Source organism: Adiantum capillus-veneris, chromosome 18 (genome assembly GCF_014529385.1).
Source record: "Adiantum capillus-veneris isolate H3 chromosome 18, ASM1452938v2, whole genome shotgun sequence".
NCBI classification, from domain to species: Eukaryota; Viridiplantae; Streptophyta; class Polypodiopsida; order Polypodiales; family Pteridaceae; genus Adiantum; species Adiantum capillus-veneris.
The window spans coordinates 98896050-98968138 of NC_140948.1; the positions used below are offsets into that span (position 1 = coordinate 98896050).

Genomic DNA, 72089 nt, shown 5'->3' on the forward strand with positions numbered 1-72089 from the left:
CTTATGACCATACGAAGTCCGTTGGACATCTATTCAAAACATAAGCAGCTCAAAGCGATGACTTCCATTGAAAATCCAAAATTGATGTGGAATATGTTTTCCCTTCAGCTTCTATTATCCATTTCCATCAAAGAACGAATCTTCCATACGGTAACACCATTTCGTTGTGGTGTGTATATCAATGTAACTTGATGCTTTATGCTTTTCTTATGACTAATCTTGCGATGCATGAGACATCTTCATCCATTTACTTAGCAAAATTTCAACCTTGCAACCACTTTTCAATTTTACAGGTGCAAACAAAACCTTAAATGTATCCAATGCATTAAACTTTTGCTTTAAGGCATATACCCATGTAAAGTGTGCGAAATCATCAATGAAAGTACAAAAATATTTAAAGTTTCATAACAAACTAGTAAACAACAATCTGCAAACATCATTATGAATCAATTGCAGCTAATGAGAAGTGCCAATGTTAGCATCTTTATGAAAACCAAAACAATGCATTTTTCACAAAACACAAGCTTCACATACACATGGCTTTATAGGAGATACCATAGGTAAAGTCAACATTCTCTTCAACATTATGAGCAACAAATTCAACATCTTGTCATACTTTTGTTAGGTATTGCACACTATGAAAGCCACAATGGCCAAACAACGCATGCCACAATTTTGTTATTGGATCCATACAAAAACCTTCTTTCTCTTCAACATGATGAGTGGTACTGCATATATATCCAAAACATAGAACCCATGGTTCATAGAACTTATCTAAGAGTAGAACCACAAATTTTTACGATGCATAATGTATCTATCATCTTGAAAAGACACATCATGACCATGAAGTACAACATAGAGACCAAGCATAGATTCTTTGTTATGCTTAGTACAGAAAGAACAACACAAGTCAAAACTTGCTAACTATCAACACAAGTAATGCCTTCAGCATTATTGGCGCATGTAACGTGTTCGCCATTCAGAGCATCTCTCAATGAAATATTTATGATATGTAATATGATATGAAGCATTGTTGCTTAATTGATTTGGTATCTTGCACTCCATTGAGAACATTGTATTAGGCTTCAAGGAGCGACATATATTTGTAGGCTTTATTAGCTTTTGTTTTTCCGCGGTGATCTCTTACTATGAAGGATCTCAATTGATTGATTTCAGAGATCTTGGATGGATGAGATTCGTTCACTTGGCTCACTCTAGGGGCGTTATTTGAAGTCAAATAAAGTAAGCATTATCAATAATATGAAATATCTCTCTCTCTCTCTCTCAAGTGTGGTATATTATTTATCCCAGCCCCCTCTTCATTTACATGATTTGAGTTCAAGACTCGTTGAATAGATCTCTAAGGTCTCTTGGGATTGTTCTATGACGTTATCTTCTTTTGGTTTTGTTGAAAAGTGTGTTGTATACGACCTTTAGGGATTTTCCATTACTTGAATATTTTCCATGATGGGAAACAATTGGTAGTACAAAGCTAGCTCGTGGACAAAGAACTACAAAAGTTGGTATAAAGAAGTCACAAGGGCAACTGATACACCAGAAAAATCACCAAGGAAAAGAACCTCTCATTGAGGAAATAAAAAGAGTTGGTGATTACCACACCAATATCTAACACAAAGTCATTGAGGAAATGTGGACGTGGAAGGTATATACTACCCTATTCACCACCTAGTTCATTCCCTTGCACACCCTAATTTACTCATCCATAGATCACGTGGAGATCCAACGGTAGAGATCAAGCCCGCACCGCACCGCCTAATTTGGGCCCTATATCCAAGAGAAAAATCAAGGGTTATTTATAGCCCAATGGCTCTATTTTTTCTGGGTCTTTGCTATCTTTGAGCTATTTTACCAATTTTTTTTGTCAAAAGATTATGCCAAAATTTTCAAAATTTTATGGATCACACTATGAAGTGCCATTTTCAAAAATTTCAAAATCGTTAGAACTACACTATGAAGTGCCATTTTTGGCAAAATTTCAAAATATTTGCCCCAAATCCTATACACATAGATGTATGGATAAGATATATTCGCCAAGCCTTCTACACTTACAAATTCTTGAAGTGCCTATATCCCCTATGTGGGGACTGTGTTGGATTTCAACACTTGCAATGGCGAGTAAGGTCTTATATATAGGCAAAAAAGAGGCACGTAGAACTTATAATGGCGAGTAAGGCCTTATATATATAGGCAAAATTTTGTGGATTTTGGAGATAAATTCGATGAAAATGTACTATAAAGTGTCTTTTTTGACAAAATTCCAAAAGATTCGCCCCAAATCTTTAAAGTTTACACATAGATTTATGGGTAAGATTTATAAATAAGATTTCTGAAGGGGTGTTATTTTTGAACCTACCGTGTTGGATTTCAACGCTTATAATGGAGAGTAAGGTCTGCAAAAAAGAGCCACGTAGACGATGAGAAACAATAGAAAAGGTACTCACCATCCTAGCTTTGGTGAATGACTGAAAGTCTCTCTCTCTCTCTCTCTCTCTCTCTCTCTCTCTCTCTCTCTCTCTCTCTCTTTACATTTGTGCATTTGTGGGTGATGTTGCTGCTAAGGGGAAGGGCAAAGGTGACAGCTTATGGCCAAAAGGGTTTGGGCTGTGTTTGTAATCCTCCAATTCACAATAAGTTTTGAACAAATTCTCACAATAATTCCCACATTCTGACTTACCTCGGACACCGCATACCTAGCTAGGTACGATTGGGGGCAGGGGACCGCTGGCCCGGTGCGGGGGGGGGGGGGGGGTGGTCCCCTGCCCCCAATCGTACCTAGCTATGTATGTAGTGCCTCTCGAGCAAAAGCTCATAATGTTATGCATTGTATGAAAAACACAAAAAAAAGCTCCATTTTCTTACACGAGAAATTTCCAAATCTTCTTGTGCAAAAGGGTGATGGTGAAGCGTTAACAATGCTAGCAAATTAATAAGGGGCTAAATAGCTGGTGGATTTTATTTTGTCATGAGCATTGCTTTCATCATTTTTTGCATTCATTGAAGCACTTTCTCCTTGCCAAGTACAATTTCTTAGCATATCGTATTAAATTGCAATCCACGCGACTACATTATTCAGATACCAGTCGAAAATTGTCTTTCAAATAGGGATAGAATGATGACTGGATATCTTTTGATATGACTTGAATTGTTAGCTTTGCAAAATCATGTGGATACAAGGCAATATATGCATATTATTATACATGTATGTGTGTGTATGCATGTACTTTGATGTTGTTCGTTTGATCAAATAGCTATTCCCTCATGTCCCCTTCCCCATACCCCTAAATGAGAAAATAGAATTTCAACGTCATAGGAAGAATCTCAAGAGACCTCAAAAATCTATCTCCCATGATTCTTGAACTCATTCTCTTACTCTGGAAGAAAATGGGATCTCATAATCGTGATTCATTCAAAATACTTTGAACATCTTATTAAAAAGTTGACATTAAAATAATCAACATCCTTGCAATGCTTTGGTCAATATGTATCTCAAATGTAATATGTCTTGAAAGAACAAAAGTTTTTGATCAACTTCCTATTTTGAACATATGCACAATACTTTGGTCGATATATTTTTCAAAACATGTTTTTTCAATTGCACAAAAAGCTTTTGATGGGCTTCCTTTCTAAAATGTTTTTGGAGCATATTGTTTGTAGAGTGTGACTAAGGGGGGTCAATCTTTCTTATTCTTCAGTCAATGTTTTGGTCAATTTGTAGGTGAAATGTGGCTTATGTTTGAAAGCCCGAATTTTTTTTGATGAGCTTTATGGCATGCGTATGGTTTCTATTAGGAAATAAGACGTAGCTAAATAGATAATTGAGTAGATTACTTAATGGAGAGAGACAGATTTATATACACGAGATTATAGAGTAGAGAGAGAGAGAGAGAGAGAGTACACACGATATACGTGGTTCACCCAATGTGGGCTACGTCCACAGGAAAGCAGCCACTCAATGGCTTTAGTACTTCAAAACAAAAAGTAGTTTACAAAGGGATTATACCCTTAATGGAGCTCCCGCCTTGCTTCACTCTCACCACCTCACACTCACCTTGTTGCATCAACTTCACACTATGAAATGTGTGTGAAATGGCCTCCTTTTATAGGCCAAAAGGGCTGCCCTCTCTTATGAGAGACAGCCATGTGTAGCCGCCCTTGTGCGAATAAGTCCAAATCGGACCCTCCAATCCGCCCATGTGTGGCCGTCCTTGAGAAGACAAGTCCGCTTTTGAATTCGGCCACCGGCCATTGACTTCCGACCACCGGCCACCGGCCATTGACTTCCGACTACCGGCCAACCGACCGGTTGTTTTCCGACCACTTTCCGGCCGCCGTCCGACCATAATATTCCGGCGGAAAAAAAAAAGTCTCGGAGGCCTCCACCCCCAAGGCCTTTAAAGTTGCCCCTGATTCTTGTTCGTGAAAATTTTGGTTTCCGGTGTGTGATTTTCCTTCACGCACGATGACTTCTCCTCATAATGGAGGCCTTACAAATGTACGCTTTTACCACAGAAAATTACAAGGGTAAATCAAGCTCCATACTTAACAATCTCCCACTTGGAGACTGATCTCCAAACCAAACCTGTGATTGCTTTCCATTCTGGCTTCTTATCCTTGAATGCCGAGACAAGATGAGCAAAAGCTCAACTTCTCCTTGTTGACCACCTTTGTAAACATGTCTGCAGGATTTTCACTTGTATGCACCTTTCCTAGCTTTAGTTGTCCCTCTTCCAAAAGAGTGCGTATGAAGTGATATCTCACCTCAATGTGCTTTGTCCTTGAATGAAAGGCTGAGTTCTTCGCAAGATGGATAGCGCTTTGGCTATCACTGTACAAGACACAATTGTCTTGTTTGAATCCAAGCTCTTCTAAGAATCTGTGAAGCCACAGAATTTCTTTGCTTGCCTCCGTCATTGCTACATACTCTGCTTTCGTGGTAGAAAGTGAAACCACTTTCTGCAGCTTTGAAGCACAGCTTACTGCTGTGCCTCCAACCGTAACACATAGCCAGTAGTGCTCCTTCGAGTATCTTTGTCACCTGCCATATCTGCATCAGCATACCCTTCTAGAAAAATATCAGTTTCTCCAAAATACAAAGCATTTGTTGTTGTCCCTTTTAGATACCTAAGTATCCACTTCACAGCTTGCCAAGGCTCTTTACCTTAGTTGTCCATGAACCTATTCACAACTCCCACTGCATGTGCAATGTCTGGCCTTGTCCAGACCATAGCATACATTAGAGAACCTACTGCTGCAGCATATGGAACTTTAGACATATAGGCTATCTCCTCTTGTGTCTTTGGACACATATCCTTCGTTAGTTTAAAATGACGAGCCAAAGGTGTAGAAACTGGTTTTGCATTTTGCATTGCAAACCTTTCTAGTACCTTCTTGATGTAATCTTCTTGAGATAGCTTTATTGTCTTCTTCGTCCTGTCCCTTGATATTTTCATACCAAGTATCCTCTTTGCAGCACCTAAATCTTTCATTGAAAAAGATTTGGACAGCTCCTCTTTTAGGTCTTTGATGTCCTGCATGTTAGCACTTGCATCAACATGTCATCAACATACAACATTAGGATGATGAATTTTCCATCTCCCAAATTCTCCGTGTAGACGCAGTGATTCGAGTTGCATCTTGTGAATCCATGATCCAACATCCATCGATCAAACTTCAAGTACCATTGTTTTGATGCTTGCTTTAAACCATACAAGCTCTTCTTTAATCTGCAAACCATTTTCTCCTTACCTTTTACTTCATACCCCTTTGGTTGAAGCATGTAGATTTCCTCCTCTAAGTCACCGTGAGGGAATGCCGTATTTACATCCATTTGCTCGAGATTTAGATCATGAGCAGCCACAAGGCTTAAGACAAGCCTAATTGAGTTCATTTTTACAACAGGAGAAAATATTTCATTGAAGTCAATACCTTTCTTTTGAGAAAAACCTTTTACCACAAGCTTAGACTTGTACCTTTTCTTCCCACCTTCTTCTTCCTTTAGCTTGTACACCCATTTGTTTTGAAGTGCCCGCTTACCTTTAGGCAACTCAACCAACTCCCATGTTTGGTTGCGATGTAGTGAGTCCATCTCCACTTGCATGCTCTTCATCCATTCTTCTTTGGATTCATGTTGCATAGCTTCTTCATATGATTCCGGCTCTCCAGAATCTGAGATCAAGAGATGGTTGAAGGAAGGAACAAACCTTTTTGGAGGTCTACTTGCTCTTGTAGATCTTCGGGGAATAGGTTGAGGCTCCTCATTTGGTTGACGTTGTTGCACATTGTCACCATTTGCAGTCCTTGAGTCTTCACCGTCCTCAAGCTCCATGTACTCATCACCTGTTTCTTTTGTTTGTTTTCTTTCCAAGTAATCTTTGTACATATTTTTTTCGTTAAAAATTACATCCCTACTCCTTAAGATTTTACCATCTTCAGGATTCCATAGGCGATACCCAAAGTCTCCTTCTCCATAGCCAATGAAGAAACACTTTTTGGACTTTGCATCTAACTTTGATCTTAGGCTTCTATCTATGTGCATGAAAGCCTCACACCCAAACACTTTGAGAAATGCATAATTCACCGGTTTACCTGTCCATGCCTCTTCTGGAACTCCTCCATCCAATGCCGTTGAGGGTGACCGATTGATTAAGTACACAGACGTACTTATAGCTTTCGCCCAAAGCTCAAGCAGTAGGCCTGCATGTAGCCGCATGCTTCGTGCTCGTTCCATGATTGTCCTGTTCATCCTTTCCGAAATCCCATTTTGTTGAGGTGTCCTTGGGGTTGTCCTTTGCCTCCGAATACCATTGCTAGCACAAAAGCTTTCAAAAGCTTGGCTGCAATATTCGCCTCCATTGTCGGATCTGATGCACTTAACCTTGGTATCTGTTTCATTCTCCACAAAGGCTTTCCACCTTTGAAATATGGAAAATACATCGGATTTATTCTTCATGACATAAACCCATGTTTTTCTAGTCGCATCGTCTATGAATGTTACATAGTACAATGAGCCACCAAGTGATGGTGTACTTGCACGACCCCAAACATCAAAATGAACCAACTCAAGTTTTTTATTTTTTCTTTCATTTTCTGATTTTTGAAATTTTATCCTCTTTTGTTTACCATAAACACAATCTTCACAGAACTTTAAGTCCACTTCTTTCAAACCTGGTAGAAGCTTCTTTGTTTGAAGGATTTGCATTCCTTTGGCACTCATATGTCCAAGTCGGTAGTGCCACACCGAACTGTCAACTTCTGTAGTTGCTGCACAAGCTGAAGGTTGCGTGCTAATAGTACACAAGTAAAGTGTATCGACTTTTTCACCCTTGGCAACCACCAAAGATCCCTTTGAGATCTTCCACCGTTTGTTTCCGAATGCAATGTTGTGACCTTCATCGTCCAATTGTCCTGTAGAGATCAAATTTTTGCGAAGAGAAGGAGCATGCCTAACATCTTTAAGCTTCCATTCATTTCCGTTAGCAGTTTTGACAGAAACTGTACCTTTGCCGACAATCTCACAAGCTTCATCATCTCCCAAGTATACATACCCAAAATTACCTTTGGTGTAGTCTTGGAAATGTTGCTTGTGTGGTGTCGCATGGAATGAAGCCCCGGAATCTACTATCCAGGAATTAGACACATTGTCTAATGAGAGAATTAGAGCATCTTGCTCTACTTTACCTGCCACATTGGCCTCCGATGTTGGCTTGTTGTCTTGAGACTCTGTCTCCTTCTTCTTCTTGGACCAGCAATCCTTCTTGACGTGGCCATTCTTGCCGCAGTTCCAACATTCAAGAACTAACTTTGTGCGTGACTTGCTCTGCCTTGAGCGATCACGACCCTTTTGGTTTTTGAACCTCTCCTTAAGCCTTCCTCTTGTTTCCACTGATAGTGCAGCACTTGATGATTCTCCTGTGCTTCTCCTTCGCATTTCCTCGCTTAGGAGAACACCCACAACTTCATCAAACTTAAGAGTATTTGTGCCAGAGATAGAATTACTTATAGCCATCACAAGGCTGTCCCAACTATCCGGTAGAGATGATAGTATAAGGAGAGCTCGCACTTCGTCATCGAAATTGATTTTCACTGATCGAAGTTGACTTATGTTTGTGTTAAAGTCATTTAGGTGTTCTGCAACTGAACCATTCTGTGCCATCTTTAGATTGAACAAGCGCTTCATAAGAAATACCTTATTGGATGCCGATGGTTTCTCGTAGAAGTCGTAAAGTGACTTCATCAAGTCCTCCGTGGTCTTCATCTCCGAAACATTGAAGGCCACCGTTGACGCCAAGCTTAACCGGATTGTTCCCAGTGCCTTTCGATCAAGGACAATCCATGCTTCATCTGCCATTGTTGCGGGCTTCTTCGCAAGACCGCCTAGTGGCAAATAGAGGTCCTTCTGGTAGAGATAGTCTTCAATCTGCATCTTCCAATGTTGGTAGTTTTTGCCGTTGAACTTCTCAATCTTGAGCTTCCCTTCCTCTGCCATAACTCCCACTCAATTCAAGGAATCCTTTCCTGGAGATAATTTAGCTATGAGCAAACCTTGCTCTGATACCAGTTGTTAGGAAATAAGACGTAGCTAAATAGATAATTGAGTAGATTACTTAATGGAGAGAGACAGATTTACATACACGAGATTATAGAGTAGAGAGAGAGAGAGAGAGAGAGAGAGAGTACACACGATATACGTGGTTCACCCAATGTGGGCTACGTCCACGGGAAAGCAACCACTCAATGGCTTTAGTATTTCAAAACAAGAAGTAGTTTACAAAGGGATTATACCCTTAATGGAGCTCCCGCCTTGCTTCACTCTCACCACCTCACACTCACCTTGTTGCATCAACTTCACACTATGAAATGTGTGTAGAAATGGCCTCCTTTTATAGGCCAAAAGGGCTGTCCTCTCTTATGAGAGATAGCCATGTGTAGCTGTCCTTGTGCGAATAAGTCCAAATCGGACCCTCCAATCCGCCCATGTGTGGCCGCCCTTGAGAAGACAAGACCACCGGCCATTGACTACCGGTCACCGGCCAACCGACCGGTTGTTTTCCGACCACTTTCCGGCCGCTGTCCGGCCATAATATTCCGGCGAAAAAAAAAGTTTCGGGGGCCTCCGCCCCCGAGGCCTTTAAAGTTGCCCCTGATTCTTGTTCGTGAAAATTTTGGTTTCCGGTGAGTGATTTTCCTTCACGCACGATGGCTTCTCCTCATAATGGGGGCCTTACAAATGTGCGCTTTTACCACAGAAAATTACAAGGGTAAATCAGGCTCCATACTTAATAGTTTCTAGGGAGAAATTGATCACAAAATCTACAGAACAGGGGACGAGCGAGGAAGCAGTTGGTTGTCTTCAACTAAATATGCACCGTCAATATTTGTAATAGTTTGGTTTGGCATATATGTCAAATGTGGTGTACTTTTGATAGTGTGAAATATTTATCATGAGCTTCCCATCCAAGATGTGGTCTCGCAAGTGCATTAATTTTTGTAGAATATGCCAAAGGCTGGCCAAGAAGCAGTGGGTTGTTTTTAGCATTTTCAAAAGAATGAGGATTCTTCATGTGTTATCGTTGATACTTTTTATCCAGGGTGTGTTCTATTGGGTTGCATCCACTGCAGTGTATGTCCATGAACAAAGCAAGGCCAAGAAGCATTGGGTTGTTTTTTAGCTTCCTATCTAGGAGGTGATCTATTGGAAATCATTGGTTGCAAGATATGCCCACCAAGGGCAAGGCCAAGAAGCAAGGGTTTGTTTTGAGCATTTGCAAAGAGTGGCTATTTTTTTCCATATCTAATAAGATGCTTGCATCTTGATGCATGTGGCATTATATGAGAGGTTAACATAGCCAAATATAAGCATGGTGAGATGATAATTCACCTGCTTTTGGCATATCCATATTAAAAACAATATGAAAATCAAAACTCCCGAACTAGAAGGGGGCGATAATGCCATATCAGGTGATGTTTAATGTTGCCATGTGTCCCAAATGTAATGTGCCTTTGAAATCACAAAATTAAAGGCTTCTTGTCTAGGATATTGTCTATTGGTGTGCATCGATTGTAGTATTCCCACATAGGGTAGGGTTCAATCTCTCCAATGATCTATTTTGTCATGTATCTAAATGTGATTTACATTTGGAAGCACACATCTTATTGATGAATTTCCTATATAAGGTATGGTCCCTTGAGTGCATCAATTACAATTGTTTTCCACGTAGGATAGGGTAGGAAGTACTTTTTCACTAGTGGAGAGTGGGGTTTCTCTCTCTATGTAATCACCTATGCTTCAACCTTGGAGGATTATTTTTATGCAAGAAGTTGACATTGGTGTTGACAAGTTTTTCAACAACTCTTTGAAATAATGTTCATCTTCAAATGATTGGGTTGACATCTCTATCTTTGGGGCAGGGCTAGAAAGTAATGGGGCATTGTAAGGCATTGTGAAATGTCACCTATGCTTTCATTTTGAAAGCATGTAGAACTATACTAGATGTCAAGAAAGGCAACCAAATCCATGGGGAGAATGTTAGTCACGGGCACTTAGAAAAATGCCATGCTTTGCATAGTTTGTTGATGCGTATGCCAAAGGAGGCCCATTGGAAACCACCCCATTAGTTGATGAGTTTTATGTCTAGGATGTCGTCTCTTGATGTGTACATGCATGATATGCCCAATAACAAGCCAAGAACCAATGGGATCTATTCAACCCAAGAAGCAACGAGTTTTATGTCTAGGATGTCGTCTCTTGGTGTGTACGGAATGCATGATATACCCAATAACAAGCAGCCAAATCAATCGATGAGTTTTATGTCTAGGATGTCATCTCTTGGTGTGTACGAAATGCATGATATGCCCAATAACAAGCCAAGAAGCAATGGGCTCTATTCAACCAATGGGATATGAGGGCTTCCATCCATATGAAGTCATCTATGCTTGCACCTTGAAGGCATGTGGCATTATGTCAAAAGCTTTCTTGGGTAGACAAACTCATGATGAACCCGTTAATCATGGAGTCTTTGCAAAAATATTATGGTGGCACTGCATTGGTTGATATTGCAAAGTGAGACTCTCTCCAAATGCAAATCACCTATCCTTGCATCTAGAAGGCCTATAGCATTACATGTGTGCTATTGCAAACGCTGGTGGAGATATTTGTCATACTGTTGATTGTTGCTTCTTTGGGGCAGATACCACCACCTTCACCAACTACTGGCTATGCTCTCTCTCTCTCTCTCTCTCTCTCTCTCTCTCTCAAGAAAAGGAGCCCTTTGCTATACATAATCAAATTATAGGCCCAAAGGCATCACGACAACCCTAGTTCATATCAAAATAAATGGCTCTGCTCTGAAGTGAAAAAACCCAATAACAACAAACCATAGGGGAAAAACTACCATTGATACAAAGATACACAAGCTAAGAGATACTACAAAATCATGAGCAAGGGAGGAATGGAATAAAGTTACAAAAAGCCAAAGAATCTCCAATATCAAACTCTGGATCTCCGAGGCCATAAGAGCTCATTGCTAAGTATTATGTTGGATTTGATAGAGAATACTAGATTTCAATATCACTACAGCTAGATCAAATAAAAAGGCCCCTTTCAAGGTCGAGGCCAATTATGTGAATATAAGACTCTTATACAAAAGTCATAAATCTTCATTACTTTCATTGACCTGGGTGGGGACCACCGGGGGGGGGGGGTGTCTGTTGGGTCTAAAAAAGAAACATGTCACTTAAAGATTGAATAGCTCGCCTTTATAAAAAAATCTCCACAAAAAGAATGAAAAAAAAGACATTTACATAGTCAATGATTAATAGGTTTTGTGTGTAATATCAAAAGAGTACAAAGCTAATTAAAAAGGGAAAATTACCAAAATACCCCTTTATTTCAAAAATCCCCAAAGTACCCCCAAAATTTTGTCATAGATTCCCAAAATTCCCAAACTTGAGATCCAAAAATAAAAAAAGTTCTAGCTTATCATAAGACGACTGATTGTCTATCAATACGAGATACTAAAAGTAGAATTTGAGTTGGTTATATGGGTTTTGAAGATGAATTGCTTCACTAATTTTAGACATATAAAATTAGAAAATCTTGAACAATCTAACAAAAATAGATAAAGGTTATTTTGGGAATTCCCACAATTTAGAGGGGTACTTTGGTAATTTTTCCAAATAAAAATAATAAAAGCTTTCTTTCTTTTAGGGAGCAACACAAAGCAGTTAGCACATCTATAAATAATCGTAAAATCAATTATTATTTTGAGTTGAGAGACAATCATGTCAAAAATCATCATTTTGGTCTCCGCAAAAGAAATTAACCCTACCACATAGTCCTTCCTTCAGCAGGCTAAAAAACCCCAAATGTATCATTGTGCATCAAAAGGTTATATTGCAGGAAGGGCATGAGCATTTCACATAAGACCGACCTTCCTTCAGCAGGCTAAAAAAGTCCACATGTATCATTATGCATCAATAGATTAAATTGTATCACATAAGACCTGACAATATAGCGTCCATGTGAAATGCACCTTAAGATTTGAATGTTCACCAAGAGACCAGAGAGTTCAAGCAAAAATGGCATGTCACTTCTAAGTTGAGCCCATGTCTGCATTTCAAACTCAAATTATTGCACACCTAAAGCCGCAACATAGTCTGCTCAAGATGTATCATTTTGGATACATCAGACTAGACTTATAATCTGTTTAGATCAGGTTAATGGAAAAATCTGGACACCTTCTAGGCTTGTTGTTGGTGGTTGCAGCTGTCAACATAAAAACAAAAATATGTATGTGATTAGTAAACACACAACTTGTACAAACAAAAACATAGTTGAGTAAAAAACATCCTCACAACGTTTAGTGCACTAAACATTTTGTACTAGTACAGACAACTTGTACAAACATTTAAAATAAATCTTCATTTCTTTCACTACTTCAATCACAGCAGATATGATCCAAGATCAACACTCGGCTATGGATAGCGTATTAACTAGTAGTACTACATGAAGTTGAACAAACTTAGACCACCAGGGCACTTTTTTCCCTCTTTAGGAGGTTATTTTCCTCGCCTTAGATATATAAACATTGACTACAACACAGTTTGTTCAAGCTAATTTCAAAGAAGACCCCCTTATGCAGCTCACAGAAAATTGCACCAACTCACCTTTTCAGAGTCTATTGCTGACAAAGTCTTACATTCAGCTTCCTTTTTGAACAAAATTTGCATGATCTGCCCAAATGATCACCCAAAACTCAAGTTGTTGAGCTTACATGTACAATCTGCTCTTACGAACCTGCCAGCAATGCACAACATTCATCAACTGCAGAGACTGCTCTACTTACCAGTGAGGCCACATCTGCTCTTGTTATCAACCCTAATACACTCGAATCTTCTGTCAAGATACCTTTGCCACTTGCAGGCTGCAAGTAGAAAACTCAAATTGTCACAAAAAGAACACGGTCTTCAAGATTGGCTCTGATGGTTGCTTGAAATGCACTAATTAATGCTCCAAAACAGAGATCAAATCAATCAGTGTCATTAAAAGCTCCATACTTGAAAACACATTGGGAAAACATGCTTGCCAATAATCAAGAAACTTGCCAATAAGTTTCTGAAGTTAAAAAAAAATGATATATAAATTTCTTTCAGATGAACTGCATCATCGGAGGGGACTGACTCCCCCCATAGTTACCAGGAAACTCCATTTTGCAGATCGGAAACTCCATTTCCAAAATCCCCCATCTCTCAATTTCGTTTTGCCATTTCTTCAGGGAGTTCCAAATATTTTATACAGAATATACCTATAAAAAGCCGTTTCTATCTTTGATGGCCTTGCCGGTCTTGTTCCCGCTTCCCCCCCCCCCCCCCCCCCCCCACAAAAGCGGATTCTTGTGTCTAAAAACCCGGAGCGGCGAGTGCTTGATGGGGTAGAACGCCTAGGGAGCTAGACCGGCCTGATGGCCTTAGGCAAAGACCCATGAACCTCCTACCAGTCAATGAGGCACTATAAGGAAAACAGCAAAAGTGAAAAAACACAAGGCTTGTGTTGTCAAGAGATTTTTTGAATATGGTCCCTTCTACTTGTGGAGGAATGAACAAACCCTCTTGCCATGCTATCGGTGTTGAATGCTACAAGGGTTGCATCCTACTGTAGCATTGCATAGAGAGATCTTCCTTCATGGATAAACATGTTTGAGTCAGGGTCCCATCGTTTCTAACGTCCCTGGTGTATACAAGGGTTAAGTACACACCAATGCAAACTACTCAACAGAAAATGTTGAAAGTGCAAAACACAAAATGCAAAGACGCTCATAATGATTTGTTTACCCCTGTCAACAATCCACCAGGCCGCAAAATAGTGTATGCAAGACCGCTGGACTTCAACTCTTCCTCGGCAACATATTTAGCTTCAAGGACAAGCTTTAAAACCTGAAGAGTCTACAAAAAGCATCCAGATAATGGTTGATTAGAAAATTGTCCAATGAAGCCTCCATTTCCAACAAATCCATTTAGCAAACAACTTTGCAAAACACTTTTCTATGTCTTTGTGAACAAAATTTGAGCTATCAACCTGCTCATTGATAGCCTTGAGACTATCACCAACACCAATGCTTGATACCTGAGTACAGTAGAAATAAAAAATTTCATCAAACATGTAAACAAGCATAGATTGTCAAAAAAAAAGGAGCACTCCAAACGAACTGTGTAACCAAGGTAGTTTCAAATATTAAAACAAACATAATTTAAAATGTTTGAAAGGAAATTTAGAACGCTGGTTCAGATTTGAAAAGTGTGAAATTTTTTTGTATTAAAAAAGAGGAAATTATAAATTGCGCTGAAGTGCCAAGAAAGTTCATAAAAATAACTATGGAAATATGGGAAAAAAATATCTCCAAAACTATCAAAAAGCCAGAAGTTTTTGTGAAAAAAATGTCTGAAAGTGTTTCTGAAAAAACTTTTTCTTTTCTTTGACCCATAGTCACAAGGGACGCGTTTGGGGACGAGGAACAGGGGACGGGGCTCAAATGGATTTCTAGTGTAAAAAAGAGGGTGGGACGACAAGTGGAGACGGGAAGCCCAAAAATGGGCGCCCCCTATGACTATGCTTTGACCTCCTTGCAAAAGTCAAGATCCCAAATAGCAACTGAATTCTCCGTGAAGACGATCTCCATACCTAGCTTGCACAACTATGGAACATAAAGAACCTTGGAGGAGTGTATGAGATGGAAGCCCAACTATGTAACATAAAGAACCTTGGAGGAATGCATCTCCCCTTTGCCATCTAGGATCAACTCTGTAGTGCCCTCGCTATGAATAGCTTTTACTGATTTGTCGCAATGAACATGGAACCACAGAGTCGTCACACGTTACATTTCAGATCCTTCTAAGGTGTCATGTGCCGTGAAGCACTTGCCACCACTATCAAGGATCCAATCTCAAAACTTTTGGACTGCCAGAGCTGCCTCAATCTCCGATGTTGTAGGAGAAGCCTCAAGTGGTATCATCTCCAAATCGAAAAAGGCTGGTGCCTTTACTTCACCCAAAGAAGAGGAAGACTCACATCCCGCTTTTGGCCACTTCCACCAATAATGGCCTCTCTCTCCACAATTGTTGCCATGCTGCTCAGCTTTCCAAGCTTCCTAATTAGCATCCACCTTTTTGTTTGTCTTGTTGTTGCTTCCATTCTTACCCTTCTGCTTCTTGCTCTTATTGGAAGCACGAATCAAGGCTTCGGAACCTGACCTCCTTCTCGCATTGAATCGCTCCTCCTGAATCCAATACCATTGGGACTATCTCCTCCCAAGTAGTAGTGTTCAAGTGACCAATAATAAGCGAAGAATAGAAGTTGGAGTAACATGGAGGCAATTGAGCTAACAGTTGAATGGCCATGTCATTCAAAGTGATCCTCTTGTCCATATAAAGTATCTCCTATTGGAATTCTTGCATCTTACTGATGTGGTTACTCATGGTTGTCTACTTGGCATTCGAGTTCCGCAAGTGCACTTCCAAAGCAATCCGCTTCATTAAGACACTCGATCATGGTTTGACAATGAGGTGAAGAAAACAAAGTGAGGGTTTCTGAAAGAGAGACAGAGAGAGAGAGAGCGCGCACCCTTGAACTCCTGCTTGTGCCTTGTGGCCTGAGAGCAAGCCCACCATGAGCAGCACGCAGAGGATGATGAAGCTGAGCAGCATGTAAGCTTTCGGCCGACTCTGCATCATGACCACCTCCGCGACCTCGCGCATCATTTGCTGCATCACACCTGGCATATCGGAGACCTGAAATCACGTCTTTGCCCTTGGGTATCTCGCCTGCAGCCAAAGCGCCCACCTCCCTTCAACCTTCTGCAGGCTAGCGTTCGGCTATTCGGCTTCATAATCGTGATTTAACCAAGTTAATAATCGTTTTGTGAATTGCCTTTGAAAATAATCACATGAGTAAATAATCGCCCTGTTTCCTTTCATCTTACCTCCTCCATACCAAAGCCTCAAAGCTTTTCTAAAGGCTCTCAACCTTTTGTCCTCTTGCTACCAAGTTGTCCTTTGCTACTTGGTAATGGAAATCGACACTCTGGTCGTAGATGAGGACATTGTCAAATTCTCACATAGGTTAGCGGCGGGAAAGATACCCGGTAGGGAGTTAGTCGTGCCGATGGAAGTAGGAGATGGCTCGGTCTTGAGACCGCTGTATGATACGGAAATGATGCGCCCCAATTCATCAAGAGCTCCAACCACAGGAAATGACAAAGCTGTTTTGATTGAAAAAGTTCTCTCTGGAGAAACAAGAGAGAAAATGGGATCAGCTCAAGGGTGTAAATTCGAGGTATTAACCCTCAAAGCCGGGGTTCCTCAGGGTCCCATCTGTACGAACGGAAGTAAGGCGACAAGTGTATCAGCAGCTCGCAGGCCTTGCATTTTGTTTGCTAGCATACTCAAGGGGCCCGACTCTAAGGACTATGGAAAAGGTACATCAGAAGGGTTGTCGAGTGAAGCAAATATTGAAAAACTGCAGAATGCAAGAGCTAGACTCGAGCAAGAGCTCAAGGAAGTTAACAAAATGATTGAGTCCGGCCCTAACAACAATAAAAGAACTTGCTCCCAAGCAGATGACAGCGGGCTGGTAGAAGACGGGTTGGCAAATCGGGCCTTTTCTGCTTTAAAAAAGTCTTTGCCACAGCAGGTGGAGGTTGCCGAGGCTATTACTGTGGCGATTCCACCAACACTTATCGAAAAACTGTTAGCTAGGCAAGCTAAGCTAACGCTGATATTTGGGTTTAGTGGAAGAATCCCAAACAGGTTGGAGATGATTCAATGGCTTCAGGGCCCGCAAGTTCTTGGACATGGAGGAGCAATTGAAAGTACTTTCTACCTAGCTAAAAGTTTCTGCTCAGTGAGATTCAAAGAGGCCTCCGATGTGGTAACAATCCTGGACAAAGGGCCCCTTGTATTTAATAGGACTACGGTTTGTGTGGTGCCTTGGGAGCCAGTGTTCGACTCGGCTGAATCTCTTCAAGGGTTTAATCCTGTCTGGGTTGAGTTTGTGGGTATGCATAGCTGGCTATGGGATAATCTCAGGATGCTTGCTAGTCAGCTGGGCACCCCCTTATTTATACCTAGCAAGAGAGGGTTTGGCAGAACCTCAAATAGGGTTTGTATAGGCTGGGATGCTTCTAAAACGCCACCTAAGAGCATGGTAATCAATGTTGGAGCTGGGCTTGTTACTATTCCGCTAAACTTTGGGACATACTTTGGAGCATGTTTTAAATGCAACAACTTTGGACACTTCGCCAAGGATTGCCCCATGAAGGCTAATGGTAATGCAGCTCCGACAACACAGGGGGAAGGGTTGGAGAAGCAAGGAGGCAGTAACGAAGGGGCAAGTGCAGTGAAGGATAAAGAAGATATGGTATGCAACAAAATGGATATAAAGATGCAGGAAAAGATTGTGGAGAATCGATTCCCATGCAACGACTCCCAGAAGGCTCATGCAAGGATAATGTAATCATTACTCCCGTTGCTCCCCTGAAATTTATGACGGTCACAACGGCGACAGCTGTTCAAGTCCCTGGTCTGAAAAGAGCCAAAAGGGTGAAGGCATTGGCAAGAGACTCCAAAGTGCTCGAAGTCGTGAGAACACTCGAGGGGAAAGGATCTGCTCCATCCCCCACCCCATTGCAAGGAGGGGGGTACACTATCCCACTCCACAATCCATTTGCAGCACTGCAAGAAAACAAATCCCCTCACCTGAAACCCCCGGATTCTCCCGAGACCAAGGAGAGGGAGTGTGCACACGATTGGGATGCTGAAGAATTCGTTCCTCTATCCCAATGAGCCCTCAGTAATGATGGAGTCTCTCACTATACAATCTTGGAACGTAAAGGGGTTGAAGACTCGAAAGAAGAGTACCCTTTTTTGGGAGGAGATAAAAAAGGAAAAGGCAGTCAACTGCTAGGCCATCCAAGAACACCACTTGGACGCCCATAGCAAGAGAAAGAAGGCTCTAGGAAAGAAACTTGTTTTCTATGGAGAAGGAAGTAACGGTTTCAGTGGTGTCCTCAGTATTGTGGACAAGGAATTGGAGCCGAAGCTGGTTCTGAACCACCCCTCTGGCAGAATCCGGAAGGGCATCCCTTCACCATAGTGAATGTGTACGGCCCTTGCAATGCAAAAGATAGAGCTAAATGGATGCAGCTCAGAGATACTCCTATGAAGGAGAGTGGTTGTTAGTTGGCGACTTCAACATGGTAGAAAAGAGCAAGGACATAATAGGATCCTCTAGTATGTTGGCTAGCTCGAAAAGGACTAAATGGCAAAGTTTGTGCGAAAAGTGGGCGATGTTCGACTTATGGAAGGTTGGCCCATGGAACAGCACGCCAGGTTTCACCTACACAAGTCTCCAGTATGCCTGCACTACCTCCAGGCTGGATAGATGTTACTGCTCACACCAAGTTGACTGGATACCGTCGATGCTAGAGATGAAGGTAGTCCCAACAAAAAGCCTTTCGGATCACATACCCCTGCACATACATTTTAAGAAGAATAAAGAGGAGGACCAGACCCCAGGAGGTAGGAAAAAACTCCTAGTTACAGGGGCACACCTGTTCAACGATCCTCTTTTCAGAAATCTAACCAAGAAAGCACTGGGTAAGCTCAGAAAAGATGTCGATCTCAACAAACACAATGCGTGGGCCCTATTTTCTCGAAGTATTCAGAAAGCAATCAAAACCTCGGGCCCCCTGTCACGAGGACGTGGCAACTGCTAACCTTAGTTGTTGGTTTCTTTCCAATGATTTTTGTTTAATTTTTGAGACCCTCTTTTTGAAGTTGCAAATGGTCGGACATTGTATGGCCAATGTGAACGGTAGTTTCACCCGCAGATGGGAAGTTGGTCGGCACTGGAATTCGTATAGTAAGAGGATGTCTAGGCTCAGTGCAAGGTCATGTAGGTCCCCCCGTCGCACTTAGCAAGCTGGTGGATACTAGGAAGTGAACTCAATAAAGGCATAAAGTCAAGGTGGGATCACCAACAGAAAGTATCCGATAGTAGGGCCACATTGCACTTTTGGATGCGGTCCCAATGAGGATAGATGGTAAGAAGACCGATGGGAGCCCAACGGAAGCATCTCCTAAAAATTAGGGAATTGCTATTTTGGGCCATGAAATCTATTCGCGTCATTAGCTTCAGAATGACAAGGGGAACATTTTATTACTTTGCTGCAAAGTCAACTGATGCACCAGTTGAGAGATTTTTCAGCAGGAAGCCCAATGCGGGGAATTTGCATGCATGAGTGCCAAGTGGCACTTTTTTGGTCAATTTGCCTCAAGTCTGGGAGAACAAAACTCGTAACTGACTTTTTAGTGCAGTTTTGGAGGCTGATCAATGTGATTTTCAGCCATCTCTCTTCATTTTTGAGCTTCCCATGACTTTACCTAAGACCAAGGAGCTCATTTTCAGCATTGGAAGGCATCAAATGCGTGTTTATAGGGCTGTTTTGCTGAATTTTCAGCGATACGCAGGTTTTGGTAGCCATGGAAATCTTCCCCTTTTTGCATCTATTTGTTCCCACATGCATTACAGGTCAAGCGCAGAAGAGGGGACGCTCGATTTATGCTGGGGGGATGCTTCATTGAGAACCTATCACAGGTTAAGAGCTATGGAGTGCTTTCTTTCCCTCTCATGTACAGTGTGGTGCTAGGAGTGATGCCCTGCACACTACACACTGCTCTCTCTCCCCTACGTGCAGTTATGTGATGCCCCACAAGAGGGCTCTTCATTTGACTGATGTACAGATGTGTGGGTTCATGCTTTTGTGCTGAGGCAAGAGCCTCTTGAGTAGGAACAGGGGTAGCTAACTACTACTCCAAAGCAGGTACCGGTGAGGGTCATAACCTCACCGTACAGGTGCGTTTTTAGCGCTGTGTATGCGCTGTAAATTGACTGTTTTTCATCCATACAGACACCAGAACCATTGGGAATAGTGCCCCACTGGCAGCGGACAATTAGGGGACATACGGACACCAGAACCATTGGGAATAGTCCCCTAACTGTCCTCTGCCCCATTGATAGAGGACAATTAGGGGACTATTTGGGGCTGAAAACAGGGCAAAAACCAATAAATACAACGTGCTGAATTTACTGTTTTTGGGCAGGAATCAGGGGCTTTATGCCAGTGGAAGAGAGTTCCAGCAATGGAATTGGTTTCGTGCAAGTTTTGGGGCTGTTATGCTACCGAAATTTGGCCAAAACAGGTGGTATCTAGCTCGATATAGATAAAATTTCCCAGGGCTCTTCTTTGTAATTTACCCTCCTAAAGAATAAAGAAATACCGAAAGGAGCGCCAATTTTGGGGCCTACAGGTTGTCGGCGTCTGCTCGAAGCATTCTAGCTTTCGAGCCGTGTGTGTGCTCAAGTGTTAATTCCCGTCGCAGGTTTCCTTTGCACGTTCTCTCTGTGTGTGTCTAAAGTAAAGAATTTCGGGTGAAAGCCAACGCCTACAGCCCCACAGGACGGTTTCACCCCCGGTTTAAAAAATCTAGGGAGGCGCACCTTCTTCATCTTACAGGTGAGGTACAATGGCTTACCTCCACAAAATCCAATGGGCTTGCTACTGAGGATGAGCACAAGCAATGGCTTGAAGCCAAATCTTGCATGGCTAACGAGCAACTGGAAGATATCAGAAAGGTAAGGATTCTCTCCAGGGAGAGTTTCCTACAACCAAAAGCCTCTAATCAAGCTCAGTTTTTTAGGGCTTTAAAAATCAAGAAGAGTCGGGACCACGTCCACTCGCTCTATGATAAGAAAGGGATAGCAGTTCATAACCAAGATGAGATGGGCGGGAACTATCTTAGCCAAATCATTGGACGACCAGAAATTTAGTCCCGGGAAGTAGATGAAGCCAGAAGGACCTTACTTCAGAGTGTCAAGAAGAAGATTCCCCAGTCAGAAGCTAATATCTTGGAAGGGGCATTTTCCGAAGACGAATGTTCACTAGCATTGCAAGCCCTTTGCAAGGAGAAGTCCCCTGGTTGGGATGACGACAGAATTCTTTAGAGAATTTTGGGATGATCTGAAGGCCCCAATCACAAGTTTGGCCAACAAAGCCATTGTCGAAGGGTCGCTGGAGATAAGTGTAAAGAGAGGTCTTATCAAACCCATCCCCAAACAGTTTTGTTGTTCTCAACTGAAACATTGGCGCCCTATAACGATGATGACGGTGGCCTACAAAATTGTTGCCAAGAAAGTAGCCCTCAGACTAGCCCCCTTACTTAACAAGATCATATCTCCCTCAACATGGGTTCATCAAAGGAAGGTCCATCTACGATAACATCTTGGCAGCAATGGTAGGTATTGAATACGCAACTTTCACAAAGCAAGAGTGCATTTTGTTGCAGCTAGACCTGGATAAGGCTTATGACAGAATAACATGGACATATATAGAAGCAGTCATGGAAGCTCTGGGCTTTGGGCCTTGCCTATGTTGTCTTATTCATGCACTAAGGGCTGGTAGCTAGTCAAAGCTCCTATTTAACGATAGAATAGTGGGCTCTTTTGAGGTCAAAAGGTCTATTAAGCAGGGATGCCCTCTAGCCCCCCTGCTCTTCGCCATAGGTTCACATCCTTTAATCACGACGCTCGAAGCTTGTGCTGAGCATGGGGAGTTGCAAGGCCTGGCTCTACTAGGAAACAACCAACTACTTGCAAAAATGTTTGCAGACGATTCTCTCATCTTCATGAAGGCGCGTTCCCAGGTTGTTAGGAAAGCTTTGGAGATTGTACAAATGTTCTCGCTAGCTTCGGAGTCCCAATGCAATATAGAGAAGTCAAGGCTGATATCCCTGTCGGAAAATGACTCATTTGACCCTTTCGACTGGTCGGGGGAAATTGTTACAAAAGGGAATATTTTCAGACATCTGGGGGCCCCCTTGGGGGTGGACATAACTCACAAACAAAGATGTCAGTGGGTCCTGGAAAAAATTAGAACAAAAATGAGTAGGTGGGAGTGTGTTCTTCTACCATTCCCAAGCCGGCTAAAAGTGATTAATGCCTTTATGCTCCCGTATATTGCCTTCACTAGCCCACTTCTCAAGATGGCCAAGTGTCACTGGAAAGAATTCTTAAAACCGGTAAAAAGGTTTTTATGGAAAAATAACACAAAGTCCTCCAAGCCATGGCAATGGGCCTGTTGGAGTCAGTCGCTTGGCCAGTAAATCAAGGAGGCCTCGGAATTCTCAACCCTGTCGCCCATGCAGAAGCTTGGTGTGCCAAATTTGTAGTCTCCTTGGCTAAACAGGATCAAGCTTGGGCTATCATGACCAGAGATATGCTAGAAGCAGCTAAACTTGGTTCGAAAGGAGGAAAGTGGAGAGGGGTAGAGATTCATGACAAACTATTAGCCTTGACGTGGGCTACCCTACATCAGGGGGGCGGCTCAGGGGAATTGGTAAGGAAATGCAACAGAGCAGCGGGAGTCCTAAAGTGGGGGGAAGAAATTAGATGCTTCAAGAACTCCATTCGGCATTGGTCCCCTTGGCTTTCCAAAGTTGTAGATCTGCCGCAAAATCCCTATGGGATAGAAACAGCCAGGAAACTAAATAATAAGGGTCTGAACCGACCAGGGCACTTCGGGGACACTGACAGCAAGAGCTGGAAAACCACTGAACTTCTGGTAACCCAATTTAAACTTAATAGTTTGGAGGTTTTGCTAGTCAACAAAGTGATGAAAGAGCTTGACAGTGGAGTGATGCCAATCTGTGTCTCAGAGTTTGACTGGAATGCCTGGAAATGGCCCGGAAGCAACCTCTTATGGAAACCCTATGCTAAAGGCATTTACCATACAATGATGCTAAAGAAGAATTGGTCTAGCCCCCTTAACAAGATATGGAAGAAACAATGGTCAGAGGAAAGGGGGGCAAATAATGGAGAACATCTGGGCGCCAAAGGTTCCGCATTACATGACGGGGGTGAAAATTCAGGAGAGAGGAATAGGAACAAATCGATGCCTGGGGTGCAGGTTGGCTAGTGAAGATCTGGCCCACCTATTTACGAAATGTCCGGCTATCAGAGGCCTTACAGGTAAAATATGCAAGTGGGTCCAAAGAACATGGAAAATTGGTTTTTTCAAGACTGATTTACTCCTTGGAGGTAAGAACTTGGGTAGTCCTGCCCTCCTCATCTGCACTCAAGTTATCAGATACTTCTTTGTACATAATGTATGGCAAACAAGGAACCGCCGTGTGTTTGAAGGAGTTCCTGAGGTGGCAAGCTTCGCAGAAATTATACAAGAAAGCAGAGTGCTAATATGGACGCTTGGACGCAAGCAAAACTCTGATAATTGGTCTAGGGTTACATGTGCCTTGTTGTCAGCGGAATGCTTAGGAAAGGGGAAAATCATGAAAACAGAAGATTTGTGAAGAACATGATAATTAACCTTGTGTATCAAGGGCAAGGGGGCTGGTCGTTAGGGGTGGCTCCCCAGAAAGCCGATATAAGTATGGTCTCTGGATGATGTCATGGCTCGACAGAGCATGGCAAGTCCTTGTAATTTTTTTCAGATGATCAATATAATTCACTCACAATTGTGAGTTTTGCTATAAAAAAAAAGACACTCGATCATATAAAGAGGAAAGTCAATCCCAAATCATCTTTGCGTCCTTCACCAATTATATGTGATTGATAACTGATGGTGTACTCTTGAGGATAATGAATGGCTGAATCCGAGCATTGACACCCCCATAGCTTCGCCCGGGCTATGGATCGTTTAGCTTCTTTAAGTCACAACTGACAAAGCCTCCAAGCTGGTATGAGTCAAATCCATTGTCATTGTTGCATAGTTCTCCCCATTTGATTGACGATCCACAAGAAATATGGGAAGAGTAGGTGTAACGGCAGGGGCGCCACGTGCCAACGGAAAAGAATAGACGGAATGGAACGTGAAAAGAATAGACGGAACAAACTTTAAGCACTTCAATAACAACTGAACTGAAAGAGATGCACGACACACGAGACACGGAGTGGCGGAGTTCCACCCCAAGAGAGCACCAGCCCCAAACCTGGCGCCCCTTTCCGTATTTCTTTATACTACTTCAACTCAGTACAACTTGAGCAACACCTCTCTGCTCCCATGCGGTAGAATGCCAGAGAGTGAGCCCTATGGTCATATTCAAAGGCCTTCTGGCCCGAAAAGTAGTTTACAGTGAAAAGCACCAAGTCAAAAGCAGTTAACCTTCAAAAGCCAGCTCTCAAAAGCAACCAGCGCACTTTGCCGAAATCTGTACTGCCACGTCAGCACCCTGTCAACATAAAACGTGGAACCATCATCCAGTCTGCCATGTCTACATGTCAGCGGAATTTGCGGGTAATCCATACAACAATGCCTTGTCATCAGCCTGTCAGCATGGTTTGTGGAATATCTGTACAGCGGCCACGTCATCTTATTTTACTCAAGGGAACTTCTCTGTGTGTGTGGGTCTTGCTTTATTTTATTATAGGCCGCATCGGATGGGGTCCCATAAGTTGGTTCAACTTTAAATACTTTGGCCCACTTGGCGAGGTTCTGTGAGTTGATGAGAACTTTGCCTTCTTCTGCTGGTTCTAGGGTTAAGCTGTCTATGCTCTCAAAAAATTGGGTCCATCGTCTTGTTGAACATTGCAAGAGCATTGGCAAGCCCAGACGGTATCACCAAAAACGCATACAATCCGAAGGACATTGTGATTGTAGTCTTGTATACATCTCCAAGAGCGATCCTGATCTGATGGTATCCACCCTTCAAATCGATCCTACTAAAACAAGTAGAACCCTCTAGCCTCAAGTATATCGGCGATCCTAGGCAATAGAAACCTATTCTCGATGGTGATTTTTTTAAGCCAATCACTATCTTTGTTATCGGTCATTGGGCATTGTCACTTACGAGAACACTAATGTTTCATTCTCTATGCATTGAGTGCTAGCTCATGTTCACCACATCACTTTGTCGCCATGTTGCGGTACTTAAACGTGAACACACTAAGATCAATGAGGCACTAGGAGATTTTTCCCCTATACACTATAAACATGTCCATCCCCCTAAGGAAACTTATTTTTGTACCTTAAACACAAACCAATCATAGCCACATGGACCGGGGAACATGAGTAAAAAAATAGGGGGAAAATATAAATGCCAGTCACATGGCTAGGGGTTGTTATCTCTATAGAGAATGGTATGCCCTGGTAGTTACTAAGAATGTTTAAAGATATTCATGTTCACTCCATCGTATTGCAAGTAAGATGATCCATACACCAGCACCAACACGGTGACCCGATGCACATTTCTCAATACCAACACAATGGTCTGACACAAGTAGTAATGCTTTGCCAGTCGCAGAACATAACACTCGAAAAAATCTCCAGAAGAAAGAAACAGGTTCCTTGTCTGTGTTCCTGTTCTGAAACCTATTCCCCTCTGGGAATGCAAGGCAGGGAACGTTCCCAAAAGAGGGAACGGGTTCCCAATCTGGGAACAGGCGTTCCCTCGTTCCGGGCTACTTCCCTGTGACTATGCATCTTGTTACCACAAACTGTGTGTGCACTCTCCAATAGCCCTGATTGCAACCCATCAAGATGCATAAAGCTCCACCAACTACACTAAAATTACCCCACACAAAAAAAAAAACCAATGTAGAAGGGCAACAGCCTATAGTCTTGTGACTAATCTCCTTCCAAAATTCACTCACAGTATGTAGCTCACTTATAACTGTTATTCTTTAATCAGAAAAGATGAGAAAGCTTCATCACTTGCTGTGCAGATAAAACCAGAAAAAAGGAAAATTTTGATTTTTCAGCAAAAGGTTTTCACTTTTCGTACTGTACAAATTGCTTGAATGCAAAGTTCGGACTTAGAATCCAGATACCAAGATAAACCTTTTCACCCCAGCATTTTTAGCTGCCCTCATAACATTGATACACCCATCCTGCAAAAGGACAAATATGCAAATTTAGCAAACTTTGTTAGACAAGTCAACAATGTCAATAGACCATGGGGCTGAATTCAAAAATATAATTCATTTCTTATGCAAATCCATCACTATAAACTGAACAGCCAAGAGCATTGAATTAGCAACTTCATTGTTATGACAGCAACTCAACAATTGGAACTTAGAACATAATATACATTCAGCACATTGAACCACCTTATCGACTTCAGTATTCTTGATTCCGCCCCCTGCATACAATCCAAGCCATACACTTAAACTTAAGCACAATACTATCAGCTTTATAATAACTCTAGCTTCAAAAATGTACAGCAAAACAGCAATACTCACCCACAGTGCAAACGACAGCATCAAATGTATTGGATCCTAAGGCCTTCTCAATTGTTGAAGGGTTCATTACATCTCCAATAGCCAACATGGCCCCTAAACCTTCCACTTCTTTCCGAAACTTATCACCTCGTTGAAAGGCTGTCACCCATGAACCAGCTTTTGCCAAAGCTCTCACAACTTCCATGCCCGTGCCTCCTCCACCAACAACAAGAACTGCAATAAAGGCACAAAATTTAAGTTAACAATCAGCGTCACGTGATATTTCTTCATTATTGGATGCCATTTAATGCAAAAAAGCAAGGGAACAAAATAAAGCAACCAAGAGATCCAATCATGCTGAGCATTTATTTATTTGCCACATGCACCACCTGTTGAGTTGTCGATAGTTACATCTTCTTCCAATTGGCTTTTCACTTTCAGCATAAATGGGCGACTATTTATTCGAGGGTATACTGTGTTTCGTCTGACCTGATATGCTCTGAACCGGTGTCCTGATTGAAAGCCTTCTGAAAATTTGATATCTGTGTAAGCATATGACAGTACAATGTAAAGCAATGCCGCTTTGAAAGACTGATCCCAAGCCACCATACAAAGATCTTATATTATTTTAAACATAGCTAACTGAAAAACCTTCGATTCTAATGGCAAATTGCTATACCAATATGACATTAGTAAAAATCTGTCCAATCTGTCCAGGACTCACCACTTTTGCAGGCTTTTGAAACACACCTCCTATTTTGAGCTTGGATCGTGCTTTCATTTCCTGCAGACATATGCATGCCGTTGGAACATAAGCATACAATACCAAAGCCTTTGAAACCACACACAACGGAATATACTAAGGTAGCCTCACAGCTAACACTACCAAAGCTTTTCAAATTGGAAAATAATGCCTCTAAGAAGGAAGTTTGTTACATGCCCTTAATGCCCCCATAGTCTTTACCATGGCCAAGGAGAGAAAGTAGTAGCAGCCTCCATGTCCACACTGCCTGGTCACCCATGGTGCAACACTTAGGCACCCTCACCCTTGAACCCCAGACATGCTCTGCTACCTAGTCAAATTCAACCACCACGTCGAGTGGCCCACATAGGCTTAGGCCCGTCCACAATGCAACACTTACGCACCCTCACCCTCGAACCCCAGACATGCTCTGATACCTAGTCAAATTTGACCAACTGATCTGATATGAAGCGAAGTCACATCAGGCTTAACAGGGTCTTATGCTACTATTTATTTTCTTCTCCCCCGCACCTAGCTCTGCTTTCGCAAAAATACATGACAAAGGGGGTAATAAGAGTTCCCCATATTGCAGAAAAAAATGCATAAATGATTCCCATTTTAAGCTAAGCATACTCTCCCAAGTTAAAATAGAGAAGGTATTTTGAGGATTACAATGGTAGCTATTGGACTTGTCGACACCTTCCAAGTACATACACACGCATAATCCAGAATGACTTGGAGACCAAAAGGGCACCAAACTTGGGACATACTCTAGCTTCTACATGCTGGAGCCCACTAAAGTTTGGTACCAAAGCAATTGGAGGGTACGCAAGTGAATAAGACTAGTTCAGTTTCACAAGATTTTAGTGAGTTCCCTCCATGAGGACTCACTGCAAACATCAAAGAGGAGAGTCTGCAGGTCAATAGGACTACTTCAGTCTCAAATGCCCCTGCTAAGTTCCCTCCATGAAAATTCAACTGAATAGCTCAGCTCTAGGCTACTGCTATATCAATTTCAGAGAAGCTATGTCCTTCGCCCCATAACATGCTCCTTTGAGAACTTAATTTCAGAGGATGCTATGTCCTTTGCCTCATAACGTGTGTCCTTTGGAACTTCAAAATCATCTACACATGGATAGCGATAGTAAATGTATGATTCCTTCTCGCAAAGATGAGTATCGAAGTAAAGGTCCATGCTAAGGCCTGCTGCATGCAGCAGAAACAACATATTGAAGCAACTATCGAACCTATGAGCAGAGATTACAAGGAGAGACTCCAGCTTCACGTTTTCCCTTCTTCTCTACAGGGTTAACTGGTAAGCAGATGACTGGCTCATGTACAGATTTTCAGCGCCCCTAACAAGTTGAAGCAGACAAGGTCTGGAAGAGCAATGGGCAAGCAAAACATAAGCATCATTTCCACGCCGCGAAACCAATTTGAATGCTCCCTGTTCGTGCAGTTTTCAGCAATGCACAAATGACTTCCCTTGCATTAAGCCACAAGGCTCTCATAATCACAAAGGCAGAGCAATGGGAGGTCTTACCTGCTGCTGCTGCAGTAGTTGAGATGGAGAATTTGCACGCAGCAATAGCAGCCATCTTCAACGTCCTTCCACGACAAAAGGATAAGAATTATAATAGCACTCAGTTGGCTTTTACTGGTTTATACTCACACAGCATTACAAAACTGTCGCAACTAATCTTGCTTGGTGGGCATTGCTATAGCACATCCGCAGAACATAAGAGGATTGACATCGAGCATCTAGCACTGAAATAAACAAGTACAATGCACATTGGTGAATTTTGAAGAAACAATTGCATATATGATGATTGATTACCTCTACAGTTGTCTGTAAAATGGCTCAATTTTACGGCACTAGTGAACTTTCAAAAGACCTGCATGCCTATTTGATATATAGAAACAATGATCGAAATTGAGCATGTACTAGTAGAAAAACATGTGGCTAAACTAAACTTAAGGAAGCATTGTCAAACTCAAAAGATACACAAAGCATCAATAGTCAAAAAATTTAAATGCACTACCCGACCTGGTAATCATATACAAGTGTCGTCCAATTGTGAAAGCCGAAGGACAATGTTTGAATCAAGCTACATAAAAGCAATGTGAATAGTTAAACATTTTGTTTTGCAGTTAGGCACAAAGTGAAAATACTAAATATACAGTGCACGTCATGCAGAAGTGCCATACAAAAGTATGGTGGAGAGTTGGCACTGTGGTCTCTTCAAAAATTATAAGGAAGGAAGTCGTGCCCTGCCCCGTAGCATTTGTGTGTTGCACCAAGCAAACATATAGGCATAGAAAATTGGATACAGTTAACGGACCTTGCAATGTTGTCAAGCTGGAGTTGTGCTTGTGCGGTCGAAACGTCCATTGTTGTGAATGTATGTTGTCTCTATCAGACATAAAACAGGAGTCAAGACAAATACAAAAGATACAAGATATTGATTAAGCTTAAAGAGAATCAGAGTTAACTTTATATTGTACGTCATAGATGGTGTAGGGTTTATTATAGCAATGAGTTCTCACTTCATAAGCTCGGGTGCAATCACTACAGTAGAATCGCAATCAGTAGGTAGAAGATAGATTTAAAGAGAGATTTAAGTTAAAGAAAAGCAGAGGTAACTTTATGTTCTACATCATAGACAGTTTAGGGTTTATTATAGTGATGAGTTAAGAGTAGATTCATCCTCGATACTATCATAGCTCTTTGGGAAGGAATACAATATGCTAAGGAAACTAGGTAGGATCTAATATTCATCAAGATACATTTTGATGAAGGTGATGATAGGATCGAATGGGACTTCATTCCATAATTTCTTAAAGATCTAGGCTCAGTTCCCAAACTAATATTGGGAATTCAAACTCTTCTGAATAATGCTAAATTGAGAGTGACTAATCAATGGCACCTTGATTGACCACATAGATCTTACAAGATCTATTTGACACGATTATCCCTTAGCTCCACTATTGTTTGCCATTGTCATATATGGTGTCAACTATATGTAGATGATATCACGCCTATTCTATATTATGATGACCAATATATCAAATCTTTTTGGGAATGTCTAGATTTTCTATCTAGCTTCTAGATCAAAGATCGAACTAGCTGAAGGAACTCCCTTCCATCTTCTTGGTATCCATGTGGAATGTGATAGTTTCAAATAGAGGTGGAAGTGGGTCATGGATTAACTTGAAGCCAATCTAAAGAGATGGGAGAGATTTATCTCTTCCCTACCTAGCAGAGTCTTGGTCATCAACAATTCCTTGACATGCTCTCTATTTTTTTATGTTTTCTCTTGGAACTCTCCAAAAAACAACACCACAACAAGTCCATAGATCTGCAAGAACTTCCTATGTAGGGCAAATTCTCACAAAAAAGGAATAGCTAAAGACAACTTGGAGCTCTACATTCTTCCCAAAGGTAAAGGAAATGCAAAGTATCATCGACAATCAACAGCAACAAACAAGCACATTTACATATCATTGTTCCTCTGCAACCCATTTGTTGTTATTCTTGGTGTAGCAAATCTATGCAAATTTTAAAATTTTGATATCACCAATTTATCTACATCATGCTAGAACCCTTGATTAGAGATATGCAAAAACTTGTGTTTTGGCACTCAAAAAATATAAAAATTAGTTGCACTGCCTATTTCTACTCGCTTTTTCTTTGCTCAAATAATCCACCAAAAGCTCAATCCTCAAGCACTACACAAGATCAACTTCTGGCTTCAAGCCACCCAACTTCAAGCACTTGTAGTGCTTTCAAAAGCACATTACACTCACAATGCAAGAAACAAAAAAATTGAAGGTTTTTGTATATATTTAGTTTGCCTAGAATATTTGCAAAACAATGTGGAACCTGAAGAAACTTCCTTTTGCAAAGTTGGTAGATCTCATCAAAATGGAGGGGCTTGTGTGGCAAAATTCTCATATATGCATTCTATAAAGAGATATTTGACTTGCAAAATAGTGAAGCTGCATGCTCACATGTTTTAGCTCGCATACACTTGCACACTATCTATAGAGCTTCCACAAGAGCATATATCTCTCTAAATTGATCTCTCAAGCTCCCATTTCATTTTGACAAAACTCCAAGATTTTTTAATCTATTTTTGTGCCCAAGCCGACAACCACGGTTCTGATACCACTTGATGCACTTGTGATGCATGAAGGGGGAGGGGGGGGGGGGGGGGGGGGGGGGACACTTATGTAGTTGGAGCTCCAATGGTGATCTCCCCAAGTCTTATACTCTAGACTACTCAAGTATGAATACACTATGTGTTTATGTGATGGGGGGGGGGGGGGGGACACTTATGTAGTTGGAGCTCCAATGGTGATCTCCCCAAGTCTTATACTCTAGACTACTCAAGTATGAATACACTATGTGTTTATGTGATGGGGGGGGGGGGGGGGGGACACTTATGTAGTTGGAGCTCCAATGGTGATCTCCCCAAGTCTTATACTCTAGACTACTCAAGTATGAATACACTATGTGTTTATGTGATGTGTGTGCGTCCGCATTGGGAAACTGGCCACTTGACCTTTAACCCCAAGAGATTTGGGATGTTATCAACTTTGATTCAATTTGGTGGTCAACATTAATCTCTAACCACTCTCCAACAAGATACTAAAAAAGCTCACAAATTGCGCAAAAAAGGTTTTTATGTGTGGAATCACAATGTAATGAGAAGATTCAAAAATAAAATATGTAATAATTTTGGAATGTCAATCAATGATGTAAAGAATGAATAGAAGCATTTCCAGCCGATCACAACTATAAAAGTAGTTGCTCGTGCACTCTATCTCTACACCAAGTTCAGTAGACAGAAGGTCTTCCCTTAGTAATGATTCCTCATCTACAAGCACAAACCATGGAGTCGCTGCATAGCAAGTTGAACAAGTGGTGGGGAATAAAAAAGGACAGGTTGCAATGGTACTAAGAATTCACAAAGTTGTGGGCCACCCAATGCATCCAAAAAAATAATTCTTACTTGGGTGTAGCCTTCATAAAGGCAATTGGAATGGGGGTTGGCAACGGCCTCTATCAATGATATAGGCTACGTGTGCAGGCATCTTTCAATTATTCATCTTTTCTAACAATATGAAATAGAAATTAGAAAATCTAAGGAAATCGATGGCCATTAAAAGCTTAAAATTAAAGTGCCAACACATTTTACTTGGTAATTTTATTAGGTTTCCCACTACTATGTGCAACAATATTAGAGCCATATATTCGTGGCATGTCTAGCTGAAAAAAATAACTTTTTCTAATTAACAGCCAACCAACAATAAGTAGCTCTACTTTTTGTACTTGCAAGAAACACATATAAAACACAAGTTGAGGAAACAAACCCTCATCTGTTGACTGAGGCATTTGGAACTTTAGATATGTAAAGATTGAAGAGAAAAGATGTAGTGATGACTTGGCTAGCCATGTGGAAGCATTTCTTAAAGCCGGTGTATGACCTGGAGAATGAGCTATTAGATTTGGCGGACTTTGCTTGAGGAGTTGGACATCTATCCTCATCATATTTAGAAAGTCTGAAACATGTATGTCAAGATGTTTGCAAATGTGTGGAAAGACAAAAAAAAAGTGAATTTAAGCTTGTTTTTGTAATATTTTTTGTAGTGGACTTTATGCACGAGTTGGTCAACCTCAATCACACCGTGTATGGAAAAACGTTCCTTGATTAGGATGATTTCTTAGTTGTGATGATGTGAAAATATTCTTTCTAGTCTATCTCACATGTTTTGCAACAAAAAAAGAAGAACTAGTGTCCAAGGTAAAGCATAAATAACTTTTACGAGTGCCCATGCAGGGTCCGTGGAGGGATAGATAACACATGTTTGTGAAGCCGTCCTTAGACGAGCTTAATACTCCACCTTATGTCACCTCTAACCATGGACTCACCAATTATCTTTGCCAAAACTGATAAAGCTAGTGTTATTATCCTTGATTTCCAAAGGTCATAGTGCATGCAAGAACAACTTTTCAATGACAAATAACAGAGTGTCACACTATTCTTCAACATATGAAAACTATTTAGCATTGATCTTTTCAAGAAAATACTTGTGTTTTGTTTCATGTCTAATTTGGTTCTTAAATGTTTGAAGTTTGGAGGCACTTATCATCAAATTTTGGGGTTTGAGCCTTATCAATCAAGTTCTAGCCAAAAGCTTTGATTGAAACCCATTTCTTGTTTATTATGTGTGCTTATTTGGGTTACTTCCTAACCATATGGAAACCTTTGCAACCAAAGACAATTGCTAGTAGCTAGCTATATTTTACGATCTAGAAGGAAATCTGTAAATCTTGTCTCGTAGTACTCAGAGCAAGGAATTATTATAAGTAATAAAGTGCATTTAAAGGAAGGTCCCATTAGTGAGATGTATGTTTCCATATTCAATGATTAGCTGGAGGGGTATATAGGAAGGGTATAGAGAAAAATTAAAGGTCTGTAATCTAAAGATCTCAACAAAGTATTTAATAGTAATGATTTTTTTTTAACCAAGAGATGTCATCATTGTAAGACTGCCAAGAAATTTGCATGCTCATCTTCACTCAACCTTATTTCTATATAGGCCACTTGGCCCCTTTTTAGGATACCCCTTGACAATGCATGCATAGCTGGTACTTTGCCAGGGTCGTGCCCTCCTAGTACTACCCTTGGCTTGACAGTAACCCCCCCCCCCCTCCCCCGGAGAAGCAGTTTCATCCTCAAAAAGAAAAGTGGGCTATTTCTTCTTAAGAATACCAATGTCTAGCTTGACCTTTACCCGGGTAGGCAAGAATACATGCAGGTTCATGCAGTTGAGTCAGAAGTTCAATGAATCGCAAGAAATTCTTGATGGATTACATTGTTGTCCCTTTGTAAATGTTTATTTAAATGGTTTACATGACAAAATGGATGACTACGAGTGTGCAATCCATATCACAAACTCGCTTGATTGTTTTGATGATGACCCAATATTGTAGAGGAAACAAGATTGATGACCAAATTTTAGACTTTGTGAAGGTTTTGGAACATGTAAGAGTACCTCTTCTAGATTGCCCTAAAAATGACTTGCTGGCATTCCCCATCAGCATACTTCTTATATATGGTATGTGCATGTCGAACATTTTGATGAGAAATTTCTAGCATATCAATATGGTCCTGGATAAAGTCCCTGACTTGCTGAATATTCTCTGTAGCCAACCCCACTGAACATTTTGGTATACATACTTCTTATATATGATATGTTCTTGTCAACCATTTTGACAAGCAATTTGTAGCATATCCATATGGTCTTGGATAAAGTCCCTGATTTGTTGAATCTTCTCCATAGCCAACCCCATCGAAAGTGGTGATCTAGGCTGAAAATCATATGAATTCCAAAATAAGGAGATACTCTTCCAATTGGATTGATTTGTGCTAATAAACGCTCTTAACATATCCTCTAGCACATAATTAACATGTTCACTCTGCCCATCCATCTCGAGAGGACTCACATTACTGAACACAATTGTTAAAATACAACCCTCCAAAAATGACTATTAAACTTGGGATTGGGTTCACTCACAAGTTATTCTAGGCAATGCACATAACATATAGAGATTGTCTACAAAAAACTTGGGCTAAGTTTGGAGTATTCACGATGGACCTGGTTGGAATAAACTTTTAAAGTTTATTCAACCTATCTACAATCACCCATATCGGGCTATGATCGCGTATGGTGATGGTTGGTAGACCCACAATAAGGTCCATAGAGAGACTACACTTGTTGTGACCAAAAAGCTTCATAAGCTATTAAATGTATGTTGCTACAAACATGCCTTTGCTAAATACTAGGGCCCATAACACATAGTGTGTGCATTTAGCAAAAACTTATCCAAGCTTGCATTTCTATGACAAGAATGGTTTGTACTTGTCAATGCTCATGGCATATTTTATGCTCAAAGCAGACATAAAAGACGAGGGAATATGTGTGTAAATAATGCTTCAAAAAGAACTAAACACGTCCCACTGCAATCACTAGGTAGCGCTGCTAAACCATTTGGACCACAATAGAGTGTGATCGTAAACCACATCTAGGTACAAATAATGAAACATTTTCATTGGCATGACCATAGCCTTGCTATAAACAAAATAACGATGCAAAATTGCAGCTTAAAAAGTCAAAACAACCATCTTTTAATGTTCTTTAACAATACTTGTTATAATAACAAGTCTTACTTAGTATCCGACAATTTTTGGCCACTAAAATTGTTCGCGATAAGGTATGCTTGAAGCAATCTATTATATAGACTCGACCAACATATATGGACTCTGTTGTGACACATAATTAAGAAGAAGGGGTCGGTGTCAATCCGGAGACTCATATTCTCCACATATAGAATATGTCTCATATAGTGATGTCAGAAAATATATCTGTCAAGTACGAGAAGCCTTGCTCTTTGCCTACCATAGCTAAAATGCCCAACTAGAGCCCTTCTGACTCGTGTTTTTAATGGGTTGTATTAATTCCACTTGTCGACTATCGAGATTCGGTATGTCAAGCTTTAAGTTCACTTTAATGGCTAAATCTCGTGGATTGTGAAGGCGGGAGGGCGAGAATCAAAAAAGCAATGACTAAGAATCGGCGATCAAAGCACTCAAAAGGAGATTTTGAAAATGCAAATCGGGCATAGAGATACGAAGAAGGGATAACTTAAGGGACAGCTTGCAAGAGCTTTCAAAGTTATACTAAGAGAGAGATGGAAGTTTGTAAACTCAAGAGCGGAGCCGACAGACAATTGAACATCTTGGAAGAGTTTAGGCTACATCATGAATTCCCAATTTGAAGATCGCACCCAAAGCACAAAAGAAAATATCATTGGGAGCAAATTGGGGGAGCCGAACAACCACTACATGGGAATCATCCCTTGATTGCAGAGAAGCCTCACTATTGACCACTGCCAAAATCTGCAAGGCCAAATTGGTCGCCCTAGCGATTGGAGTACCTTTTGCTTCATGCTCGCAAGCCAAGGATGTGCAGGTCGTCCTCAGATTCGGCTCACTCTAGACCATTCATTTCACACACTTTTGATTAAAAGTGTGGCTTTATTGGCTGGTCGTCCATTACATGCTAAACCTCCTTGGCCGCCCATTTATTATCAAGGACTCTTAGTCCTTAAGGGTGCATACACCCCCGATTTACCTCAAACTCTTGGTCGGACAACCTTGGTTGCACTTGTCCAAACTCTAAGACCGTCCACTTTAATTTCTTTAGACCACCCAAGTTATGCCTTATTTCGGCCGCCTAACCTTGGTTATTTCTGTCCGCCCTTACTACTATTGGCCACTCAATCTCCACAAACCTTGGCCTCTCAACCATAAACTTATTGACCACCCTCAATTCTAAATGCCTTGGCTGCCCAACCTCAAAGATGATTGGTTGATCGCCCATGGTGCCTAGGCCATGCTCGCAATGGCTGCCTGACTACTAGTCAAAGAGGACTATCGATAGAGCTTTTAGGTTCCTTTGAGCATAGGTCTTCCAAAACCTCGCAAGAAATCCCTACAACTTCAAAAAAAGTTCACCGAAAGACGACCTCATTCACGAACAACTCTCACAAGGAGTCAAATTCAAAATTTATTATTTCTTGTGAACAAAAGCGGACAACAATCAACTAATATGAACTTTCAACCCGCTAAAGGTTAAGTAGACCAAAAACTTCCTTGAACACTGTTGAGGGTTCCATCGTTGCATAGCTCCAATGACCAACAAAATTATCAATCCAGAGGGATGCGCTACCCGACTAGGGCATGGAAACACTCACACAATTAGTGAGCTAATCATGGCAACACGAATGGTTGATTCTACGAGGTGAGCTTCTCGGCCTATGGAGGGGCTAAGCCACAATGAAGGTCAATTTCCACATCCACTTCTCTTCACCTCCAATCAACCCAATCACACACACTAACGATTGCAAGACACACACAACACTAATCCTATCATGCAACACACTAATCACAAGCACACACACATAGATCTATCGAGCACCACACTCCAATCAAACCTACATACACACATAAGCAAAAGAGGGTAATCACACAATATTAGAGATGGATTAACCACTAATTAGTTATGATCTAGCTAATCAAAGTATCATAGGCAATCATAAGAAGCATGAGAGAAGCATAGTGAAAGAGAATTAAGCATTGATTAGTGTTAACCAAGTCACATGAGCAAAGAGAAGCTCAAGGACTCCACAGCCACACACCTCAAGAGCTCTCACCAAAGAGTGCTCTCAACAAATGAGCTTGAGAACCCTAATATTTTTTACAAATTGCCTTATATACCTAGGGTAAAAATATGCAATGCCCGGGTGCCAAGGCCTTTACGGCTCCACCAGGCACACTACTAACCTGTTCTTTACAGCTTGGAACTACCAGTGAGCCCATAATACATTAAAACATTACAATGGCTTGAAATAAATCGGGAATTTACAATACATGACCATTTTGGGAAAATGTGAAAAATGTGTAACTTCAATCTTCACTGCTTCCTTGTACTCATCCTCGATGTGCATCCGTACGTCTTCAATCTTTAGCAGCTCCCGCTAACTGACGTTGACTCAGTGAACATTCCACCCTTTCGATTTTAGTACTGCCCGTCCTCGAGCACTGTTGAAAAGTGTCCATGGAGGCTGTGGAAGGTTTTTGATTTGTTGTTGATGGCCTGATCATCTTCGTTTGTCGTCGTTGGATTTGTTGATGAGGTTCAATTTGCTGCAGCATCTTGATTGGTCTGAATATGTTTGATGTGAGAGATGATGTTGCATTTGTCCGTTGTAATAGCATAATGATGAGGCTGGTGTTTATTTATGAGAAGTATGTACAAGGGAAGTAGAATGATGAGGTTCTAAATTAGGGTCTAATACCTAGATAACCAAAAGGAAAAAAACCCAGTGGGAAAAAAGTACCTTTGGGATACGTACATTATTGTAGTATTTATTAGCATGGAAAATATTAATAAAGTACTCAAGGGATTATTTGCTGATAGATATGGAATTAAGAAGGCAGCAAATATAAAAGGGTAGCATGATGGAACATTGGTTTGCATGTTGTAGTCCACTCAAGGTGCATAGGTGGAAGAAAAAAAATGTCTAATGCATATGTCCAGTAATGGGACATCCTATTTATGCATACACAGAAATGCATGGGAAACAATATGCTGTGCAAGAAAGATTTTGAGGGGTTCTTCAGAAAGATGGTGTAGCTATAAAAGCATATGACATGGCTTTGCAAGCTGCACCCCTTTAAGAATGGTTTTCGTTGACGAGGATATGTGCTCTCATTTTACTATGCACTGTGCATGAGTGTTGGACTCTATGACACTCCACCATTTGTAAGTTAATAAACCTCGACTCTTATGCTCATCTCATCCAGCATGAGCGACATGACTTAGATATGCTCAACTCTTCCAACTTGAGGGTAAGCCTAATAACTACGACTCTTAGCACATAGTTTAATATGACTTGAAGCTTTTTCACTAATGCTTTGCTCATTTTATGCTTAGCAGCCCGACTCTGACTATGCCAAAGAGTGTTTTTTGTGTCCTAGCGACTTGAATTTTTACATTCTGGTGCTTACTACAAACATTCTTCAGGTAAAAGTAAGCTTGAATCCTCAAAAAGAGGATTAGTGAAGGGCCAAGCTGGCATTGAAGGTTTCTTTTGCCATACTGTTTTATCTTTTTTGAATCTGCATTCACGTTGGTTGGTGGTCCTTCTTTGACTGTGAAGACTCCATTATCTGTTTGATTCTCCATTTGGGCCTGTATAGGAGTCTTTGATGTCGTTGTAGGCCTCTGTTGGATGTCGGCATTTGGCTTTTGACTATTGGAAGACTTAGGAATCCAAATCCCTTGATGACCTTTGTATCTCCATTGTTGACTTTGCCTTGCTCTAGGTCTTGTTGAGTTCTTGAGATCTTCATGCAAGTCTAGTGTAGTTGCAGTTGGCTTGTGGTTGACTGGTAGCCAAATCTTTGTATAACCTGTGTAGAATCCGTGTCCGAGAGGACCATTCTTTGAGATCAGTCTTTGTTATGTATCCTCTTGAGAGTTGTGGTAAACTTTAGCATCTTTTGATGTTGTTCTGAAGTATACCTGCTTCTTAGGTATCCTAGAATATTGTCGAGGTTGATACCTAGTGGGCCTTCTTTCTTGGGATGGACTTGACGTTACTTCATATGCTCTAACCTGGGGTTTTGGTACCCATATCTGTCTGTTACCTCTATAGTCCTCCTGTTCTTTTAAGCTCCATTGTGATGCTATCCATCCCATGTGTTTGTCTTTTTGTGTTGATTTCGTGTCCTTAATCCAAATCGGATCATTGATTCTGACTAAACTGCTCAAAACAAACACTTGCTTGACTTTCCTTTGTTTTTTTGAGCATTTTGCCTGAAATATCTTTGCTTTTCTGGTTTCAGTTGGGTCAACAATTGACTTGAAGTTTTGAAAGCCTAACTTTTTTGAAAAAGCTGATCCATGAGGATTCTTTGATGTAGAGGCATATGCTATGACACCTTTCGTGCTAATTGGTGGAAGTTCCACTTTAGCTTTACCTATGTTTGCAAGATTTGTCTTTGATTCTTGTGACTTTGGCAACTTTGAATCTAGCATTAATGGTACCTATAACTGTTGTTGGCTATCTCTTGGAGAAAGAGAGCATTGTGTAGGCCTTGTGTTGATCTAACCACTGATGTCCAAGGATTACATATGCAAGCATTTCCTTTGAAGGCTTCACCTGAAACTTTACTTGGTCTTCATGATTTTGGATGCTAAGGATAGCAACCATTTCTTTTTGACTTGTATGCAAACCTCACATTGTTTTGCTATCATGTTTGCATGGAGTAATCTCTAGAATGCTATGAATGTTGCATGCAGCCATATTGCAATTTGCTTCTTTATCTAGTAGAGAACTGCATCTGACACTTGCTCCTTGTGTGCTGCTGAGAACTACAACTATTCTCATTGTTGGTTCTATTGAAGATCTCTATCCTGCTTTTGCCATGGGCTCATCTTGATCTAACTGTGTCTCTATGGAGGGTGACTTGAGACTCTGTCTTCCAATCTGATTTGCATCTGCTGATTCGATTGGCACTGTCTAATTGATCTTTGGACTTCCTATTTCTTACTGGTTGTCTGAAACCCTGTTCTTCTTAACTTCTCGTTTTGGTGGCAATCTCTTGCTCAATAGCTTTCGTGGTTGCTCTTTGCTTTGTTTGATCTGCATTTGCTATTGCCTGATTTACTTTAAGCTCTTCTGAAGTTCTGACTGATGGAGATGAATCATCTTCAATAAGATATGCTTTGATATAAGTCTCCATTTTAACTATGCTTGAGGACCTTGTGCTACCGTCCGCGAGTGACCAATCTTGGTCTTCATTCTTTGTTGTCTCTGAAGACTGCATCTTCATTGAATTCTATATCTCTAACATCTTCTAGGCCATTAGAATTCCCCTTATGATGTTGTCTGGCATATCCTTTGCTGTGATCACATGGAATTGAGCTATGATGATCTGTGAATTTACTTCAATGGTGGTGGAGATGATTCCCCAACATTCTGCCTGTTTGTTTCCTGATATGCTCACACATTTAGGAGCATCTTCCAACTGTGGTTGTCCACATCTTTTCCAAGTGCGAAAAGACATGAGCCCTGTTCTGGCAGCTTGAGGCTTTGCATCATCTTCAGATAGTCTTTGACTTCAATCGGGCCATCCGTAGGGGTTTGTACAAGGTCATGAACCTGTCGGTATTCATTGTCATCTGCATCTTGACATGCATATGTGAGCTTGGTCACATGTACCTGTTTGAACACTATTGAACTTGTCGGCTTTTGACTCTGACTTGTGGAGATCAGTTGAAACTTCTGTCCTTGATGATCTTCATAGAGGCATTTGTCTGTTGATTCTTATGGAATTAGGGTCAATTGGAAACTTCCAACAACCATGTGATCTTTCAATGGTTTCTGCTTTGAAGGAGTTTGTTGGCTAGAAGCCCTAGGGCTTCTAACTAGTGTAGCATTTCCTAGTACATAAGATGAGCTTGATGGATTTGCAGCTCCCCCCTTCCTAGGGTGATTACTATAGCCTGCTTTATTGTAAAAGTTCAAAATTATTTCGCTCTGGTTTAGTCTCACCTTTTGGGACTGTGAAGGCACACTTGGGTAGCACTGTTGATGTTTGGCATTTGTGAACTTTCTGCATAGTTTTCTATATATCTCCGTGAAACAAGACAAATTATTCCCCAACTCAAGCTATAGATAGCATTATCTTTGCCCTGATATTGTCTATCCCATAGGTCTCCTATGATATGAGCTTCTCTGGTTTCAGGACCCAAGGCATCATAGATGCTAGACTCTCCTCTATATCTACGACTGTTTTGGTCAAAGTATATGCTTGTTGGGTTACAACATCGAAGCTTGATTTTCGATGGAGGAGAGTTTGGCTTTGAAAATTTTTTTGGGTTCACTCGAGTTCTATCCTTCAACTCTAAAGAGGAATGACTATAATAGATTCTTTCTTTTGAAACGAACCATCCTTTCTGATCTATCACTGGACGTACTTCTATGAGCTAGTGTGTGGGCCGTTCAAACACTGATTGATCCTTTTTGTACAGTTGCCCTTTTGGTCTACATAGTGTGCATATGAATTATGTGTATCATGCAATGCTAACATCATTCTGTTTGATGTGTCCCTTAGACTTGTGAATGATTGCACACTTGTGGTAGTGGATGCAGAATCATTTGCAAACCTAACAATCTTTTTCACATTCGATGATATCTGGACGTCTTGACAATTTTCATGCAAAAAATTGTTGTTCAAAGAATCAATTTTGAGCTTTTCAGGTGTCTGTGCATCTCTATGCTCATTTTGAACTTGCAGTGCTTTTACTGGTGCTTCTAATGGTAATGCAGAATCATTTGATTGCATTAAAAGTGACGAGTTAAATGTACTTACATCGAAATTTGCATTTCCAATTTGCTCCATGCCTTGCTTGGGAATTGATGTGTCCTTGTTGTTTGGATTTTTTGGACAATCTTTAGAAAAATTTCCACCTTTTCATCTACAATTTGAGCAATACGCCATGACTGGTGGTATTTCAATTGGCTTTGTCATGTCAAGCTCTAGCTGAGAAGTTTCAGCTTCTATTCTGGCCAAGTTCTCGGCATCTTCTTTTAAAACACTAAGCTGTAGATTGCTCCATCTTGACCTTTGTATCGTCTTTGGCTTGGTTCTCCAATTAGAGTGGCTCCTATTGGTTGATCTGTTGGATCTTGCAATTCTGGTTCTCGATTATCGATTTGACCACTGTAATCTATATACAATGACCCTGATTGCATATGCACCAACTGTATGTTTTGCTCGCTTGTGCAGATTTCTAGATAAACACTTGGGTTGATTTTTTGCACTTCTATCTGCACTTCATCTTTGAGCTTGTAATACCTTACTTCACTGAAGTCTGTGAACATTTGGGAATTATCTGAATCTGGCTTTACTCTGATCAATAGGATCTTGGCTCCTGTGCTGCTTTTACTGCTCATAAGATACCTATGACCGTCTGTATATGTGTACAAAAATTTATCTCCATTGTAGCCATATAGCTGTAAAATCTGCTCTATTGCATTTGTGCATGTGTTGCCACTGCTATTGGTTAGCTTTGCTGTACTTAAATCCTCGGCTCGATTTGAGTCTATGTTGACTTGTTCTATAAAAATTCTCTATTAGCAGATCCTTGTGCTGATTAGCAGAATTTCTCCTGCTCGGTTATGATTAAACTGTTTTAGCCAAAGCACTTTTGCAGTTGACCGCTCTTCAGACTCACAAGAGTTGATTAACTCTAGCTTGAAAGTGTCAGAATTGATCTGGGCCTTTGAAATGATGAAAATATGGGCTCTGAATAGCTTAATCTGCAATCCACCGTGATTGTTGCCTCTGTTCGTCCGATTAGAAGCTTAATTTCCAATGCAATTGCTTGCACCTGCCCGTTTCTAGCATGCAAAATTTTGAAATTTGTCTGCCCCTCAAAACACTTTGAGTTGACTGTTTTCAGATGTTCTTCGGCTGATTTGGTTCGCTTTGCGGTGTGTAACTTTCCTAGCTTTGCTTTTTTTGACTTGCTCGCTTTTGCGCGGTTTACAATGTGTGATTCTGCTTTTCTGCCTCTTTCGACGACTTTTTTTAAAAAAATTAATTTTTAATGAAATTTTAAATGTTATAATTTTATAATTTTTAAAATATTTTTTGGAAAATTTTTGAATTTTAAGAATTTTTTCTAGTAACTTTCTAATTTTTATTTGAATTTTGTAATTTTTATGATATTTTTAAAGGTTTTTTGAATTTTTTATGATTTACTGTGATTTTTTTGATCAATTTTTTAAAATTTTTAATGATTTTTTTATAATTTTTAGGGGTTTATCTGTGTAGTTTTTGGTTTTTTGTAAGGTTTTTGATTTTTTAATAAAATTTTGATGAGGTTTTTGATTTTTTGTAAATTTTAAAATCTTTTTTTGGAATTTTTAATTGTTTTTGTGATATTTAAAGGTTTTTTGTGATTTTTTTGTATTTTCTTTTTGTTTTTATTTTGATTAATATACAAATAAATAAAATGAAACTGAGAGAAAAAAGAATGAAATTAAATTGAAATGAAATGAAATTTAAAGGGAATGAAAACAAGATGAAATGAAAGTAAAATGAAATTGAAAAGAAACAAAATGAGATGAATAAAAAAGTCAATGACAAAAAAAAAGGAAAAAGGCAAGGCTTCAACAAGAAAGAGAGGTCCCCCCTCTTTTTTTTTTGTCTTTTTGTAGCTTAATGAATTGTGTGTGTAGAAGTGCGTTCACGCGGAGTCAGACAAGGAGAAAGAATTTGTGGGCCAGTGGGAGAGAGAAGAAGAAGAAGAGTATTTTAATGTCGAAGGAAATCATCCCAAAAAATCATAAAGATCTATCCAACGGGAAGAGTTCATGCGCCGAAAGGCACGCTCGGGAATTGAAAGAAGCTAAATTTAGTTCGAAAATTAACCGAAACGCTAAAAATCACCCGAAAATCCAAAAAAATCTCTAGAAAAAAAAAAAAAAAATCAAAAATCTTAGAAAATCATTGACAATCACAATCAAATACTTTTGACACGCATAAGCACACCAAAAATAGCAGTTTTTATTGAAAATGTGATTTACGACAAAATCAACAATTCGACCTCCGGAAATAGCAAAACGTGCAAAATTTGGCGAACGAAAGCCCAAATGCGCTCAAAATGATACCATAAATACACACACAAAACAATTCATAAAGATCACATGATATCAAATTTTTGCGGAAACAAGCAAAAAATAACAAAAAATTACCAAGAATTTGCAACAATTATCCGAAAAATATCCTTTTTTTTGTTGAAAATTCTCCACACATAGAAGATTAGTGCATCCAAATAAAATCACAAAAAGCACATCAACTCAATTGCCAAATAATTTGATCAATAAATCCAAACTACGCAATTAAACCAGCAAAATTAGCTCAAAATTTGATGCATTTGGAGTGTGTAAATCCCTGTTTTGAGCTCAAAAACGTAGCAATTAACCATTACACACATCAAATATGCAATCAAAAATTGAATTAATCATGCACATTAAGCACTTTTTAGGCACACACATTAATAATTGGCAGTTTTTACCAATCTTCAAGTGCGCACACAAAAGGGTAAATATTGTCGAAATTGCAATGTGATTTCACAAATCTCTAGTTTGGCATGACCACAACACAAATCAATCATCACAATTGAAAAATCATTAAGCACACATTGATTTTTAGGTGCTCAAACAAGGGCAAAATAGTGCACATACACCTAAAATTAAGCATATACACACACACACACTCAATTAGAATGCACACACACTTGATTTTAGTGCACACACTTTTGCAATTGACCATTTAAGCAAGCAATTAGATCAATTAGGCACACAATTAGCAATGCACATTCACCAATTAGCAATTGAACTTATCAATTTCATATGCCACCAAATCTGAAAAATTTCAGCATTACAACGGCATGAAAACGAACAATCCAAAATTTTTCAAAGCAACACATCATCAACATTGCATTGCAATAACATAGCATCAACATTACATTGCATCATGGTGGAGTTTCTACACAATTCTACACATCTTTAGATTCTAAGGAGGTTGAGAATACCACCTTGATTACCTTTGCAATGAAGATCGATTGACGGTTGAAAGCTCCAATCCTTCGTAGCAAATTAGTGTGTAAGTTAGCAAAATTAGTCAAATTAGCAAGGGGTTAGTGTGAAATTAGAGTATGTAAACACACATTTGGCAAGATACGATGACAAATTAGGGAATAATGAATACATTGCTTCATGCACACTCATCCAAAATCCACAAAAACATAAACATACAAGTGAAATTAGTAGTGAAATTAGTGAGAAAACACATCCGATTATGCCACAATTACACTAGCATAGGCCATCGTCCCCAGTAATGTCGCCAAATGTTGGGGGTTCCATCGTTGCAAAGCTTCAATGACCAACAAAATTATCAATCCGAAGGAATGAGCTACTCAGCTAGGGCATGGAAACATTCGCACGATTAGTAAGCTAATCATGGCAACACGAATGGTTGACTCTACGAGGTGAGCTTCTCGGCCTATGGAGGAGCTAAGCCACAATGAAGGACAATCTCCACATCCACTTCTCTTCACCTCCAATCAACCCAATCACACACACTAACGATTGCAAAACGCACACAACACTAATTCTATCATGCAACACGCTAATCGCAAGCACACACACATAGATGTATCGAGCACCACACTCCAATCAAACCTATATGCACACACAAACAAAAGAGGGCAATCACACAAGATTAGAGAGGGATTAACCACTAATTAGTTACAATCTAGCTAATCAAAGCATCATAGGCAATCATAAGAAGCATGAGAGAGGCATAGTGAAAGAGAATTAAGCATTGATTAGTGTTAACCAAGTCACATGAGCAAGGAGAAGCTCAAGGACTCCATAGCCGCATACCTCAAGAGCTCTCACTAAAGAGTGCTCTCAAGAAATGAGCTTGAGAACCCTAATTTCTTTTACACACTGCCTTATATACCTAGGGTAAAATATGCAATGCTCGGGCGCCCAAGGCCTTTACGGCTCCACCACTTACTGAATCTGCAACCTAGGCACACAAATGACCTGTTCTTTACAGCTTGGAACTCTCATTGAGCTTGTAACACATTAAAATATTACAATGGCTTGAAATAAATCGGGAATTTACAATACATAACCATTTTGGGAAAATGTGAAAAATGTGTAACTCCAATCTTCAATGCTTCTTTATATTCATCATCGATGTGCATCCGTACGTCTCCGGTCTTTAGCAGCTCCTGTTAACTGACGTCGACTCAGTTAACAAACACTACGGATAAGTATCATCAACCTCAAATGTTCCATAGACTGTAATTTTATGTTTATGCATGTCATAATATATGGATTACATTGAAGATTTACATATTTACTAATATAGTAAAGATTCATTTTCATTCTTTTATATTACACATGAAGTATTTTTAGGTCACTTATTCAGTTATAGGCATGATCAATCAAATTTGATCAAGAGCCACATCAGAAAAAGATTACTTGAGCCTACACTTTGGAGTTCATGCTACTCTTCTCTCTTCACCTTCAGAGGCTATCCCAAAAAATGGGAAAGATATTTACATGGTATACTGTATGTTTGTCTTTTACATATGATTGTTTAATTGGGTACGTCTCTCACTCTCTTTCTAACACTTTAGAACAAGATTATTTCATATTTTATGCTGTTATATTATTTTTTCATGTGTTTCCTTCCAGTAGTCTTCTAAAAAATAATATCCATTATTGTATTATACTATAGTGACTCTATTCCTAGTAGCTATGGTCATTTATAGACACTTGGAATTCACTTTGGCATGGACTAATCCTAAAATTTCACGATAGGGAAATAAAGGTTCATGGAGATGGAGCACTCATCCATCATAACTAAGTTACTATTTAAAATTTTCCCTTTATTGGTTATGGTTCAATATTGAGAATTTGTATAGCTGCTAATTAAGACCAAGCAAACTTGTTCTGAGGTATTTTTGACAAGTACTATATATTCCACTTTGACAATTGAAGCTAATGAATAACTCTATCGATCTCTTTGAACTTGGTCAACAAGTTGACAAACCATCAAAAAATTGGAACTTAAAGTCAAACGATGATGTCATAATCATGCCAGGCCAAGGATCATCATAGCACGACTCTACATATGAAATACATTGATAATTATTTATTTTAACTTTGCAATTTATCAAAAGCTCTCCTAATAAGTATTCTTGGAAATTTACAAGGATTTTCCATTTATAGTTTTTATCTCAAAAATCTAAGCCTCTTCTTACCATTATTCATGATTCCATAAAATTCTACACCCATAAATTTGCCCATTTACTCGCTTCATGACACTATATTTATAATCTTTAGTCCAACTTTTTTAGTCCCTTGGCATAATCAACATACCACAACACACACTTTGCCGTACCATTTCCTTCTCAATATCTTTGGAAGTTTTCCAATAGATAAGCTACCAGATTATCGTTGTTTTGGTCACATGGCATGTCAAGTGTGTGTATGTGAATATGATTATCCAAATTTGTGAAAGTCTCTCCCTTATATCTCTTTAGAACAAAATGTTGACATATTGTGAAGCCAATCTCTCTCACATATTTGAAGATTCAAATCAATAGACTTAAGAAAGGTATCCAGTTTGCGATGGTTTGCACTCTTTATGGAAAAGCCAAATGCCAAGCTATTGAGTTGTTGGTAAACTTGTATCATTGACTATTTATGTGCTAGCTTACTTCAAGAATCAAAACATACCTTTATAGTGAAATAGATCAATTGTTCCATAATAGCATTTAATTATTTGATTGAAAAGTGTTGGAATTAGGGTTGCAGAGAAACACACACAACTTGGAGAAGATGAAGGAAGCTCAAGACACACAATAGAGAGTGTATTACTTAGTGTGCAATGGAACGATAGAGCCCTAGAGTGATGGGCGTATATACAATGCACGGGGGGTAAAACCTCCTAAAGAGGGAAAAAATGCCCCGGCGGTCCTAGTGTGTTCACACACATCACTACCACATGTATATGGTAACAAATCCCCCTTGGAGTGATGAGGTGAACGACAGTTGGCACATGAGTAAAGGGAAGTGCCATGCATGATCAGTCCACAAAGGGAGCAAGCCCAAAGATTTGCGGAAAGCTTCGAGCTTCTCACGAGACAATGCCTTTGTGAAAAGCTCTGCAAGGTTGTCCTATGTTGGCACATAAGCCAAGCTGATCTCTCCTGCTGAGAGCCTCTCCCTGACATAGTGGTAATGCACCTCAATGTGCTTTGTGTGAGCATTCAAAATTGGGTTCCTCGCAACTGCCAATGCGCTCTGACTGTCAGTGTAGATAGTGCTGGCAGTGTCCTGTCCAACACCCAAATCCGCCATAAGGCGTCTGAGCCATACACACTCAACCGTAGCTATGAAGACTGCCCTATACTCAGCCTCACAACTGGAAGTGGCCACAATAGGTTGCTTCTTGCTCAACCATGATATACATGAACTGCCAAGCATGAAACAAAAACCACTTGTGGACACTTGTGTGTCAAAACAACTAGCCCAATCTGAGTCCGAAAAAGCATGCAAGTCTGGCGGCAATGATCCCTTCTTGGGATAAAACAAGCCAAGATGTAAAGTGCCACTAAGTAGCGGAAAATTCTCTTGACAGCCTGCCAATGCTTAGACCCTGGACTATGCATAAATTTGATGACTTGTGAGACTGCAAACTGAATATCCGGCCTCGTGTTGCATACATAAATGCAGCAGCCAATAGCAGTTTGGTAAAGAGTGACATCAGCAGGATCGCCAACATCATGTAGACTTAACTTCAAACCTGTTTCCATGGGAGTGGCAATAGGTTTGCAATCCTCAAGTCCAAACTTACATAACAATGTCTCTATGTAACTTTTCTGACACAAGGCAATACCACCATCACACTGCTTAAACTGTATATCCAAGTAATGATGCAACAGCCCCAAATCTTTCATCTTGAAAGTAGCATTCAAATCAGACTTAAATTCAGCAATATGTGCCTCATTGGGACCAGTGATCAGCAAATCATCTAGATAGAGAACAACAAATGAGAAGTACATCACCCTCACGCTTTACATACAATGTGCTTTCTGTTGGACTATTACGAAAGCCTTGTTTGACCAAATGAGTATCAGCTTTCTCATACCAAGCACAAGGTGATTGCTTCAACCCATACAAGGCCTTCTTACATTTGCACACTTTGTCCTCTTGTCCTTTCATGACTGCGTTACATAAACTTCCTCAAATATGTCGCCATTCAAGAAAGTAGTAACAATGTCTGATTGATGTACATCCCCACCAAAATGAGCTGCCGATGCACATAGAAAATGCACAGTAGTCATACGACAAGTGGGAGCAAAAGTCTCTTCATAATCTATGCCTTTTTGCTGTGCATAACCCTTTGCAACAAGTCGAGCCTTATGGCGATCGATCTCACCATCTGGCTTGCGTTTCAACTTGTAAACCCACTTCATACTAATGGCCTTTTTGCCAGGAGGCAAATCACATAAAGTCCATGTGTCATTTTCTATAAGTGCATCATATTCTAATTGCATGGCAGCCATCCAATTTTTTGAATTCTGTGCTTCATCAAAAGACAGAGGTTCCTCAACATCATGTAAGCTAGACGCAGCCAAAGCATAACAATCTGATGCATAAGATGCATGGCGAGAGCCTGAACGAGTATGACTAGACAAAGGTGCATTAAATTTACTATCACGCAATGTATGCACCATCCATTTTGACATACTTCTAGGGTGCTCATTTTCAGCCCTTTCCTCATGAAGTACATCATGTACATCTGCATCAGTAATAGGCTGATCTCTGTAACACTTTCAGAAACCCCCATAGGTTGTACATTTGCCTCATTGGAATTTATATTTGTATTTCCACCACTGAAAAGAGGCAACAAAGTGTCATAAATGTCTTGTGAGCTTACATTACTGTCTCTAGTACATGACAGCAAGGGCTGAATAGAATCTTCCACAAACACTACATCTCATGAAACCAGAATACGCTTTGTTTGCGGATGATACAACCTGTAACCTTTGCTTTCAGCACTATAACCAACAAAAATACATTTGACAGCCTTATCATCCAATTTTATGTGATGTGTTTGTGGAACCAAAGCATATGCCAAACAACCAAAAACACGCATGTGCTCAATAGAAGGCTTTCTATCATGCCATGATTCATATGGAGTAATAGATTGCAAGCTTTCGTAGGACACCTGTTTAGTACATAAGTGGCACACATGATGGACTCAAGCCAAAAAGAATGCGGCAAAGCTTAACTTTTGACCATACATTGTGCCATTTTTGTGACATGTTTTTCCTCTCAGCAACACCATTTTGCTGAGGTGTATAAGGCACTGTACATTGGTGCTTTATCCCACGACTAGCCAGAAATGCATTATGTTGATGAGACATATACTCCCCCCCTCGATCGAAACGGAGGGTGCCCATAGTACATTTCAATACATTTTCAGCCATAGCCAGAAATTGTTTGAAGCACATAAAAACTTCCTACTTTGCTTTAAGCGGAAATACCCATGCATGCCTGGAGTAATCATCAATGAAAGTCACGAAGTACAAGTAATTGCCTAAGGACGGAGTTTGCATGGGCCCACAAACATCACGATGCACAAGTTACAACCTGCATGTGGCCCTAACTGAACCATCCTTTGGAAACTTAGAACGCTGCATTTTACCCAAAATACAGCCTTCACAAACATGTTTGACAGGTGCTTCAAGAGACGGCAAAGAAGCAACCATATCAGATTTCTGCAAACGTAGCAAACTAGAAAAATTCAGATGCCCAAAATGTGCATGCCACAGTTGCATCTGAAATAGCCCTTGAATCTGCAACTACATTTGAAAAATTTTATCCACACTTGTCATACAAAGTGAGCTTATACAGCCCACAGCACAAAAGGCCAGATGCAACAATTTCATCAATTTCATCATCAAAACTGAGATCATGAAGTGTACATCTATCATCCACAAATTTGACTACAAGTCCAAGTCTAGTGCATAATGCATCAACTTGACAACTTCAGGATTTCCTTGGGTCATAAGTCTCCAAGTACTAGCAAAAGTTTGGTAAGAATTTGGTAAGGCATCAAGACTAGTCTGCACAAGGGCACTGTCTGAAATGACTTCACCTGCAGAAATAAGTTGCTCATTGATATCCTTGACACTAGTAAGAAAGTGTCCATATCATCTTCCTCATGCATAATCTTTGATCTAGCTCTTTACTTAACAAAGCAATTTTAGCCTCATTGTAGCTTGCATAAAGACCTGCTAGAATATCCCAAGCCTGTTTTATAGATTTTGCTAAATGAATGTGAGGAACAATGGTGTGCTTCACAGACAACGCAATCAATGCATGAGCATGTGCATCCTTTACATCCCAACGAGATTGTCATGCTGTAGGCAAAACAACTCTAATAACAACAATCCTTGCAGCAAGACCTACCACATCCTCAACATCACCTGCATCCTTAGAACCAGGACGTACATCAACGCCCTGCACAATATTCTAGACGCCCTTTGACACAAGAACATGTTGCATCATGTAAGCCCAGATAGGGTAATTTTCCCCATCCAATCTATCCTTAACAGCAAACATCTTGAACACATCTATGTTGTTGTCAGCCATGGTAAATGCTGCACCTGATGTGAAAACTGCCTGAAAAGAGGAGAAACGAAGGGGGAACAACAGGTGCTATATAGCACAAACCATAGAAGACTGTAAGGCACCTGTTATGCAGAAAGCAGCACTGACAAAAATTTTGCACAAAATGACAAAATAGCCTGTCTAGTAAGTAGCATGTAGTGGAAACGGAGGCCGAAATGAGTCCGAATCAAAAATCTGAGCAAATCAAGCTCTACGAGCTTGCTCAAAATATTTGTCAACCTGCGAACGCTCGCCAAGGCTCACTGAAATCGAAGAAAATGAGTAGGTGTGTGCTGGAGTAGTTGGCGACTAAGCCCGGGAGGACCGCAACCTACTCTGATACCAATTTTTGAAATTAGGGTTGCAGAGAAACACACAGCTTGGAGAAGACGAAGGAAGCTCAAGGCACACAATAGAGAGTGTATGACTTAGTGTGCAATGGAAAGATAGATAGCCCTAGAGTGATGGGCGTATATACAATGCACGGGGGAAAAAACCTCTTAAGGAGGGAAAAAATGCCTCGGCGGTCCTAGTGTGTTCACACACATCACTACCACATGTATATGGTAACAAAAAGTGTATTTAATACCACATTCTTGAATTTGTTTACATCCAACCATTCAGCTTCCTAGCCCTATGAGGTACTAAATTTCTAGTGAAGTTTTTTTTCCAGATATTCACTCTTGTGGCCACTCTATGTACCACTTTTTATGGATTTTAATACAAGATTTGCTGGGTAGAAGGATTGTTGATATTTTCTCCATTCTTCGTGATCTTAGCTCATGCTTGAAAGTCATTATCTTCCTAGTCATGGTCTAATGACCAAACAAGATACCTAACCTTGTATTTTGATAGTTAGCTACCTTCACACTGGCATATTCACAATGCATTTCACATTACTTTATTGCAACCCTATCAAGGACACCTATCTACACATCATATATATGTGACGTGTGTTTGGGTGTGAGGCATTCTCACATGTGCCAAAAGTGCTTAAACAAAAGCTGGACCTCAAATCACACAAGTGCATCTTCATTGGATATGGTGAGACAAAGAGATGGGATATCGTCTCTGGCACGCAGATTCTAAGAAGGTTATATGCAGCTTACATGTGATATTCAACGAGTCTAAGATGCATAGAAAGCCAGTGAAAGACATTGAGTATCACAGAGTATGGTTTGAGGATGTTTCCTCACCACAAGTTACACAGAATGTTGGACGTGCTAGTGATGCACCTTCCACTAGTACACACACACATGTTGCTCCAGAGAGAGAAGAATTCAGTAGTCAAACACTTTGGAGATCTACTCATATATCTTGTGCACGTGAGCCAGGATTAATCTACTTGCTAGTTATTGATTGCGGTGAACTCACTTGCTACAAAGAGGCCATTCAAATGGACGATAGCGTGAAGTGGAAAGGGGCTATGCAATCTGAGTATAACTCAATCTTAGCAAATGAAACTTGGGAATTGACAAAGCTACCTGTGGTTAAACATGCATTTCCATGCAAATGGATGTACAAAAAGAAGTATATCACCGATGATCCCGAACCTAAGTATAAGGCTAGATTGGTTGCAAAAGGGTTCAAGCAAACGAAAGGCATGGACTTCAATGAAATCTTTTCTCTAGTGGTCAAGATGACTACATTGCATCTTGTGCTTGGTCTAGTAGCCATCGAGGACATGGAATTGGTCCAAATGGATGTGAAGACAACTTTTCTTCATGGGGATCTTGAAGAGGATGTCTACATGAAATAGCCAGAAGGTTTTGCGATAAAGCCTGAGAAGCTAACACGCACAGAATTGGTGTGTAGACTCAAGAATTCTTTGTATGGATTAAAGCAAGTCTCAAGGCAATGATGCACCAAGTTCGATAAGTACATTCACTCCCGGGGTTATATACAAAGTCAAGAGGATCACTGCTTGTACACAAAGAGGTTGAACGATGGTTCCCTCATCATTCTGGTTTTGTACGTGGATGATATGCTCATAGCCGGGAAGTCAAAAGATGAGATTGCACTTCTTAAGGATGCTTTAAGCAAGCAGTTTGCTAGGAAAGATTTGGGCGATGCACATCATTTTCTTGGTATGTGTATCAAGAGAGATCACAAACGTGGTATGTGTATCAAGAGAGATCACAAACATGGTATGTGTATCAAGAGAGATCACAAACGTGGTATACTTGAAATTTCACAGGAAGAGTATATTCACAAGGTCTTGCAACGTTTTTATATGCAAGGGGGGAAAGCATTCAGTACCCCAATGACAGCATACAGAAAACTTAGCAAGCATGATTGTCCCAAATCGGATGCTGAAAAGGAAGAGATGGAAAAGGTGCCATATTCTTTGGCAGTTGGTAGTCTCATGTTCGCCATGGTTAGCACATGGCCAGACATTGCATATGCAGTGGGAATGGTCAGCAGGTTTATGGAAAATCCAGGCAGAAAGCACTAGGAAGCAGTGAAGCACATCTTGAGATACATCAAGGGCTCAACTAGCAAGTGATTATGCTTTGGGAATATTGATGCATCCATAGTTGGATACACTGATTCAGATTATGCAGTTGTGTGGACACTACGCGATCCACATCTGGCTACATTTTCTTGTTTGCTGGAGTGGTAGTTTCTTGGAGATCATGTATCCAGAATTGCACTTTGTCTTCCACCACTAAGGCAGAGAATATTGTAGTTCCCAGTTCCAGTAAGGAAGCTATGTGGTTATCTCTTCTAGTGGGAGACCTTGGTATACACCAGACTCTAGTGCTACATTGCGACAATCAGAGTGCGTTTGTGATAACAAAGAACCCTGTGTTTCACTCCAAGTCAAAACACATAGAGGTCAAGTATCATGTGGTACGAGATATTTTGGCTAACAAACGCATTGAGTTAGTCAAAGTTCAGAGGATGAAAATCTAGGTGGCCAGGCAATGGCCGACCGCCCATCTTTACTTGTATTCTCTGGTTATAATGAAGAATAAGGAGAAGAGAGAACACTCTATAATGCTTCACTACACAACATGTCTTTTCCATCCCCTTCCCCTTCTCTCCATCCCTCTCTTGCACTCGCCAGATTGGATCCATCACAAAGACGTGCGAACCCTAGTGGAGGAGTTCGATTTGGCTACAACATCAGGATTGGAACTTCCAACTTGGTTAGGCAAGCCCAAAGAGCTATGGATGTGCGGTGCGTCACATTGTGGGAGTTTGAAATGAGAAGAGTGTATTCTGGAAAGGGCGAGATCTCTTGCATATGTGTTCTTTTATGCCCAACATCATCTAACCCTGCACAATAGTCTACTAAAGCTTGTTTATTGCATGTTATTCCTATAAATCAACTTTCAGAGATAACAAATGCAAACAAGCAAATAACTCGATGATGGATAGCTCTAGATCACAATCATATGTTCTGTCTACTACTACTCCTACTCATCATGTGGGATTTTTGCAATTGTGGGTAGAAAAACACTTTACTACCATGCACAAACTAGTAAACACTTTTGCACCACCACAAGCACTCAACACCACAATCACAACTACACCAAACTAACTAAAATTGTCTACCGCAAAAGACTCAGGCAAGACACACTCTCCCTAGAACCTCTTGGATCCTACCTAAAGTTAAATAACAAGACTCCGACGAACTAGAGGAGCTTCTACCTTGTAGGACTAGTCTAAGGTCACCTACCTAGGGATCTCGTCCTCGGCAGTAGCACCAATGTTGTCGGGCAGATACATTGCCCGCAATTGCTAGCAAAGTGAGAACTAGGCCAACAAACAAGATGTCAACCAAGGACGGAGCTTGACCCGTAGGCGCATGGAAACAAAAAGATGGGTATCAACCACCTACTTGACCTTCTAGAGACAATCACTACCAAGGGAAATCAACTCAAAGCACACTATGTATGCACAACCGCTACCTTACCTACGATGTCTACGCTATCCGAAACATGACCTAACGTTGTTGAATCATCACAAACTCAAGGAGTAACCTCTACACACCTAGAGAACGCTATCCTAAAGTCTCTAGCTCAACTTACTACGTGTAAACATTTGGTGCAAAAAACGCGTACGAAGATAGATCAAAAAATACAGGTAACTGATTCTCAACATGTTTAGGCCCAAAGTGTAGTTCAACTTGCCATGAACGCAATGACATATAGCAATCACAAAACGGATACACGGTGAGAGAGAAAACTCACTTTGAAGCTCGTGGGAGAGCTCTTCGCGAAGAGACCGGAATCGTGCAACCTTGGAGTTGAAGTGTAGCTCTTGCTGTTGCTAACATGATGGTGTAGTTGCCTTCACAATGTAGCTTCCGCAGTGCACGTAGAGAGTAGAGGAAGACCTCACTCACTCTCTCACACAAAGCACACAGTCACGACACGCTTAGTTGAGCTCAAAAGATGATTAATTCAAAAGTTTTCCGTAGGGTTACAAAAATTGGCTTTTATACCTCAGCCTTGGAGGTTCTAACTTATCAAAATTACCTCCTACCTTCTACCATGAGTTCAACTAATTCGCATATTTAATATATTACAATCTAGAAACTCGAGTGAGTCCCGAAAAATAATTACAATGGAGTGAGTCCGTCAAATTAATTAATACGAACATGGTGTAGCTTTCCTGTGTTCAGCTGTCAACATTTACTGATCACTAGTCCAAATGAGGCACATATTGTTGAATTTAAGGCTGATTTGAATGCTCCTTTCAAGATTAAAGATTTAGGGATGTTGCATCATTACTTGGGCATACTACTAAAGCAGTGTGATGGTGGTATTGCCTTGTGTCAAACAAGTTACATAGAGGCAGTGCTATGTAAGTTTGGACTTGAGGACTACAAAACTATTGTCACTCCCATGGAAACATGTTTGAAGTTGAGTCTTCATGATGCCGGTGATCCTGTCTATGTCACTCTTTACCAAACTGCTGTTGGATGCCTTATTTATGTATGCAACACATGGCCAAATATTCACTTTGTAGTTTCACGTCAGCAGATTTATGCATAGCCCAGGGTCTAAGCATTGACAGACTGCCAAGTGGATCTTTCGCTATTTGAGTGGCACTTTACATCTTGGGTTGTTTTATCCCAAGGGGGATCATTGCCGCCAGATTTATATGCTTTTTCATATTCAAATTGGGCTGGTTGTTTTGACATGTGAGTGCCCACAAGTGGTTTTTGTTTCAAGCTTGATAGTTCATGCATATCATGGTTGAGCAAGAAGCAACCTAGTGTGGCCAATCCCAATTGTGAGACTGAGTACATGGCAGTCTTCATAGCTACAACTGAGTGTGTATGGCTCAGATGCCTTATGGTGGTTGATTTGGGTGTTGGATAGGACACTACCAACATCATCTACATTGACAGTCACAATGCATAGGTAGTTGTGAGGAACCCAATTTTTTATACTTGCACACAGCACATTGAGGTGCATTACCACTATGTTAGGAAGAGACTCTTAGCAGGAGAGATCAACTTGGTTTATGTGCCAACACAGGTCAACCTCGTAGATCTTTTCACAAAGGCATTGTCTTGTGAGAAGTTTGAAGCTTTCCGCAAATCTTTGGTCTTACTCCCCTTTGTGGACTAACCATGTCCTCAGGGCATGGCACTTCCCTATACTTTATGTGCCAACTCTTGTTCATTGCATCACTCCCAGGGGGGATTTGTTACCATATACATGTGGTAGTGATGTGTGTGAACACACTTAGGACCGTCGGGGCATTTTTTCCCTCTCAAGGAGTCCCCCCCCCCCCCCCCCCCCCCCCCGTGCATTGTATATATGCCCATCACTCTAGGGCTATTTTATCTTTCCATTGCACACTAAGTAATATAACTCTTTGTTGTGTGCCTTGAGCTTCCTTCGTCTTCTCCAAGCTGTGTGTGTTTCCCTGCAACCCCATTTCCAACAAGGGGTTTCGTGGAGTTTGGGGTTACAATATTTAGGCCATTCATGTGCAAGATTCCTCTCTCTCCACTCTTATGCTCTGTTTTGTATCCTCAAATCATGTCTACATCTCCTTCTCTTCCAATCTTTCAAGTATATTTTATGTGTATGGTGTCCTAGTCTAGTACAATACCCTAATGTAAATCACTCGTGACTGAGACAAATGAATAAGTGTGTCATCACTTTGGTAGGTAGACCAACTCGGTGTAGCACAACTATAGTATCACTGGCGAAGATATGCATATCCACCAAGGCATGCCAGTGATGATGACTGTCAATGTTGAGCTCGACATCTCAACACTCCCCCTCAAGCTCAATGCCATCTCTTGTACATCACTCAAAATATCCACATCTTCTCCACTCCAAGGGGGCTCCTGTTATCATATACACGTGGTATTGATGTGTGTGAACACACTTAGGACAGTCGAGGCATTTTTTCCCTCACTAGGAGGTTTTTCCCCCCGTGCGTCGTATATACATCCATCATTCTAGGGCTAACTTATATTTCCATTGCACACTAAGTAATACTCTCTGATGTGTGCCTTGAGCTTCCTTCGTCTTCTCCAAGCTGTGTGTATTTTCTTGTAACCCTAATTCCAACAATCAGAGCAGGTTGCATGCTCTCAAGCTTAGTTGCCAGCAACTCCAACACACGCCTACTTACTTTCTTTGATTTTCTTATGATCTTTGGCGAGCGTCAGCAGGTCAACAAATATTTTGGGTAAGCTCAAATAGCTGGGTCTGCTCAGATTTTTGATTCGGGCTCATTTCGGCCTTCGTTTCTACTACAAGCAGTATTGTGCAAGCTATTTTGTCATTTTGTGCATAATGTTTTTCAATGCCATTTTTTGCATAACAAGTCCCTTTCAATCTTCTACGGTTTGTGCTATATAGCACGTGTTGTTTGTGCTTCGTTCTCCTCTTTTCGGACAGTTTTCACATCAAGTGCAGGGTTTACCATGGCTCACAACAACACATATGTGCTCAAGATGTTTGCTACCGAGGATAGATTGGATGGGGACAACTACCCTGTCATGACTTATATGATGCAACATGTTATAGTGTCAAAGGGCGTTTGGAACATTGTGCAGGGCATTGATGTACGTCCACGTTCTGAGGATGTTGCAGGATTTGGTGGCAGGGTTGCTGCTGCCAGAGCTGTTTTGCCTACAACTGAGCAAGCTCATTGGGATGTAAAAGGTGTCCAGGCTCATGCATTGATTGCGTTCTCTATGAAGTGCGCTTTTACTCCTCACATTCGTTCAGTAAAATCTGCAAAACAGGCTTGGGATATTTTGGCTGGTCTTTATGCAAGTCGCAATGAGGCAAAATTTGCATGGCTGCGTAAAGAGCTAGAGTCGAAGATTATGCATGAGGAAGATGATGTGGTCACTTTACTTTTTGGTGTCAAGGATATCAATGAGAAACTTATCTTTGCAGGCGAAGTCATTTCTGGTAGTTCTCTTGTGCAGACTGTTCTTGACGTTTGCCAAATTCTTACCGTAATTTTGCTAGTACTTGGAGACTTATGACCCAAGCAAATCTAGAAGTTGTCAAGTTTGATGCATTATGCACATTGTCGTTGTTGCAAGAGTCAATTCTAAGGAAAAATAGGACTATACAACGTGCAATTGAAGAGGCCTTTAATGATGCTCAAAGAAAAGGTGGTAATAGCAATGTAGCCACTTCTCATGGTTCTTCTACGAGTGGTAAAGCACCTGTTCCTAATTCTTTTGCTGGTAGCAATTCATATGAGAATTCTAGTGAAAAGGAATATAGAAGATGCGTTTCCATTATTGTAAAGCTAATGATCACTTGATCAATCAGTGTCATAAGTTGAAGGCCAAAGAGGCTGGTTCCACTACTAATGCTGGTTTCACTACAAATGTAGCTATTGTTGAGTCTTCTGTGAAGGAGACTGTGGTGCTTTTGATGCAAAATGGGCTTTTATCGTAGAGTGCACTTATGATCCTTGTGTCCATGATGCATGTTTGTCAGTTGCTGCAGATACTCAAGTGTGGTACTTTGACAGTGGTGCTACAAAGCACATTACCTCTCATCGTGACTTGTTTACCTCTCTTGAGGATGTCCCTCATGGGAATTCAGTCATTTGTGCCAGCAGTGCCTCTTATCCGGTCAAGGGAGTTGAAAAGATTGTGCATACTGCTGCAAATGGCAGTTCTTTCACACTTGTTGATGCATTGTATGAACCTGGGATCAAGAAGAATATTTTGTTTGTATTTGCACTTGCTAGACTTGGTCTTGTATTCAAATTTGTGGATGACAAATATACAGTCCATGATCTCAGTTTTCCTGTTGAAATTGTTGCATCGGGAATTTTATGTCGTGGGTCGTATGCTCACTTTGTATGACAAGTGTGGGCAGAATTTTGCAAATGTTGTTGTGCATCTTAAATCTATTTCAGATGCAAAACTTTGGCATGCACGTTTTGGGCATCTGAATTTTCCTAGTTTACTACAATTTAAAAAATCTGATATGGTTGCTTCTTTGCCGCCTCTTGAAGCACCTGTCAAACATGTTTATGAAGGTTGTATTTTGGGTAAGATGTAGCATTCAAAGTTTCCAAAGCATGGTTCAGTTAGGGCCACATGTAGGTTGCAACTTGTGCATAGTGATATTTGTCGGCCCATGCAAACTCCATCCTTAGGAAATTACCTTTACTTCATGACTTCTATTGATGATTACTCCATGCATGCATAGGTGTATCCGCTTAAAGCAAAGTCCGTGGTGTTTATATGCTTCAAACAATTTTTGGCTATGGCTGAAAGTGTCTCAAAATGTATTATGGGCACCCTCTGTTCAGATCGAGGGGGGGAATATATGTCTCGTGAATTTGTCCACATATTTGTGAATGGACTCATGGGAGAGAAGCTTCAAACTGCACCATTCAGTAGTAACTTCGTCCTTTGCATTGCTTGCAAGTAATTGCTTCATGATGGAAACTCGTAGAGTTTTCCATGTCTTTGGGGCTTTGTCGTTGCCACAAAGGCTAGCGCAACATTGACAAGTTGATTTTTGAAAGTGCATAGCTACATGGTGTAGCTTCGAGGACTCTGTGAAGCCCTTGTCTCCAAAGGCCGCATCAAATGTAATAAAATCTAATATCTAACCAACCCAAATGATTTTCTCATATTAAATTGATCATTTAATGTGGGAGAATACACAAGAACAAGGGTTAGAATATAAACATGTGCTTATGGATCTATCTCAACACGGGGCCAAGGTTAAAGGGGTCCAAATGAGAGATGGTCTGTTAAAGAGCAATGCTACCTAATGGAGATTAAAGACCTTAGGGTTAGATTCATTAAAGACCTCCAAAAGTTAGTGTTAAAAAGTCCTTTGACCTTAGGCAAGCTAGGGCTGACCTTGAGGTGGGAATCCTACCCAAGCATGACACGTGCTTGTCGTGCTTGCTACCTAAGATTCTTAAAGTGTTTGTGGGAACCTTGCCTAATCTTGAGGTGCTTCTCATGCTTAAATGACTAAGGTTCTTAAAGTGTTCATTCAAACATGATCTTTCAAGAGGCATAAACAATTTTCATGCTTAAATGACTAAGGTGCTTGAAGTGTTGAATTCAAACATGATATCTTAAGAAGCATAAAAGATACATGTCAAGATCTTCCCCATGTGGCCCTCATGATGTGCTTGAATCCTATTTGATAGGCTTTAAGCGGGTCCAATGAGAATTTAGATGCATAAAAATAAATAATTAAGTTCTTTCTCTCAAAGAGGAAAAAGAGGGCACATGTCCAAATGATATAGTTAAATAATACGAGAGAGAGAGAGAGAGAGAGAGAGAGAGAGAGAGAGAGAGAGGTGGACCAAGAATGAGAGGGGGTATACTCTCCCCCACACACACACACACACTCACTCATTGTGTGAAGTGCAAAGTGCAAGAGCTCCATCTCCTTCTCCAAGCTTGTTGAGAAGTGGAGAGCCTACACCAACACTCTTGGCTATGGATTGCAAATCCAACCAAGAGCCATGCTTCAATGCTTAAGCTTGCCATCTTCTTCATCTTCATTACTATTCTATTATGCTATGCTAAGCAAGAAGAGTGATGATAAGTGAGGAACTATTTCTTTCTCCTATGAATGATTCTTCTTCCTTCCCTACCCTCATTCCCCGCTAGCTCTCTCCACCTTTAAAGGTATTTGAGGCCTTGGGAACCGAGGCTTGGGATAGTTAATGCTTCTTGCAAAGTTTATGTTATGCTTGTGATGCATGAAGCTTTCCATCTTCATTGCATCACCTAGGTCACAAGGAACACAAAGATTATATTGTACCAAGTCTCTCTTGATGGGAAAATCTATAATACAAAAGCCTTTTGGAAAGGGGACCGGCTCCAAGTAAATCCGGTCCTCAACTATTGTCATGTTCTCTAATACTCTCTCTTGCAAAAGTATTGTTCATGCCAAGTTAATTAAGTACTATGTTTATGTTGCTACCATCAATTAAGTTAACCCTCTATGTTCTCAAAGTAATATCACAAAAATGCTCACTCTAATTCTCTTAATTCCACTATTGTCAAAGTTCATAGGCGATTTCCATTACATTGGTTATGAGAGCATTTGGTTTCTCTTTTCTTGCTTAAGAAGAGAGGTCCTTAAGTAGCCTATTAATGCTTGATTTTGTTAATTATATTAGGGTAATTGGGAATGGGATCCGGCGGTCTAGAAGATCGTCAACTCCTCCCAAGAGGAAACAATCAACACACAGTCCTTCTCCTCGTCACTCCGAAAGGGAAGAGAGGAAACAAAGGAAGAAAAGGTCAAGAAAGAAGTCCCCCTCTTCTCCTTCTTCTTCACCTTCCTCCTCTTCCGACAAAAGCTATGGCTATTCTCCTAGAGAATACAAGAGGGGAGGACATCACAAATCATACCCTGCATGACGAAGGTCACAAAAGCTCTAGAAGTTCAAAGAGGAAGGAAAGAGTATCTCTTTTCTCACTCGTCAAGTATGTCAACTCCCAATGGCATGGTTCTATCACCAAAGTAATCCACCACACCATGGTTGCTTCTCGTATCAATTTTCAACAAGGGGCTAGATGAAATGTCAAGCCCATAGAAAACAAAGACAAAAGTGATGCAAAGGGGAAAACCAATGCCCAAAGTTCATCCCAAGGCAATTCCAATAACAACAACAATCGGTTCAAGGAGAAGGGAGTTTACAAAGGCAAAAACAAACTCTCTCCTAAAGAGCTTGAAGCTTTTTGCAAGGACCATGAGTGTTTTAAGTGTGGGGAGCAAGGACATGGCTATCGTTCTTGCATCCTCATGTTGGAGAGGAGAGATGAAAAAATCTTTTTTGTCGACATAGCTTTGGGCATGAAGTCTCAACTTCCTAATCAAGGGAGTAACGGAGGCTTGTTGTCCCTTGAAAGCTGTGTCAGTAGTTACAATATCTCCCATCTCAAAAGCTTGAATGCCCAACTTGGTGGCCAACTCCGTTGATATGAAGTTGCGAGTAGAGCCAAGGTCAAACAAGATGATCATGTTCTCGTACATTTCCCCAAGCATAGAAGAGAGGTGATCCTTTACAATGAGAATTCTCTTTTGGAGCTTCAATGGTGGAAGCTCTAGGAGTCTCACTGCGGACATTTCTCTTGGGGCAAGAACGATAGCCATGTCCTTTCTCCCCACACTTAAAACACTTATGGTCCTTGTGAAAAGCTTCAAGCTCTTTAGGAGTGTTTGTTTTTGCCTTTGTAAACTCCCTTCTCCTTGAACCGATTGTGTTGTTGTTATTGGAATTGCCTTGGGGATGAATTTTGGGCATTGGTTTTCCCCTTTGCATCACATTTTGTCTTTATTTTCTATGGGCTTGACATTTCTTGACACAATTTTCAAGGGGCAGCAAGCCTCCGTTACTCCCTTGATTGGGAAGTGGAGACTTCATGCCCAAAGCTATGTCAACAAAGAAGACTTTTTCATCTCTCCTCTCCAACATGACGATGTATCCTAGGGGCACCATGGTCCAACCGCATGGCTGCCAACATGAAGTTCCCTGAAAAGAGAATCTACTTCACCTACAGGGGCAAGAGCATGTATATAGATGCTTATGAGTTTGGTCGTACTATACCACTTATAAATTCACCGGCTTTTGATAAGTCAATGAAAAGCTGGGTTTCTGTGGACATGATTTTTGTCAAAGAATCCACTAATGATGCTAATGATTTATCAAATGAAAATGGTATGAATCAAGAAGAGTTAGACTTGTCCGCTTTTCTAAATGGATTCCAAGATGTTTTTATTGATGATATCCCTACGGACTTACCTCCAAAACGAGGGAATGATGACCATCGAATTGAGCTCCTACCAGAAAGCTCACCGCCTAACAAGCCTCCTTATCGAGTTTCCCAAGCTCAACAAGAGGAGATAATGAGGCAAGTACAAGAATTGGTAGACAAAGAGATGGTGAGGCCTAGCTCCACTGCCTTTTTTTCTCCAGTCCTTTTAGTGCAAAAGAAAGATGGTACATACCGTATGTGTGTGGACTATCGAGCACTAAACCATATCACTATCAAAAACAGATTTCCCGTGCCTCGGGTAGAAGATCTGTTTGATGAGCTCATGGGAGAGAAGCTTCAAATTGTGCCATTTGGTAAGCACTTTGTCCTTTGCATCGCTTGCAAGGAATTGATTCATCATGGAAATTTGTAGAGTTTTCCATGTCTTTGGGGCTTTGCCATTGCCACGAAGGCTAGCCCACCATTGACGAGTCGATTTTTGGAAGTGCATAGCTACATTGCATAGCTTGGGGGACTCTGTGAAGCCCTTGTCTCCAAAGGCCGCATCAAATGTCATAAAATCAATATCTAACCAACCCAAATGATTTTCTCATATTAAACTGATCATTTAATGTGGGAGAATAAATGAGAACAAGGGTTAGAATATAAACATGTGCTTATGGATCTGTTTCAACACGAGGCCAAGGTTAAAGGGGTCCAAATGAGAGATGGTCTGTTAAAGAGCAATGCTACCTAATGGAGATTAAAGACCTTACGGTTAGCTTTATTAAAGACCTCCAAAAGTTAGTGTTAAAAAGTCCTTTGACCTTAGGAAAGCTAGGGCTGACCTTGAGGTGGGAATCCTACCTAAGCATGACACGTGCTTGTCGTGCTTACTACCTAAGATTCTTAAAGTGTTTGTGGGAACCTTGCCTAATCTTGAGGTGCTTCTCATGCTTAAATGACTAAGGTTCTTAAAGTGTTCATTCAAACATGATCTTTCAAGAGGCATAAACAATTTTCATGCTTAAATGACTAAGGTGCTTGAAGTGTTCAATTCAAACATGATATCTTAAGAAGCATAAAAGATACATGTCAAGATCTTCCCCATGTGGCCCTCATGATGTGCTTGAATCCTATTTGATAGGCTTTAAGCGGGTCCAATGAGAATTTAGATGCATAAAAATAAATAATTAAGTTCTTTCTCTCAAAGAGGAAAAAGAGGACACATGTACAAACGATATAGTTAAATAATACGAGAGAACGAGAGAGAGAGAGAGAGAGAGAGAGAGAGAGAGAGAGAGAGAGAGAGAGCGTGTATATCCCCTCTCATGCTTGGTCCACCTCTCTCTTTTTCTCTCTCTCTCTCTCACACACTCATTGTGTGAAGTGAAAAGTTCAAGAGCTTCATCTCCTTCTCCAAGCTTGTTGAGAAGTGGAGAGCCTACACCAACACTTTTGGCTATGGAATGCAAATCCAACCAAGAGCCATGCTTCAATGCTTAAGCTTGTCATCTTCTTCATCTTCATTACTATGCTATTATGCTATGATAAGCAAAAAGAGTGATGATAAGTAAGGAGCTACTTCTTTCTCCTATGAATGATTCTTCTTCCTCTTCCCTACCCTCATTCCCCGCTAGCTCTCTCCACCTTCGAAGGTGTTTGAGGCCTTGGGACTAAGGCTTGGGATAGTTGATGCTTTTTGCAAAGTTTATGTTATGCTCGTGATGCATGAAGCTTTCCATCTTCATTGCATCACCTAGGTCACAAGGAACACAAGGATTATATTGTACCAAGTCTCTCTTCATGGGAGAATCTATAATACAAAAACCTTTTGGAGGTGGGACTGGCTCCAAGTAAATCCCGTCCTCAAATATTGGCATGTTCTCTGATACTCTCTCTTGCAAAAGTATTGTTCATGCCAAGTTAATTAAGTACTATGTTTATGTTGCTACCATCAATTGAGTTCACCCTTTACGTTCTCAAAGTAATCTCACAAAAATGTTCACTCTAATTCTCTTAATTCCGCTATGACATACTCTTTCCTCCCTCTTTGAACTTCTTGAGCTTTTGTGACCTTCGCCATGCAGGGTATGATTTGCGATGTCCTCCCCTCTTGTATTCTCTAGGAGAATAGCCATAGCTTTCGTCGAAAGAGGAGGAAGGTGAAGAATAAGGAGAAGACAGTGACCTATTTCTTGCCCTTTTCTTTGTTCTTTTCCTTTCTTCCCTTTCGGAGTGACGAGGAGAAGGACTGTGGGTTGAACGTTTCCTCTTGAGAGGAGTTGCTCCATGAAGACTGCCGTCTTCATGGAGCCACTTCTTCAGAGGAACTTAAAGATTCATTACTTTCTTGCTCTTTGGATTCCTCCTCTCGTAGCTAAGCTCTCTCTCCTCTTGGAGAGAAATGAAAATCCCATAAGCTCAAAGTTGTTGAGTAACTTTGGCTTGCAAAGCAGGGTTTCCCATAGCGTGCTGCAACCTAGTAACAAGATCATTGACAAACATGGGGGCATCATCATTAGCACCTTCATGTGAAAAATCAAAGTTATCAATGTTCATTCTACTCTCTTGGTTATTGTCAGCCATGTTAACAAAATTTGAGTACTTACTTAGTGTATGCTTTGGCAATTCAAAACCTTAGTTGCTACTCCTCTTAGCCTTTGAAAATCGGCACTTAAGTATCTACACCCACGGCTCGAATTGGTTAATTATAGAGAGTAGTGGAATGGGTCTAATATTGCAGAGTTGTCAAGGGCTAGCTCCTTTTGGAATTCTTATGGCTCAATAATGGTAAAGTCATAGGCAAGTCTAAAAAGACCCCATTATTAAGACCAAAGCTCCTGAGGTGTGCACCATATCCCACATAGTGGGCTCAACAAAATCGATAATAGATCCCAATCCCACTTACCCTAATATAATTAACAAATCAACCATTAATAGGCTACTTAAGGACATCTCTTCTTAAGCAAGAAAAGAAAAACCAAATGCTCTGATACCAATGTAATGGAATTGGCCTATGAACTTTGAGAGTAACGAAATTAAGAAATTAGATAAAGTCTGTGAGATTACTTTGTGAGCATAGAGGGTGAACTTAATTGATGGTAGCAACATAAACATGGTACATAGTTAACTTGGCATGAACAATACTTTTGCAAGAGAGAGAATTTAGAGAACATGACAACAATTGAGGACCGGATTTATGTGGAGCCGGTCCCCCCTCCAATAGGCATTTGTATTATAGTTTCTCCCATCAAGAGAGACTTGGTACAATACAATCTTTGTGTTCCTTGTGACATAGGTTATGCAATGAAGATGGAAAGCTTCATGCATCATGAGCATAACATAAACTTTGCAAAAAGCATTAACTATCCCAAGCTTCAGTCCCAAAGCCTCAAGCACCTTTGAAGGTGGAGAGAGCTAGTGGGGAATGAGGGTAGGGAAGAGGAAGAAGAAACATTTCATAGAAGAAAGAAGTAGTTCCTCACTTATCATCACACTTCTTGCTAGCATACATAATAGCATAGTAATGAAGATGGAAAGCTTAAGCATCGAAGCATGGATCTTGGATGGATTTTCATTCCATAGCCAAGAGTGATGGTGTAAGCTCTTAACTTCTCTACTAGCTTGGAGAAGGAGATTGAGCTCTTTCACTTTGCACTTCACACAATGAGAGTGTGTGTGTGGCCCCTCAAGCAACCCCCTAGCTTGCTTTGGTTGACCCCCTCCTTGTAGCTCATGTTTGAAGGTCATCAGATCTCTCCAGGCCCTAGCCAATCACATGCAAGGGGTATATCAAGCAACAAGGGTAGCCTTGGGACAAGTATCCCCCTTTTTCCCTTTGAGAGAGAGAACTTGATAAATTCAAAAACAATTAATTAAATTAACTAATTTATCATTGGACCCCTTGGGAGGCCAACCAATAGGCTTTAGGCACACCATGATGGCAACATGAAGAGGAGCTTGACAAGTGTCCTAAATGCTTTCTTTGTACCAAGCTTGCCTTGTGTGAAGCTGTGTGTTTTCTCTCTCTAGCCCCCTCTTGTAGGGTTCGCCCCCTCCTTGTAGGGATAGTTGTTAACCAAGTACCTTAGTCAGCAAGCATGATAAAGTGCCTCAAGCTTGGGTAATGTTCCACAAGCATCCCTACAAGAAGAGGGCTCGCCCCCTCCTTGTAGAGATAGTTGTTGACTTTATGAAACACCTTACCCTCAAGTACCTTAGTCAGCAAGCATGACAAAGCACCTCAAGCTTGGGTAATGATCCCACAAGAATCTCAAGCTTGGGTAATGATCCCACAAGAATCTCAAGCTCCCTAGTCAGCAAGCACGACAAACACCTCAAGCACCTTAGTCATCAAGCACTATGAGCACCTTAGTCATCAAGCACAACAGCCGGGTTCCCACCTTAAGCTCAGGCCTAGCTTACCTAAGTTCAAAGGAATTTTTAACACTAACCTTTGGAGGTCTTTAATGAAGCTAACCCTAAGGTCTTTTAGCTCCATTGGCTACCCTCGCTCTTTGACAGATCATCTCTCTTTTGGACCCCTTTACCATTGGCCCCTTGTTGAAATAGACCCATAAGCACATGTCTATATTCTAACACTTGTTCTTGTTTATCCTCCGACATTAAATGATCAGTTTAATATGAGAAAATCATTTGGGTTGGTTAGATATTAGATTTTATGACATTTGTCTCATTGGAATTTACATTTGAACTTCCACCACTAAAAAGAGGCAACAAAGTGTCATAAATGTCCTGTGAGCTTACATTACTATCTCTAGTACATGACATCAAGGGCTGAACTGAATCTTCCACAAACACAACATGCCGTGAAACCAGAATACACTTTGTTTGTGGATGATACAACGTGTAACCTTTGATTTTAGCACTGTAACCAACAAAAATACATTTGACAACCTTCAATTTTCTGCGCTGTGTTTGTGGCACCAAAGCATATGCTAAATAGCCAAAAACACGCATGTTCTCAATAGAGGGCTTTCTATCATGCCATGATTCATATGGAGTAACAGACTGCAAAGCTTTTGTAGGACACCTGTTTAGTACATAAGTGGCACACATGATGGCCTCAAGCCAAAATGAACGTGGCAAAGCTTGATTTTTGACCATACATCATGCCATTTTCGTAAGTGACCTGTTTTTCCTCTCAGCAATACCATTTTGTTGAGGCGTATAAGGCACTGTACATCGGTGTTTTTTTTTCCATTAAAGCAAGAGAGTATTATATTAAAGAGAGAACAAAATTACAACACCCAACCTAGTCAACCATCATGGCATAGTTATGACCCTGGTTGCAAAACTGATGTGGAAGCGCATGGTAGAAAATACTCTAGAAGTGTTAGGGTGACACAACACCTTGAAAATCTGCTCAATGAGCTCCCCAACATGACATAGAATGTATTTAGGTTTTCCTCCTTACTGCAAAAAATACATTGGTGTTTTATCCCACGACTAGCTAGAAATGCATTAAATTCATGAGACATATATTCCCCCCCTCGATCGGAATGTAGGGTGCCCATAGTACATTTTGAGACATTTTCAGCCATAGCCAGAAATTGTTTGAAGCACATAAATACTTCGGACTTTGCTTTAAGCGGATATACCCATGCATGCCTGGAGTAATCATCAATAAATTCACGAAGTAAAGGTAATTGCCCAAGGACGGAGTTTTCATGGGCCCACAAACATCACTATGCACAAGCTGCAACCTGCATGTGGCCCTAACTGAACCATCCTTTGGAAACTTAAAATGCTGCATCTTATCCAAAATATAGCCTTCACAGACATGTTTGACAGGTGCTTCAAGTGGCAGCAAAGAAGCAACCATATCACATTTTTGCAAACGTAGCAAACTGGCAAAATTCAGATGTCCAAAACGTGCGTGCCAAAGTTTTGCATCTGAAATAGCCTTAGAATCCACAACTGCATTTGCAAAATTCTGCCCACAGTTGTCATACAAAGTGAACTTATACAGTCCACGATATAAAATGCCAGTGCAAGAATTCCATCACCGAAACTGAGATCATGTGCTGTACATCTGTCATCCACAAATTTGACTACAAGACCAAGTCTAGCAAGTGCAGATATAGACAAAAGATTCTTCTTGATCCCAAGTACATAAAGTGTATCAACAAGTGTGAAAGAATTTCCATTTGCAGCAGTAAGCACAATCTTTCCAACTCCCTGAACTAGATAAGAGGCATTGTTGGCACAAGTGATTGAATTCCCATGAGGGACAAACTCGATAGAGGTGAACAAATCACGATGTGAGGTAATGTGCTGTCATAAAATCTAATATCTAACCAACCCGAATGATTTTATCATATTAAACTGATCATTTAATGTGGGATAATAAACGGGAACAAGGGTTAGAATATAGATATCTGCTTACGGATCTATCTCAACACGGGGCCAATGGTAAAGGGGTCCAAATGAGAGATGGTATGTCAAGAGCAATGCTACCTAATGGAGCTTAAAAGACCTTAGGGTTAGCTTCGTTAAAGACCTCCAAAAGTTACTGTTAAAAAGTCCTTTGACCTTACGTAAGCTAGGGCTAATCTCGAGGTGGGAATTGTACGCAAGCATCGGGTGCTAAGACGCTTAAAGTGGTTGTGGGAACCTTGCCCAAAGCTTGAGGTGATTTTTATGCTTAAATGACTAAGGTTTTTGAAATGTTAAATTCAAAGATAAGTCCTCAAGAGGCATGAACGTCCATGCTTGATTGAATAAGGCTTGAATTATTCAATTCAAAACAAATGACTTAAGAAGCATAAAAGACACATGTTTACTTGATTGAATAAGTCCTTGAAGTATTCCATTCAACCAAATGACTTAATAAGCATAAAAGACACATGTTCAAATGATTCTCCACATGTGGCCCTCATGATGTGCTTGAATGCTATTGGTTAGGTTTTAAAGGGGTCCAATGGGAATTTAGATACATAAAAATAAATAATTAACTTCTTTCTCTCAAAAGAAGAAAAAGAGGACACATGTCCAAAGGAAATAATAAAATAATACAAGAGAGAGAGAGAGAGAGAGAGAGAGAGAGAGAGAGAGAGAGAGAGATGTGGACCAAGCATGAGAGGGGGGGTATACTCTCCCACACACACATTCTCTCATTGTGTGGAGTGAAAAATGGAAGAGCTCCATCTCCTTCTCCAAGTTTGTTGAGAAGTGGAGAGCCTACACGAACACTCTTGGCTATGGAATGCAAATCCAACCAAGAGCCATGCTTAAATGCTTAAGCTTGACATCTTCTTCATCTTCATTACTATGCTATTATGCTATGCTAAGCAAGAAGAGTAGTAATAAGTGAGGAACTATTTCTTTCTCCTATGGAATGTTTCTTCTTCCTCTTCCCTACCCTCATTCCCCGCTAGCTCTCTCCACCTTCGAAGGTGTTTGAGGCCTTGGG

General features: G+C 40.6%; 1 protein-coding gene across 2 annotated transcripts; it reads right to left on the bottom strand.

The window, feature by feature from the left end:
* Positions 1 to 12458: 12458 nt before the first annotated feature.
* On the bottom strand, positions 12459 to 29294 carry LOC147436076 (uncharacterized). 2 transcript variants are annotated; one of them, XM_086488974.1, is made up of 11 exons: positions 29086 to 29294; positions 27525 to 27584; positions 27190 to 27327; positions 26822 to 27034; positions 26690 to 26721; positions 26411 to 26470; positions 14594 to 14641; positions 14350 to 14460; positions 13365 to 13442; positions 13186 to 13251; positions 12459 to 12784 (listed from the first exon to the last, which is right to left on the bottom strand). In XM_086488974.1, exons 1-11 carry the CDS (start codon positions 29138 to 29140, stop codon positions 12731 to 12733), a joined length of 915 nt encoding a protein of 304 aa, XP_086345100.1. In that variant the 5' UTR covers positions 29141 to 29294; the 3' UTR covers positions 12459 to 12730. The 2 variants fall into 2 exon arrangements, with proteins under 2 accessions (XP_086345100.1, XP_086345099.1); XM_086488973.1 differs by having other exon boundaries at positions 27190 to 27342; positions 29086 to 29291.
* Between the last annotated feature and the right edge of the window lie 42795 nt (positions 29295 to 72089).

What these genes read in the sequence shown, in the direction of transcription:
- LOC147436076 (XM_086488973.1), bottom strand. Translation starts at nt 29,140, where the DNA reads ATGGCTGCTATTGCTGCGTGCAAATTCTCCATCTCAACTACTGCAGCA. An exon ending in AGAATACTGAAGTCGATAAG is followed by an intron (nt 26,471 to 26,689) that starts GTGGTTCAATGT and finishes GTCCTTTTGCAG; the next exon opens with GATGGGTGTATCAATGTTAT. An exon ending in GGGTGAAAAGGTTTATCTTG is followed by an intron (nt 14,642 to 26,410) that starts GTATCTGGATTC and finishes TACTGTACTCAG; the next exon opens with GTATCAAGCATTGGTGTTGG.